Source organism: Phyllobates terribilis, unplaced genomic scaffold (assembly GCF_046119375.1).
Source record: "Phyllobates terribilis strain yellow unplaced genomic scaffold, ASM4611937v1 Scaffold_449__1_contigs__length_1482836, whole genome shotgun sequence".
Taxonomy (NCBI): Eukaryota; Metazoa; Chordata; class Amphibia; order Anura; family Dendrobatidae; genus Phyllobates; species Phyllobates terribilis.
The window spans coordinates 331245-403333 of record NW_027363209.1 but is presented as its reverse complement, the minus strand read 5'-3'; the positions used below and the strand labels follow the sequence as shown (position 1 = coordinate 403333).

General features: G+C 44.6%; 1 pseudogene; it reads right to left on the bottom strand.

Annotated features, from left to right (window-relative positions):
• Positions 1-30794: 30794 nt before the first annotated feature.
• Positions 30795-47296, bottom strand: LOC141229013 (elongin-A-like; annotated as a pseudogene).
• Positions 47297-72089: the final 24793 nt, after the last annotated feature.

Genomic DNA, 72089 nt, shown 5'->3' with positions numbered 1-72089 from the left:
TAAAATACTCGTTGTTTGGATGAGTTCCACAGAAACTCGACCACAATTGTAATAGTTATGAGAACTTTTTGACTGGTGCGTATGTACGCCCACATCAATCTGCTTGTATAGAACATAACTCCTATAATACTGCATCCTATGTACAAGTATATAACTACTATGCTTTCCACCTAGGTACTACTGTAGAAGCAGATCAGGGACCACTGTCCTTGAAGAAAGAGATAAAAGAGAAAGCAAGAGCAAAGCAAGTCACTGAAGCATCTGCGAAAAAACGAAGAAAAAGGATGCATGGTAAGAACTAGTGATGAGCGAGTAGTATTCACGGTTACAGGCACCCCAAGATATCAGTTTCCTATATAGCCCCCCAAGATAGGGCAAATAGGATCTCAGGGGGCCGAGAAATAAATTCGCAAATGTACACTATTCCGATATTCAAGTCAACAGAAGAACAGGGTACATTTGCAACTTTATTTCTCGGCTCCATGGGATCCTATTTGCCCTATCTTAGGGGGTAATCTTCTTGTATAGAACATAACTCCCATAATACTGCGTCCTATGTACAAGAATATAACTACTATACTTTCCAACTAGCTACTATTGATGAAGCGACCCTGGTATCACCGTTCAAGAAACAGAGACCAAGAACAATGCAAGTTGTTGAAGTATCTGGAAAAAAAAAAGAAGAAAGAATTGTAAGAATTAGTGATTAGCGAGTAGTATTCACAGTTATTGTGCGCAGACGCTTCCCTGGGGAGTTATCGGGGTTGAATGCCAGCTGTACTCCCCTCCGGGCATTATAGAAAACGTTTACTGCTCTGTGTTTTAGCCCAAAAGCAGCACATCAATCTGCTGGTATACAACTCCTATAATACTGCATCCTATCTACAAGAATATAACTACTACTGTATACTTTCCACCTAGGTACTTCTGGTAAAGAGGTCCAGGGATCACCGTCCTTCAAAAGAGGTTGTGACAAAGATGGACCAGGCGACGACAATAAACATGGAGGTGACGAAAAATGGTGTTGATATGGAAGTTGTAAATACTTTTAAATTGTGTTGTTTGTACGTGGTCCAGGGATCACCGTCCTTCAAGAAAGAACGGCTAAAGCAAGTTGCTGAAGCACAGTCTTTGACACACAGATGACATGGAAGTTGTAAATACTTTTAAATTGTGTTGTTTGTACACAATAAACTTGATTTTGTTAATAGACTGCATTTCTGAGCCCAATTTGAGTATGTCTAACCTGATGCATCCATCCGCGACCTCTTATCTTGTAACCCGACAGAGTTATGGGGTTCAAAGTGGGGCAACCATTACCCGTGCACTGGGGCAGAGGTTCATCTTGTGGCCTGGGCTGTTGTTGCCACAGCTGATGAGCAGAGTGAGGACAGGGAGGAAAAATACTCATTCTGCCCATCAGGGTGGAACATTGTCCCCCGACTACCAGTTTTTGTCACAAATTTGTGGCAAAATTACCCTAGACACCTATAGATGTGCCCTATATAGACCCCCAAGATAGGACCTCAGGGGACCGAGAAATAAATTTGCAAATATACCCTATTCTTCTATTGTCTTAACCCCTTCAAGACCTGTGACGTAATACAACGTCACAGGTCGGTCACAGTGTTTGATGTGAGCTCCGGCGCTGGGATCTGGGATCCGATCTGTGCTTTTAACCCTTTGGATCACGCTGTCAATTCCTGAGAAAGGTGCCACGGCAGGGATCGAGTTTTCCCCACCCGCACCGGAGATCCCGCGATAATATCAGGAGATCTACAGCGCTCACGTGACAGCCCGAGGTCCTGGCTTGTCCCCGGAAGCTGTCACGGAGCATTTCCAGTGAATAGTTGGCAAGCGTTGCCAACCACTCACCGTATACAATAAAAGTATTAAAAAACGTTTGGTATCGCCGCGTTCAGAATAGCTCGATCAAAATATGAAATCAATTAATTGAAGCCGTAAACTACGAAACGGAAAAAAAGGTCCAAATGCCAAAATTACATTTTTTTTGGACATGGACACCTAATCGACAGCGGAGATGGTGACAGCACTCGGGATGCTCAGACAGCCAGCTCTTAAAAACAGAGACATGGATGGATGAATGTGTGTGTTTTTTTCTAATCTGTCTGTGTGTTTGAATCAGGTGCAGTGATGATGCAATTTAAAGTCATGAGATATCAGCACACAAGGTGATTAACCCCCACAGGTGATGATATATATCATTGCCAAGAGTTTGTAAACTCCAAGAAACAACCCCACAAACCCACCACCATGCCTTGGCGTAGTTCCAAGAAGAAGACCAAAGTTGAGTAATTAATATTAAGGCTACATTCATACTGTGCATTTTAGGTCTCATTTTGCTCATCGGGTTTTGTAGCCAAAACCAGGAGTGGAACAAACAGAGGAAAAGCAACATTTTTTCCAACCTCCCTGCACTTACGTTTGGCCTGTCGTTTTTGTCATTTGTAGCCCTGCTCTGATTAGATTAACACCATGCTAAAAACGGAGCCCAACAAAATTGCATTTTATGTGTCTCAGTGTGTGAACATAGCCTAAAGTCTACCAATGCAGGTGACATGTTCTTTTTCTCTCTCCCCTTTACTCCCTAGACCACAACGCATACCTTTCACTTGCCCAGTGTGCCATTCTGTGACCAAGTACATCTCCACCCATTTGAACAGAGTGTGCATGCGATACAAGACTAAAGTACAGTTTCAAGAAGCTGTGGCTTTGCAAGGAAAATACTTATCAATATTGCGAGCAAAGAGACAACTCTTTGGTACAGGGACCTCCAGCCACTCCAGTCTCAGGAGAAGTTTCTTGCCTTTATGGAAGGACGCAGATTTTTAAACAAGGACAAGCCAGCACGTCCTTGACGGGCACGCCGTGGAGGAGACTCTACTTCTGATCCCGGGCTTCTGTTGGCACACCTGAGGATCAGGAGTATCGCCGTGGAGGAGACTCTACTTCTGATCCCGGGCTTCTGTTGGCACACCTGAGGATCAGGAGTATGAGGAGGAACAACACCACCACGAGGATGGGGGTGAGGAGGTAGAGGAAGACAACAATGACGACCACCAGGATGGCAGCAGTGTACATATAAAACATACCCATTGGAATCAGAAACCAAACAACGCAACAACGGTTTATACAAACGCCATTCAGTCGATCATCCCACATTAAAAAGGGTTTCCTGCTACCTGTGGAGCACATTAGGTGTGCCTGATCACAAGTGGTATGTGATGGATGTGGCAAGATTTCTGTTTTTTGTGAACCCATGACAAGTTACCATCGACTACCTGTGGAAGCCCGAAAAGGCAAGGCAATTTTTTCAGCAGATATCCAACCTTCCACTGTCCAAAACGGACCACTCTCAGTGTCTGAAGCATGTCCGCAGGTTCACATTGTACCAGATGAGAGCCTCCCCGTTTATCTTCCAGAAGTCCAGGCTTTACAAATCCTGTAAAGCCTTCCTGCATTTTTTACAGGACACTCAAAAGAAGCTCAACAGGGAGATCTCTAGAGAAGTGGTCAGCAAGAGGTACACAGAGCAGGAGACATATAGTTCACAGCACCAAGGGGATGGGTAAATGTATGTTTAATGTGGTGTGTGTGTGTTTTTTTTCTTCTTCCCCCTTCTCGTGTGTGTGTTCATCATTGCTCTGCAAGTATGACATACTGATGCGCCCCTCTGAGAGGCCTGCAGAGTTTCGGAGGCTGCCAAGTCGGATTTCCTAAAGACCATAAAAATTGTCCAGAAAAGGAAACCTTATGCCGCCGCAGACATCTTATTCTATCTTCAGGCCCTGCTCATTTTTAAGCATCTACAAAGGCCGGGTGTAGTGGCTAACATGACAGTACGTTATCACGTCCTGCTCTGTCGTTTTCTCTCACTGTGCCATCTTACTTTTTTTGTATTTGCCTCACACACACGCAGGTTGAAAAGTGGAGCAAGAGGGTGCAGCATGTACACAAAGGCCGTCGCAAGGTACTCGTTGGCGTGATAACACAAAGTCTCATCCTCCCAGGTGGCCTCTTTTGTCCTAACAGAGGAAGAAGAATCGGTGAGTTAATTTCACCCTAATGCGCGCCCCACGAATTTGTTGCGCAAACAGGTAGCGGGAGGGGGGGCAATGCCTAAACCCAAAACAATTTCACCCCAAGAATTGTGGGCCAAAAATTTCTGGCAAAATTACCCCAGATACCTATTGATGAACACAATATTTACCATCCCCCCCACCCCCCCACCCCAGGTAGGGCAAATAGGAACTCAGTGGGCCAAGAAATGAATTTGCAAACGTACACGGTTCTGCCATTTAAGTCAATAGAAGAATAGGGTATATTTGCAAATTTCTCGGCCCCCTTAGATCCTTTTTGCCCAAGCTTGGGGGCCTATATAGGTCACATGTGTAGGTATCTGGGGTAATTTTGCCACGAATTTTTGGCCCACAATTCTTTGGGTGAAATTTTTTTTTTTTCCAGTGGTTTAACGTGTATGCAGAATATGTCAGGCACACTCTCCTCTACAGCAAAAGGACCGCCAGTACCTACTTTGTCACATTTACCGGCAGTCATCAGCAACCCGTCCCAAGCACTCAGATACTACCACTTAAGGTAAGCTCCTCATCCCCCTCTTGTCATCCCAACCTGGTATGCCAAATGTATGAATGGGTCATGACACTTTCATGTCTTCCTCCACAGGTATGGCCTGCCGCCCGTCAACAGCCAGACGGTGCGACGAGTGTGCGAGACGTGGACTCTGTCAAATTATTCAGACCTCCAAAAGCGCCTGTTCGCGCGCTACCTGGCACACACAAATGAAATTGCCGATAAGGTGTACGGCAGAAAACCCTGGAAGATATGTGCTGTGCCCATGATCTGGTTGTTTATTCTGGAGAGGGGAGTGGAGTCCAGTCTCTGACAGATTATCCCCCAAGTGGAATGTCATTGCGTTCCCATGTGCGCTCACAAAAAAAAAGACCTAAATAAATTTGCAAATAAATTCGCAAATAAAGAATACCCTATTCTTTCATTGACATTTGCAAATGTACACTATTTCGCTGTTTAACCCCTTCATTAGCTGGCCATTTTACGTTTTTTGCTCCCCTGCTTCCAAGAGCCATAACTTTTTCATTTTTCCATTAATATAGACATATGACGGCTTGTTTTTTTGTGGGACGAGTTGACTTTCAGATGCAATCATTTAGTTTACCATATAGTGTACAGGGAAATGGCAAAAAAATTGCAAATGCAGTGAAATTGCAAAAAAAGTTCAAATACACGTTTGTTTTTTGGGTTTTTTAGTTGCCATGTTCACTATATGGTAAAACCGACATGACAGTGTGATGCCTTAGGTCGGTAAGAGTTCGTACATAGTATACTTTTACATGTGCCTACAGTTAGGTCCATATATATTTGGACAGAGACAACATTTTTCTAATTTTAGCTCTAGACATTACCACAATGAATTTTATACAAAACAATTCAGATGCAGTTGAAGTTCAGACTTTCAGCTTTCATTTGAGGGTATCCACATTAAAATTGGATGAAGGGTTTAGGAGTTTCAGCTCCTTAACATGTGCCACCCTGTTTGTAAAGGGACCAAAAGTAATTGGACAGATGAAATAATTGTAAATAAAATGTTAATTTCTAGTACTTGGTTGAAAACCCTTTGTTGGCAATGACTGCCTGAAGTCTTGAACTCATGGACATCACCAGACGCTGTGTTTCCTCCTTTTTGATGCTCTGCCAGGCCTTCACTGCGGTGGTTTTCAGTTGCAGTTTGTTTGTGGGCCTTTCTGTCTGAAGTTTAGTCTTTAACAAGTGAAATGCATGCTCAATTGGGTTGAGATCAGGTGACTGACTTGGCCATTCAATAATATTCCACATCTTTGCTTTAATAAACTCCTGGATTGCCTTGGCTTTATGTTTTGGGTCATTGTCCATCCGTAGCATGAAACGAAGACCAATCAGTTTGGCTGCATTTGGCTGGATCTGAGCACACAGTATGGCTCTGAATATATCAGAATTCATTCGGCTGCTTCTGTCCTGTGTCACATCATCAATAAACACTAGTGACCCAGTGCCACTGCCAGCCATGCATGCCCAAGCCATCACACTGCCTCCGCCGTGTTTTACACATGATGTGGTATTCTTTTGTCCATCCGTAGCATGAAACGAAGACCAATCAGTTTGGCTGCATTTGGCTGGATCTGAGCACACAGTATGGCTCTGAATATATCAGAATTCATTCGCCTGCTTCTGTCCTGTGTCACATCATCAATAAACACTAGTGACCCAGTGCCACTGCCAGCCATGCATGCCCAAGCCATCACACTGCCTCCGCCGTGTTTTACACATGATGTGGTATTCTTTGGATCATGAGCTGTACCACGCCTTCACCATACTTTTCTCTTTCCATCATTCTGGTAGAGGTTGATCTTGGTTTCATCTGTCCAAAGAATGTTCTTCCAGAACTGTGCTGGCTTTTTTAGATGTTTTTTAGCAAAGTCCAGTCTAGCCTTTTTCTTCTTGATGCTTATGAGTGGCTTGCACCGTGCAGTGAACCCTCTGTAGTTACTTTCATGCAGTCTTCTCTTTATGGTAGATTTGGATATTGATACGCCTACCTCCTGGAGAGTGTTGTTCACTTGGTTGGCTGTTGTGAAGGGGTTTCTCTTCACCATGGAGATTATTCTGCGATCATCCACCACTGTTGTCTTCTGTGGGCGCCCAGGTCTTTTTGCATTGATGAGTTCACCAGTGCTTTCTTTCTTTCTCAGGATGTACCAAACTGTAGATTCTGCCACTCCTAATATTGTGGCAATTTCTCGGATGGGTTTTTTCTGTTTTTGCAGCTTAAGGATGGCTTGTTTCACCTGCATGGAGAGCTCCTTTGACCGCATGTTAACTTCACAGCAAAACCTTCCAAATGCAAGCACCACACCTCAAATCAACTCCAGGCCTTTTATCTGCTTAATTAAGAATGAAATAATGAAGGGATTGCCCACACCTGTCCATGAAATAGCCTTGGAGTCAATTGTCCAATTACTTTTGGTTCCTTTAAAAACAGGGTGGCACATGTTAACACTAGAACGCATACCTGTGGCCTCGCAGGCCCGCCCTGTTAATTGTTTTCTATTTTCTGCAAGATTACTTTAGTTAGAATTTTGAAACTCTAGGTATTCCTCAGGTACAGTATATAGTTGTTTGTCATTTTTGTTTGAGTTATTCCATGCTATTTGCACACGGGCCTAAGAGGCCCCAGGTATGTGAAAGAGTAGATTTTTATGGTCATGCGTTCTAGGGTTAAGGAGCTGAAACTCCTAAACCCTTCATCCAATTTTAATGTGGATACCTTCAAATGAAAGCTGAAAGTCTGAACTTCAACTGCATCTGATTTGTTTTGTTTAAAATTCAATGTGGTAATGTCTAGAACCAAAATTAGAAAAATGTTGTCTCTGTTGTAAGTGGTGAAAAAAAAAACACTTTTTGCTCCATGTTCTGCAACCCATAGCGTCCTCATTTTTCCGGATCTGGGGCTGTGTGATGGCTTATTTTTTGCGTCTTGAGCTGACAATTCTAATGATACCGAATTTGGGTGGATGCGCCTTTTATAGCAATGTTGCAGCGATCCCATAAACCAAAAATACTGACCCCACCTTGCTGGCGACTAGAGATGAGCGGTGTTCGACTCGAACTGTTCGCCAATCTCAAATTCGAGCTGTTTTGGGAGGTGTTCGAGCCGTTCGACGAACTCGAACTATTTGTAAAAAATTTGGCTGTTCGAGGTTATGTTCGATAACTGTTCGTGCACCAAAAGAGTAACTGGATTTTTTCACAGTAATACTGTTAATCAATGTTAATACACAGTTTCAGTGTAGAGTGGGTGGGGGGAGGGGCAGGGGATGGATCTCTGCAGAAATAATGCCGATCTCCTTTTTTTTTTTTCTTTCCCGCATTTACAGTGGGGAGGTGCAGTCTGTCAGTCTATCAGCAGCGCACACACGCAGCGGAGTGCTTTTTTTCACACAAACAAGGGCATGTGTCATTGGCTGTGTATGTCACATGTCCTTGCCCTATAAGACGCAGCCATTTTCTTCGTCGCCGCCATTTTCTTCGTCGCCGCCATTTTCTCACTGATGCAGCTGAGTGTTAGACGGTACCGCTGCTACTGTGGGCGCGTTATAGTATAACTGCGAGAATTGCGAGCGAATTTCCAGTTACATAGAGATAAAACTAGTCCCTACTCCCTAAACCTAATTGCAGCCCTTTTTGAGGGCTAGGTTTCAGCAGTTCATAGCACTTTTTGCCAGACAGGTCTAACACAGCATTTGGCGAAATTTAGCTCAGCCAATCCTTTTGGGCCTGTAGAAGTGTCTGTTAGCCATTGGAGTAGCCTGTGTTGCAAGCTACACCACCTGAGTATCTAATACCAATTTTTTACTGAATCTAAGCCAGCCAATCCTTTTGGGCCTGTAGCAGTGTCTGATAGTCAGTGGAGTAGCCCACCTGTGAAGGAAGCTACACCGCCTGTGTATCTAATTCTAATTTATTACTGCATCTAACCCAGAAAATCTTTTTGGGCCTAGTAGCAGTGTCTTGTAGTCAGCGGAGTAGCCCACCTGTGAAGGAAGCTACACCGCCTGTGTATTTAATTCTAATTTTTTACTGCATCCAACCCAGGAAATACTTTTGGGCCTAGTAGCAGTGTCTGGTAGTCAGTGGAGTAGCCCATCTGAAGCAAGCTATACTACCTGTGTATCTAATAACAATTTTTTACTGCATCTAACTCAGTAAATCCTTTTGGGCATAGTAGTAGTGTCTCAGTCAGCGGAGTAGCCGACCTGTGAAGGAAGCTACACCACCTGTGTATCTAATTCTAATTTTTTACTGCATCTAACCCAGGAAATTCTTCTGGGCATAGTAGCAGTGTCTCGTAGTCAGCAGAGTAGCCCACCTGTGAAGGAAGCTACACCGCCTGTGCATCCAATTCAAATTTTTTACTGCATCTAACCCAGGAAATCTTTTTGGGCCTTTTAGCAGTGTCTGGTAGTCAGCGGAGTAGCCCAACTGTGAAGCAAGCTACACCACCTGTGTATCTAATAAAATTGTTTTACTGCATCTAAACCAGCCAATCCTTTTGGGCTAGCGCCACAGTTTGGCCACTCAGCTCTGCTCGGTTTCCATCCATCGTTTTTTGTGCAAACAACTACAGAGTTGCCAATTAGTTAACCACCAAAATGAGTGTCAAAAGGCCTGCTGCTGGTGGAAAGGGGAATAGGCGTGTTGGAAAGGGAAAAAAAGGTTGTGTCAGTGCGGTAGGTGGTAAAGCAACAGTAACATCTGCAGAAGAAAGACCATCTTCCAGCCAAACTAAGATGTCTACTTTTCGTGGACAATGTGATATGATCCCTTTCTTAGACACGCCCATCGCTACAAATTCCAGATGAGGCACAAAAACAGCAGGTGCTTCAACGGTTATCAAGTGCTCCTTCAAGTGGGCTCTCCTTCACCTCAACTTCAACATCACAAATACTTTAGTCCTCAGAGGTGTCACCCCAATCACACTTTCTTAATCACAGCTCCCAAGTCTCCAGCTGCCAGTCTGAGTATGAGGTAACACAGATGGTTATGAGGTAACACAGATGGTTAAGTCTGCAGAGCTGTTTACTCATACTATAGCCTGGGAATTAGAGGTCTGCTCCAGAGCTTTTGTGAATCCAGACGAGGAAATGATCTGCACTGATGCCCAGAATGTTTATGAGTCGGATCTAGGCCCAGACGAAGAAGGTTCTGAGCATAATGTAGACCCTCGTTCCCAAACTGTAACTCCTGTTGGTGGAGACAATGAGGAAGACGATGATGAGACTCAGATACCTGATTGGAGCGACAACTTGACTTTTTGGTCAGGGCAGGAAGAGGTTGGCTCTGAGGACGAAGGGTGTGAGAACACAGACGGTGATTATGACGAGGTTGGAGTTCCCACTTACTGTCAACCCACAGTAAGCCAGTCGATGAGGTCAGCAGAGGAGGTGGCGTAAGATGCTCGTGATGAAGAGGTTAGGTTGCGCCTTCCCAGACAGAGACGGAGAACTGGAAGCACGTCAACAACTGCATCCTCAACCACAACTTTGCGTGGCTCTTCAGGTCGCATGGGCTCTAAGCCTTGCATAGCCTGGGCATTTTTTGAGATCGCAAAGGATGACCCAACTCATGTTATCTGTAATATTTGTCACCAAAAGCTATGTAGAGGCCAAAAAATCCATAGTTTGAGTACTTCATGCATGAACCGGCACATGGATATATAGCATAAGTTGCAGTGGGAAGCTCACTGTGCTACAATGCGACCTAGAGGGCCGGGCCAACCACCGTCTGCCCCATATTGTGCATCCGTGGCCTCTTCATCCTCTGTGACTGGGGGGACAGCAGTCACACATGTTTTTGGACGCAGACCTGCCACCTCTTTACCCGCAACAGCCAGTGTGATTGGCAGATCGTCAGTTCATTTGGAAGTGGAAACACCTGGTGGTGTTGAGTACTCTCCAACATTGAGAGCACCACCTTTGGATCAAGGCAACCTAACATGTCCGCCTGCATCTTCCTCACAGACCGGCAGTTTGCCGGGGACACCCTACTCAACCCCGTGTAAGCACAAAAGCCAGCCCTCGGTCCCTCAGATGTGGACAAGTAAAAGACCATTTCCTCCTAGCCATGACAAAGCTAAGAGGTTGAATTTCACCATCTGCAAGCTGTTGGCTGCAGAAATGCTGCCTTTCCGCCTGGTGGACACAGAGGTTATTTGAGACCTTATGTCCGTCGCAGTGCCCCAGTACCAGATGCCCAGTCGCCACTACTTCTCAAAGAAAGCTGTGCCTGCGCTACACCAGCATGTCGCACACAACATCACCGCTTCCTTGAGAAACTGTGTGTGACAGGGTGCATTTCACCACAGACACTTGGACGAGTAGGCATGGAGAGGGGCGATACATGTCGCTGACTGGGCACTGGGTAACTATGGTGACAGCAGGACAAGGGGCTGCTGTCCAAGTCTTGCCGTCCCCACGAGTTGCGCATCAATCCTCTTTATCTAGAAGTTCCTCCACTGTTTCTGCCTCCTCAACCTCCTCTAGGTCCTCCACCTGCACCCAAAGCCTGTCTGGTAATGCCACCCGCATTGTAACTGCGCAGAAGGAATCCTGCACACCTCCTTACTATGCTGGCAGCAGGGCTCAACGGCAGCAGGGCGCAACGGCAGCAGGGCGCAACGGCAGCAGGGCTCAACGGCAGCAGGGCTCAACGGCAGCAGGGCTCAACGGCAGCAGGGCTCAACGGCAGAAGGGCTCAACGGCAGAAGGGCTCAACGGCAGAAGGGCTCAACGGCAGAAGGGCTCAACGGCAGAAGGGCTCAACGGCAGAAGGGCTCAACGGCAGAAGGGCTCAACGGCAGAAGGGCTCAACGGCAGAAGGGCTCAACGGCATCAGGCGGTGTTTACTTTGAAATATCTGGGAAATGTGAGTCACACAGCTGAGGAGTTGTGGTCAGCTCTGGAGACCGAGTTTCATGAATGGTTGTCTCCACTGAACCTGCAGCCAGGGAAGGCCGTGTGCGACAATGCTGCAAACCTGAACCTGCAGCCAGGGAAGGCCGTGTGCGACAATGCTGCAAACCTGAACCTGCAGCCAGGGAAGGCCGTGTGCGACAATGCTGCAAACCTGGGTGCGACAATGCTGCAAACCTGGGTGCGACAATGCTGCAAACCTGGGTGCGGCCCTTCGCCGGGGCAATGTCACACACGTGCCTTGTATGGCTCACGTGTTGAACCTGGTTGTCCAGCAATTTTTAGCCCACTATCCCGGACTAGATGGCCTTCTGCAGAGGGCACTTCCGCCATTTGCATCCCGGATCTCAGCGACTTACATCTCTCCAGAAGTCGTTGGGCCTGCCAGTTCACCGGCTGAAATGCGATGTGCCGACACGATTGAATTCAACTCTGCACATGCTGCAGCGACTGTGGCAGCACCGACGACCCCTGGTGCAATACGTTATGATGTACAGCCTGGGCCAACGAGATCCAGAGGTGGGGCAAATCACACTGCAGGAGTGGTCTCAGATCAGGGACCTATGCACCCTTCTGCACAGTTTTGAAATGGCGACGAAGCTGTTTAGTGCTGACGATGCCATTAACAGCATGACTATTCCGGTCATTTACATGCTGGAGCACACTTTAAACAGTATTCGGAGTCGGGGCGTGGCTAGCAGGGGAAAGAGCAGGACGCATGGTTAAGAGCTCCTCCAGTAATCTGCTAACATCTCTGCAAATAAGCAGTATTAGCATAATAACCTTAACCACAACTTTGCGTGGCTCTTCAGGTCGCATGGGCTCTAAGCCTTGCATAGCCTGGGCATTTTTTGAGATCGCAAAGGATGACCCAACTCATGTTATCTGTAATATTTGTCACCAAAAGCTATGTAGAGGCCAAAAAATCCATAGTTTGAGTACTTCATGCATGAACCGGCACATGGATATGAAGCATAAGTTGCAGTGGGAAGCTCACTGTGCTACAATGCGACCTAGAGGGCCGGGCCAACCACCGTCTGCCCCATCTTATGCGACCTAGAGGGCCGGGCCAACCACCGTCTGCCCCATCTTGTGCATCCGTGGCCTCTTCATCCTCTGTGACTGGGGGGACAGCAGTCACACATGTTTTTTTAGTGCTGACGATGCCATTAACAGCATGACTATTCCGGTCATTTACATGCTGGAGCACACTTTAAACAGTATTCGGAGTCGGGGCGTGGCTAGCAGGGGAAAGAGCAGGACGCATGGTTAAGAGCTCCTCCAGTAATCTGCTAACATCTCTGCAAATAAGCAGTATTAACATAATAACCAGCACCTGGATGTCCCTGGAAAGAAGCTGTGCAGCCTAGACATCCTCCTGTTTGGTCTGTCTTACATTAGAAAGCACCTGAGCCTTGCGGCCTAAAGCCATATAGAGGCCTTCCTGTGGACTCAAGCCTGTACCCACCCGTGCAGCTCATGGGACCGCTGAGGGGAGACGCAGCCGTATCACCATCGCCGCCGCATCGCCGCGGACACAGCCCGGCGGGAATCACCCTGAGGCCGTGGGGAGCGGGAGGAGGAGTGTGTTGAGCAGAGGCAGTCGGAGCTGCGACCGACTGTCGGCCCGCGTCGTTCTCGTCCCCTCCCCCTTCCCGGCCATACGCACCACCAACCACGCCATCAACTGGGGTTTGAACCAGTGCATGGGACCTAGAAGGCATTAGCACCGCACTGCTATTCCACGTGTACCCCCCGGTTCTGCGCTCTGCAGGACCCTCCAGGAGGACCGGTGCTGGCCGGCTCTGCATGCAGGAGAAGCTCTCCCAGTGAACACCGGTGGGTGACAAGAGGAAGGAGTCGGAAGAACCCCTGAGGTATTGGCAGAGGCTTACCTGCGGCTATAGGAATCTCCAGCACTTCACCACAGCTGTTACACTCCTTCCCCCCAGCTCTCAATCTTATAAATAACTCCAATTCACCTGCAAACAACATTTTTATTGACAGGAAGACACTGGTGTGCCAGTGAGTATATTTGGGACAGACACTAAATGCATTTGGAAGGAGAGAGTAATCAAAAGTATTAGAAATAAAGATATCCCCTCCTGTCTTTTTCAGTATACAGGATTACACTCTCTACAAATACCACTGGCCATTGTAAATACCTTTCAGCCTCAGTATGGAAAATAACAAGATTCTTATATCTGTAACAACCAATATCTGAGACAGAGCTTTACTGCCATCTAAGGGCTAAAGAAGAATCTAGGAGCCACCATTAATTAAGGAAATAATCAGTCCCAACTTATCTAACAATTCCCGAATAGACAGTGATTCGATCCAATTAAGTCTCCACATGTAGGCAGAAGAAGATTCAATCGTAGCTTTCTTTTTTTTTCCTAACAAATCCTATCATACAATCATTAAACATGGGGAAATCAGGAGTTAAAACTCCTCGAATGTCTTCTAAACCAACCAAAGCTGTCAACCCAAGCAGACGTGGACACATTCTTGAAAAAACAAGCAGGAATGCCTGACTTTGATAAGTACTCTAAATGCAATGAATCACATCAAGAGGAGGACTCAGACTCTCTTCCAGAAAGTGATTCAGATATTGGGGGGGACATGAGAGACAACACAGTAACCCGCTCATTTATAAAGAGAATTTTGTCCAAATCGTTAGAACCCATCTGCAAGGAACTTGTGGAGATCAAACACGACCTAATACAACAAGGCCACAGATTGGAAACAGTAGAACACAATCAAGCAACAATGACACACCATTCCAATAACCTACTGGATTGCCTCATCTCACATGAAACTCAGCTTCAGAACATACAATCCACAATAGAGGATCATGAGAACCGAGAACGAAGAAACAACATTTGCATTAAGGGCCTACCGGAATCGATCGCCCCAGAAGCATTAAACTCAGCAACAAAATACATTTTCAGTAAACTATTACTTGAAGAAGACCCTAAAGACATAGAACTGATTAGAGTACATAGGTCTTTAAGGCCCAGACCAAAACAAAATGAACCTCCGCGAGGCGTTCTATGCCGATTCTTAGACTATAGAACAAAGGACCTCATTCTACGCAGAGCTTGAGAAATAGAGGAGATAACATATGAAGAGGCCCAACTAAAACGCTTTCAAGATTTATCGGCTACAACCTTAAAGAAGAGATGGAAGTTAAAACCTTTTACTGGAGCCCTTCTACAAAAAGGTCACCGTTTCAGATGGCTGTTTCGCTTTGGTCTGCTCGTCATGGCAGGAGATAAAAAAATTTGTCAGATCCTCCGCTGAAATATAAGAGGCTAATAAACAACTGGATATTACACTACCAACCTACCCAGACTTGGAAGAATTCCATTCTGCATCACTACATTAACCTCTGCAGAACCCATTTGAATGGCAACAAGTTGGATCTCCCAAATCTCAGAGACTAAAAAAGAAATCAGCCAGAAGAACACCATCCAACGAGGGAACCGATGTAACATGAGCTAAAAACCTTTAGTTCCTCGAGCCAATATCTTTACTAGTTCTGTTTTTTTTCTATGGTTTAAAACCTGCTTGATATTTAACAATTCAGTCTTGATTCCCTATGTAAAAATACCCCCCCCTTGTTCTTCCCATCCCGCCCCCATCCCTTCCCTTATCTTAACCAATCCTTCACTTTCTCCGCCCTTTACCCCCTCTACCTCCCCCACTCTTCCCTCCCACCCCTCCCTCTACCATACCCCCCATACCGCCTCCCCAACCCAACCCTTAAGAAAATGTTATTACTCTTTTAATGATAGGGAGATACAAGATCTTAATAGTAAGAGCCTACAGAAATTGGGAGACATCGTTCAAATCTATAGGACCGTGTTATGTTATACTGGTTATTAATAGTAATAGTAATGTTTTCTCTTTCACATCTAACCCCTCCCCCTTCCTCTTCCTCTCCAACCCATACCTTTTGACTACTACCTACCACCCCTAGGTGGTCAACAATCCAGTCGCCAGTCCTACCGTTACATCCAGCACAATGATTGACTTGCAAGATAAGGTATACACCATCGCAACTCTCAACGCTAAGGGGCAAAATTCTCCAGTAAATAGACGACACACATTAAATCTACTTAAGAAACAGAAAGCGGACATCCTGTTAATTCAGGAAACACACTTCAAACTCTCCAAACTCCCTAACTTTGAACAAACACATTATGACACATGGTTTCATGCCACCTCTACACAAACAGGGTCGAGAGGCGTCTCAATAGCAATCGCGAAAGGAATACCCTTCCAGATCAGAGAAACCCTTATAGATTCGAATGGACGCTTCATTTTCATAAAAGGACTATTAGCAGGAAATCTGGTAACAATATGCAGTCTATACGCCCCCAATAAAAAGCTTATGAAATGGCTAATATCGACCTTGAGGAAAATTAACAAATTCAGAGGAGTCCTTATTAGAGAAGGTGACCTCAACGTAGCTTTGAAACCTCTAATAGACACCACAAACAAGAAAAGTTCTCTCAGAGGAATTTAAATAGAATCAAATCACATATTCAGTCACTACAAGTGATTGACGTGTGGAGGTACATGCACCCCAATGATCATGATTACACCTTCTACTCTCATCGGCACAAATCCTACCATAGAATTGACTATTTAATTGCTCCAAAAAATACTTTCCCCATGATTAAAAAATCCTCAATTCTTCCTAATGTGTATTCCGACCACTCTATAGTAACCTTAGAAAAACCCTACCCCACTCATAGATCGTGGCGGCTCACTGAATCGATGTTGAACCTACCTAATACCCATGATCGCAACACCAAGGCACTGAATCAGTACTTTGAGCAGAATGACAATGGTGAGGTTTCGGCGCGGATTCTATGGGAAGCTCACATCCGCGATGAGAGGAGAACTGATATCTATTAATACATTCATTAACAAGCAAAAGCAACATAGAACAAATACATTATATATGGAAATTGCAGACCTTGAAAAACATAAGAAGCACATGGATTCTCAAACTCTAAGGCAGCTATATCAAAAAAGTCAACAGCTTAAGGATACTTTAAACATTGGAGCTGCAAGATGGTATGCGTCTTGGCGGAATAGAATGTATGTACATGGTGATAAAGCATCTAAATTTATGCTCTCAAGATTAAGACAAAGACAACCCCGAACTTACATACACACAATTAAAAGCCCCAAAGGGACCCCTTTATCTAATTATGACCAGATAGAATTGGAATTTCCAAACTACTATAAGCAATTGTATAATTTACGACCTAACGAAAATTCTAAGGAAAAAGTAGAAAGAAGATATAAAATCCAATCCTTCTTATCCAAACTTGACATGCCAAAAATTACAACACTATAAAAACTGCAGCTAACTAGACCTTTTCAATTAAACGAGTGTAGGTCCGCCCTGTCAAGATGCCCCTCAGGCAAAGCGCCAGGTCCAGAAAGCTTTACAGCCACATATTACAAGTCTTTCCCTTCGATCCTCTTGCCTCGCTTGCTGGCTTCATTTAATTCATTATTAGATGGAGACAAGTTCCCGGCCCAAGCTATTGAAGCTAGAATATCCTTGATTTACAGGGAGGGCAAGGATCAGGAACTGTGTAGTAGCTATCGACCGATTTCTTTAGTAAACGTGGATTTAAAACTATTCGCTAGCCTGATCGCCGGTCGCATCTCAAAACTTCTTTCTAAAATAATATCTTCAAGCCAGACAGGCTTTGTAGGAGGAAGAGAAGGCAAAGACTATGCTCATAAAATTTTACACCTTATGCATTACTATAACAAACAGAAACTCCCCCTGGTGTTACTGGGGACTGATGCAGAGAAGGCCTTTGACAGGGTGGACTGGACTTACCTGGAAGAAACACTCCTTAGCTTTGGCTTCCCAGCTCAACTAGTCAAGGCCATTCTAAGTATGTATACAAACCCCTCAGCATGCATCAGAATCAATGGCTCTTTAATGGAACCATTCACCATCCACAATGGCACGAGACAGGGATGCCCACTATCCCCAATATTATTTACTCTAACAATACAACCTCTTTTAGCAGCAATACAACACAACAGGGAAATATCGGGTGTCACAGTAGGGGAAAGAACACAAAACAGCTGCCTTCGCAAATGACTTACTAATCCTTATGTCCAACCCCATTAAAAGCTTCCCGGCATTGATATAGATATTAAAGGACTATAGCTCACTAACTAACTTCAAGGTGAACATGTCAAAGTCAGAAGCGATATTGAATATCCCCTCCCAAACTTTATCCAAACTGAAATCTCTATACGCCTTTTACTGGTCCAAACACAAAATATCTTGTTTAGGTATCAAATTGAGTAGATCCCAAAAAGAACTTTTTGCCCTTAACTATCTTCCATTAATAGATAAAGTAACAAAAACAATTAAAACATGGCGGGATGCCTTCCTCTCCTGGACAGGACATAAGAATATTCTTAAAAGTGTAATTCTCCCAAAATTTATATATCTATTTTCTATGCTTCCTGTCCAAATACCAGATTCTTACCTCAAAAAAGTAAACTCACTTTTATTTCCCTATATATGGAAAACTGCAAAACCTCACATAAATGCTCGCACATTGATGTTACACAAATAGAGCGGAGGCATGGGAGCTCCAGATATTAAGTCTTAATACTTCGCAGCAGTACTATCAAGGTCAGTTGATATAATCCGGAATAACCGTAATAAGTCATGTATTGATATAGAAAATACTCTGTCCTCACATCCACTTAGGGCATTACTATTAACCTACTCTAAGGAATACCCTTAACCATACCCAAACCAATCCTCTAACCTGCACGATGCTTAAAATCTGGTCAAAAACTCACATATTACTAGTTCCACACTCATCTCCGTTACTAAAACTATCGGATGTGCTGATGAGAGCGGATCAACTGTCATAGACAAGTGATAAGCGCACTTCCCAGATAGACAATATTACAATTGACCAGATTTTAACCGATGGAGCTCTCCTCTGTCCCTGATCTGCAAAAGCTCCCTGGTCTGTCGAATCTTAACTTTCTCCAATATAACTCTCAAGAATATTCTCCAAAAAATTCATTATACCTTAGATATAACACGCAAATTAACCCCATTTGAAGCACTGTGTGTCAGAAGCTCTAAGCCTACCAAACCTCTCTCCACGATATACCAATCTATCCTGTCAAGTGACTTGTGCCTGAAAAGAGCATACATTACTAAATGGGAGAAAGATCTGGGATACCAACTTAAACCCGAACAAACCTTCTATATCTACAAACACTCTCATGGACCGACATGCTGTGTAAAAATCCAAGAAAACTCCTATAAAGTAGTATCCAGATGGTATATCTCACCTCTACAATCGAAGATCTGGAATTAAACTTCACAGACCAATTGTTGGGAGATGTGGGGAAGTTGATGGGGGCTTCTTTCATTTATGGTGGCAATGTTCGGTTCTGCGCCCCTTTTGGAAAGTAACTGAATACACTATCTATGAAATTACAGGAAGTCCGACTACTCTAACCCCAGAGGTGGCTCTCCTGAACTTTCCCATATGGCCAGATCATAAAAAATCTTCAACTATAGCCCTAAATATTGTAGCCGCAGCAAAAGTACTTATTCCCACCTTCTGGAAGTCTCCTCTCATCCCATCAAAGCTCCAACTAATAGAAAAAATAGACCAACTATATCGTGTAGGTGAGATAGCAGAGAAAGTCAATCATTCCCAAAAGGCCTTCGCAGAATACTGGTGCCCCTGGATATCACTCAGAGACAATTATAAGTCGATACAGCCATAATTCAAACCAAAGACAACAAATGACAGTTTAGTAAAAAGACCACTAGACCCCCCCCCTCCTCCTCCTCCCTTCCTTCTCTCTCCTTATCTTAGTTTCTATCCTTGTTTAAATTCTGTTTTATATGTTTACTAAATTGTGCTACTAATTGATAGACTCATACATGAGAGTCTATCAAAATTCATCATTTGAACTTTGTTAAATTGCAATGTTTTATAGTCACATATCATTTTCAAGAAATTTAATAAAAAGATTTGTTGAAAGAAAGAAAACAGTATTCAAAGTCAGGTGGTGGGACAAGAGGAGGTGGAGGAAGTACAGGAGGAGTCGTATGCGGAAGGCATAACATCTCCAAGGTCCAGACGGTTGGCAGCACCAAGGCGGCAGGCATGGGAGGGTGGGGGAAAGGGATTAACCAGGGCGCATGGTAGCAGCCAAACTGTTGAGGAAGGTGCAGGATCCGAGGAAGAAGAGGAGGACGAACTGGCGATGGGCATGGAAGACTCATCAGATGAGGGAGACCTTGATCACATTTCTGCTGTGCGAGGTTGGGGGGAGAGGGCAGAGGAAGGAAGCATGATTCTAATCTCGCCACCAACACAACAAGGACTTGGTCCTCCTGGATGCACAAGACACATGAGTGTCTTCTTGCTGCACTACCTGCAACATGACCCTCGGATTGTCAGAATTCGAAGTAATCCCGACTACTGGGTTGCCACACTCTTAGATCCCCGGTACAAAAGTAAATTTGCCGAAATAATTCCTGCCATAGAAAGGGATTCACGCATGCAGGAGTGTCAGCAGAGGCTGTTACAGAATCTTACATCTGCTTTTCACCAAAACACCAGTGGTGCACGTAGTGAATCTCACAGTTCTAACTTGCCAACCGTGGGACTGTTGAATCTTCATCACTCAAACCGTAACAGTAACACCAACACCGTATCTGCTGGTAAGCAATTTTGTGGAATCGTTTCACCAATTTTTTAGACCATCCTTTGCAAGGCCACAGGAGCTGGCGGGGGCTGGGCTGGCGGTAGCGGGGCTGGCGGTAGCGGGGCTGGGCTGGCGGTAGCGGGGCTGGCGGTAGCGGGGCTTGCGGCGGACCGACAAGCTCGATCATTATAAAAGCTTTTTAACTGCAGCAGCTTTAGTGGACGCTACTGGAGCTGGAATTACCATGGCTGCTGGCACCAGACTTGCCCTCCAATACATCCTTGTAAAAGGATTTAAAGTGTACTCATTCAAATTACAGAGCCAATTTAAATTACAGAGCTTAGACCTGCCTCCACCGCGGGGGATCTCGACCCACCTGCGGACAGGCAGTATTGGGATAGGGGGGCTGGCCATCAGGGTCCACCGCGGCTCTGGCACAAACCCGGCGACACGGAGGTCGCAACGGCCTGGCCGTTGCGACACGGAGGTCGCAACGGCCTGGCCGTGTCGGCCTCGCACTCCAGCATAGTCCCTCTGCCCGCTCACGCCCGTAACCTCAAAGGGATGCACAAGCGGCTTTTCTTCCCAGGGCTGTTCCCCGCAAAGCAGGAACGTGGGGGAGCTCAGGTCGGCCTTCCACCGTACTCCCTTACCTCCCTCGCCCTCTTTCCTTCTTCAGTTATCCATCTAACCCCTCGGCTCTGTGGTGTCCGCTCTCCCCTCACAGGTGGACTACCGAGTGTATTCACACTGTGGCGAATCTTTTGGGCCCAGGCATAAGAAGTCGTCGAGGTAATGGATAATATGTGCCCCCTTAGAAAAGTCCATGATGACCCATTCGAGGAAGCAACTAAACGCCTCAAATAGTGAGCAGGATATGGAGCACCCCATGGGCAAACAGCGATCTATATAGTATGCTCCTTCCCAGAAGCAGCCCAATAGGCAGACACTAGTCGGAGGCACAGGTAGTAAGTAACCGGAACGCCCCCTCAATGTCTGTTTTGGCCATTAGGGTGCCCCTTCCCAACTTCTTGACCCGCCTGATTGCCTTGTCAAAGGAGGTACAGTATATACTACTGTACTTGGTTCCGCGTCGATGTTGTCGTTTACTGACCTGCCCCTTGGATATGACAAATGGTGGATTAGTCCGAATGTATTGGGTTCCGTTTTTGGCATGACTCCCAACGGAAATACCACTACGTCTTGTAAGGAAAGTGTTCTGAATGAAACAGCCATTCTACCTAAAGATATTTCTTTTTTTAATTTTCTTGTCACGATGTCTGGGTGTTGGTAGGCTGATTTTAGATTTTTACTCCAGCCTTTCTTGATTTTAGTAGGGCATGACATGCCTATATCTGTGTCTCCTCCTCCTTTTACTCCTCCACCTCTTTTCTTTTCGCATGACTATATGTACTTGTCACTTTTCCATGTGTTAGTTGTGTCTTCTGAGTAGTTTGTCAACTTTTGGACACCTTTGAAGGTGTTTTCTATGTGTTTCTGTGTTTTTGTTTGGCTGCCATTGGTTTTAACGGTGTTCGACGAACCGAACCTGAACACTACGGGGGTGGCTCAACACTACTGGCGACGTCATGCCATCCCCCTCACGTAGTCAGGAATGTGCGAGTGGGAGAAATGATCAGAGTTAAAAGGAAAACTTCAGACTCCACACTATAGAAGCGGGAATATGTGAATAAGTGCAATAAATTGCGTTGCAAGAATTATCCAAAATGGATGCTGGATCGGGCGAGTGCAATAGTGGGTAATAGAGATAGAGAAGACATGAGAGAGGATAATAAAGGACAGAAAGAAGGAATTTGCTGCACAAAACATAGCATTGAATTCAAAGAGATTAAAAACATCATACAAAGAAATATCCCAATGTTGTTGCAGGATAAAAAATTAAATGTTAAAGACACCTATCAACTATGTAGCCAAAAAAGCCCCTCTACTAGGTGACATGCTCTCTCCTACATTATTCTCCACCAATAAATCCCCTACATCTACTTGGATAAGAAACGTGGGCTTCCATAAATGCGGCCATACGAGGTGCACGTGTTGTAACTTTGTAGTCACAACTGATAAATTCACCTCCCTAGTCACCAACAAGGAATATAACATTAAATCGTGTATAAACTGCAACACTGCGTTTGTGGTTTATCTGATCACATGTGCGGTACGCAACCTACAGTATGTGGGGTGCACGACCAGGGCATTTAAAATACGCACAAGAAGGCATATCTCTGACGCCAATAACAAATTAAGGGTTAAAAGTTCTGCAGCCTCCAAACACTATATTGACCACCACAATGGCGATACCAGCACATTTAAAATTGTAGCTATTGAAAAAGTCCATAGACCGGCTCGTGGGGGTGATCATAAAAGGAAACTTATCATTCGGGAGTCTTGGTTGATTTATGTGTTAAAAACACGGGTACAGCAAGGTATGAACATGCGGCAAGATATTATACAACATTATAAGTAAGATCTGTATATTTGACTCTTTGATTGTAGATATATTTCTATTTATTTTTATTGGATCTAATTCTATATACATGTCCTTTTATATATAGATATATATATCTATATATATATAGATATATAGATATGTATGTTGTTTGCAGTGATTCCACATTAAAGAGATTTTGATCATAAGAAAAAATCACCCAAAAGTGTTAAATCGTGACCAGATAGTGAATGAGTAATTAGAGCGGCATTCCTCCAGGACACGACCTGTATATAGTTTGTCTAGTTTTAGTTTAGAGTATGTATGCAATGACTGAGGACGTAACCGTCTGAAACGCGTCTGCGATTACTCTGTCTGGAGTTTTTTATGGATTTGCAATAAAGAAGAATTTTTTATGAGGAACCAGTGCTAGATGTACCTTCCTTTTCTCTTCATTGTTCCTTGCTATACTACAAGACGTCCGTGCAGAGGAGATCCTCAGTCCAAGGGTGAGTTGAATACCAGGTTACCGCAAGGTTTCCTATGACTTTCAAAAAAACTATGGGTACACCCAATAGTGCAGAAGAGATGTGAGAAGGGGGACTTGTATGTGCTAAATCAAGATCTAAGGAGGTAAAAAAAAAGTATATTATCATCCGTGTGTACCTAAGGATGTCTTTTTTTTTTTTTCAGATATTCGGAAAAATTTCTCTCATTTTGTTGAATTCCTGTCCACGCATTTGACCGGCTGCTGAATCTCTTAAAACTCCAGCTGGACTATACCAACACCATAATGAGAAAGGCCATCTCTGATGAGGAAAAGCTGCTCATCACCTTGTGGTAAGGAAAAATTAAAATCTATTTATATATATTTTATCACTACCTCTTTTAAAAATAAATTTGCTGATCAGGCTTTTGTCAATGCAGTGATATCTTTTTTTTTTTTTTTCAAATGTGGCAAAAGCTCCGCTGTGAACAGCAGAAGTGAACGTCTCCTTTGAATAGCGGCCACGGGCCAATGTTTAGAGGAGGGTCTTGATGACATCAACAGGTGTCATCATGTGACGCAAATACTGTTATGGCAATGCACTGGTGCCACGTCATCACGTCATGTGTGCACCAATGCTACAAGAATTCGCTTCCAGCTGCCATATGTTAAATCCTGCTATCACAGCATGTCAGCGGCATTTAACTGCAGCCATTATCTGCATCTGATGACTTATCAGTCATTTCATTTTTTTTTTTTTTTTTGAGATCTTTAACAAAAAAGAATAGGTAATCTACATATGATTTTAATTTAATAATGTTGTCTTGCATTCCTTTTTTTGGTGCGTTTCTAATATTAAACTTCCTTTGCATATTTCTGGCTACAGGAGAGCTATGTATCACTGCATCTTCAATTTAGGATTAGTAAATCCACAATTTGCCAAATTGTGAGGTGCACAAGTCATCTGGCAGAAGTTGCAGCCCATCGTGATGCCTTCCCCAACCGAGGGGACTTGGCTGTGGGTTGCAGCAGGCTTTCAAACTAGGGCCAATTTCCCCAAATGCATAGGTGATGTTGATGGCAAAGATGTGAGAGTTCAGCAGCCACCACGATCAGAAACACATTTCTTTAAGTATAAGTTTTTTTTCTGTTGTCCTGATGGCAGTTGCTGATGCACATTACAAATTTGTTGCCATTGACTTTGGTGCTTATGGCAGTATTGGGAACTCTCGGGTGTTGGGATCATCACAGATTTGTCTGCAAATTCTTTAAGATGGCGGGATGCTCCCAGCCCCAAGACCTTTGCCGGGTTCCACACATCCAGTTCAATTTGTCATGGTATCGGATGAGGCATTTCCCTTAAAGGTCAACCTGCTGCGCCCATGCCCACGAAGGGCACAGAATGCCCGGTGGAGGAATTTTAATTATCGGCGGAGTCGTGCACGTAGATATGTGAAATGCACCTGTGGAATCACGTGTAGTCAGTGGAGGATCTTTCACACTGCCATCCAGTTGGAAACAGAAACTGTTGACACTGTCATTAAGGCATGCTGTGTACTCCACAGCTATGCTTTTGAGTTCGGCACCGGTGATCTCGAGTTCGGCACCGGTGATCTCGAGTTCGGCACCGGTGATCTCGAGTTCGGCACCGGTGATCTCGAGTTCGGCACCGGTGATCTCGAGTTCGGCACCGGTGATCTCGAGTTCGGCACCGGTGATCTCGACTTCGGCACCGGTGATCTCGACTTCGGCACCGGTGATCTCGACTTCGGCACCGGTGATCTCGACTTCGGCACCGGTGATCTCGACTTCGGCACCGGTGATCTCGACTTCGGCACCGGTGATCTCGACTTCGGCACCGGTGATCTCGACTTCGGCACCGGTGATCTCGACTTCGGCACCGGTGATCTCGACTTCAGCACTGAGTTAGATGAGTCAGAGCTGCAAGAATTACTTTCAGTGGTCAACTTGGTTCTGAGAAGGCTATTCAACTCTGGTGTTTGGGTGCGCGAAACCTCCACTGACTATTTCATGAGTACAGAAGGTGCCGTGAAGTGGAAATACTGGAAAGCCTGGCCAGCAAAGAAGATTGGATCCCAAATGAAAAAAGATAACCATTTAGTGCCGCTGAAATTCAGGTATGTGCAGAGCTGGTGCAGAGTAGAAAATTAAATTTTTTGTTGCTAATAGCGTGCTTCTACCACACTACCTGAGCAACATGAGTGGGAAAAAGAAAGGTTGTGGTAGAAGAGGGAAAAGGCTTGGTTTTCAAGGTATACGTGGGGTATAGCAAGTGTATTTGTTACTATTCGCACGAATAGTAAGGTATTCGGGTTAATCGCTATTCGGCAAGTATTTATGAACTCGTCTCGCTATATTCGGTTGTCTCACCCTGCAGTCTTGGCGCCTTCTTTGCAGCAACAACATGCACGCACCAGGCAATTTTAACCACTATTTTGGCAGCGTCAGCTAGCTTGGCTTTTGCCATCAACATATGAAAATCTGTCAACAAAACCCAAATTGCCAAAATAGCCTGTTGCTAAGGGACGTGGTGTTGTCCGTGGTGCGCAAGAAGCCATTCAGTCTGTGTCAGGTCAGAAGAAGCTTGATGCCTCCACTATGTTCCTGGAAAAAATTCCCAGTCTGCAACATAAAAGTGTGTGGAAGCCAGAAGAGCAACTGTCTTGGATAACAGACAAGGCCTCTACAGATTTGTCAAGCAGCAACAAATCTTCCACGATCACAGTCTACTGTGGATACACAGAAGGCTGGCCCATCTAATCTTGAAGCTGGTTCTCCTTCCTACCATCATTGTCAGTCACAGGGGACACATGACCCCAAGCTTAGCCATTCCGAGGATCTGCTTGGTACGTATCCTTTGGTTGGCTCTGGCCTATCACCGTGCAGCATTGAAGAGGGAAAAGAGGAGGTGGTGTGCGTTGATGCTCAAGTATTTGAGGACAAAAGAAACCAACTTGGCGGAACGTCATTTACTGGTTGTCAGAACGACATTTACTGTCTCCAGAGGAGGAGGCTGATGTTGATGAGACACAGTTGCCATTAGGTCAGCCTACAATGTCAACTGGGAATGACGATAGGAATGACGATGGGAATGACGAGGAGATGGACGAGGAGGTGGACGAGGAGGTGGTCGATGATGAGTCCACTGATCTGACCTGGACCATTGGCATGCATAGACATGACAGCAACACAGAGGAAGATGGATATGTAGCACCAACACAGGCACCAAGGGATCGTGGTTTGCGCAGAGTGAGAATTGGATCAACTGTTCCAAAGAGCAGCCCCGCTGTGCGCCAAGTCAGGGCAAAAGAGCGTTCAGCTGCTGTGTGGAATTTTTTTTCTGAAAGTCCTACAGAGAAAAACATTGTAGTGTGTAGCATCTGCCAAACCAAGTTGAGCAGAGGCCAGGGCAAAGGCAACCTAAGCATCACCCGTATGCAAAACCACATGGCAGTCAAGCACCCCAGAAGGTGGGCGGATCACCAGGGTATCAAATCTGCGTCTGCGGGTCAAACCAATGCTGTGTCGTCTGGGCTATGTCCTTCAGAATCTGCTGTTCAGGAAGCAGGCGCTCGTACCTTCTGCCCACAAGCTGCGGTTGCTCACGCACAATAAACATCAACCACATCAATTTTTTTCTCCCAGCAAAGCGTCCAATTGTCCGTGCCAGAGAGCTTGGAAAGAAAGAGTAAATACCCAGCCACGCACCCACAGGCACAAATACTAAACTCGCAGATTGCCAAATGTTGCCGTTTAGGCTTGTGGGAACACAGTCTTTCCGTGATCTCTTGGCTGTAGCTGCCCCACAATGCAGTGTTCCCAGCTGCCACTATTTTGCCCGGTGTGCAGTCCCTGCGTTACACAACAACGTGTTGAACAATCTGAACCATGCTCTCACCAACGCCGTAACCGGGAAGGTCCACCTCACAACAGACACCTGGACAAGTTGTTGTGGACAGGGACGATACATTTCTGTCACGGCACACTGGGTGAACCTGGTGGAGGGAGGGACAATGGCGCAAATGAATAACACACATCCTACCCATGCCAAGAATGGCCCAACTTCTGTCAGGGTTTCCGAACCCTTCATATTCCACTTCTTCTCTCCCCTCCTCCTGATCCTCTGCTGAATTACCCTCCCCATCACTGCTAAGCTGGGACCTGTGCAGCAGCATATCGGCAAAGCGGCAACACGCTCTGCTGAAGCTGATCTGTTTAGATCAGAAAGCACACACTGCAGCAGAGCTGTGGCAAGCTTTAAAACAACAGACCGATCAGTGGCTCTGCCCGCTGCACCTCCAACCCGGTCTGGTCGTCTGCGATAATGGGCGTAACCTGGTGGCGGCTTTAAAGGTCAGTAAGCTGGTACACGTCCCATGCATGGCTCACATGCTGAACCTAGTTGTTGAGAAATTTCTGAAAAACTTACCGCGACTTGCCATACCTACTTGAGAAGGTGCGTCGTATTAGCGCCCATTTACGCCATTCCTCTACTGCTTTTGCTGCTCTTACAGCGCTGCAAAAGCGCTCGAATTTGCCGAGTCACAGACTCATTTGCGACCTGCCCACACGGTGGAACTTCACCTATCATATGTTGGCGAGGATTAGTGAACAGCATAGGGCAGTAGCAAAATACCAGCTTCAGCATGCCCGTCAGACTGAAAGTCAGCCACCACTCAACTGTCGAGTTGGTGTGGATTGCTGACATTTGTGAGGTTCTTGAGAACTTTTGAGTACTGCACCAACCTCGTGAGTGGTTATCACGCTATCATCAGCGTAACCATCCCGTTGCTTTGTCTCTTGAAGCAATCACTGCAGAATCTTAAAGAAGAAACTTTGAGTGCCCAGCATGTTGGTATGTAGCCAGATTTTACCCAGCCCAACCAACATTCTGAGGAATCAATGGGTGATGAGGAGGAAGAGGACTTGTTTTTCTGTGCTACCGAGGGGACTCGTAATGCTACAGAGAGGACACCCAAGCTTTATGTCTGTCCAGTCTGGATGGGCTGGAGAGAAGGAGGCCAGTCAGAATGAGGAGAGGATGGGTAATATTTCTACTGTTGGGGACACAGAACATTTGCCTTTTTGCATCTTGACCCACATGGCACAGTTGATGTATAAGTGTCTGTGGCAAGACCCTCGCGTGATACACATTTTATTTAACAACCTATACTGGTTGGCCACCTTTCTCGATCCACGGCCACCTTTCTCGATCCACGGTACAAGGAGAAATTTCCTTCTCTCCTTTTAGAGTCACCAAAGAGTTTTACAATGGAATCGTTCAAGAAGAGCGTTGTAGATCAGTTGCTGAAAACATCACCCTCAGACAATGCTGGTGGCAGAGGTACCGGCTCTTTTCAACACCAAGGGGATAACAGGGACACGAACACCAGCTCCAACAGAGGTGGGGGAAAAATGTGCACAAATTGGGCAATTTTCAAAAAACCAGAACAACAGCAAGGGCTATCTGTGCCTGTAACAATGCCAAGGAGGGATAAGTTGCATAACATGGTCACGGGGTACTTAAGTGATTATACGTGCGTCCTTTCTGATGCTTCAGTTCCCTTTAATTATTAGGTGTCTAAGCTGAACACTTGGCCCGATCTCTTCTTATATGTCTTGGAGGTGCTGGCCTGCCCGGCTGCTAGTGTGGTGTCTGAGCGTGTTTTCAGTTCTGCTGGGGGAATCATCACCGATAGGCCCACATGCCTCTCCAAGGAAAATGCAGACAAACTTACTCTAATTAAATTTAACAAGGACTGGATATCACCACAGTTTGTAATCCCTACAGATGACAGCAAGCCAATCTAAATTCACCAACAAGGACTGGATATCACCACAGTTTGTAATCCCTACAGATGACAGCAAGCCAATCTAAATTCACCAACAAGGACTGGATATCTCCACAGTTTGTAATCCCTACAGATGACAGCAAGCCAATCTAAATTCACCAACAAGGACTGGACATCTCCACAGTTTGTAATCCCTACAGATGACAGCAAGCCAATCTAAATTTACCAAAAATACAGATTCATGCTACTGCTGTTAAAATCAACCCCCTTACCATAAAAAAAAGTTTCCTTCTTTTATTAACCATGACTCAGCCCAGAGGGCTAATTTTTAGAAACCCTATGCACATTATGCAGTGGACAAACCAGGACAGTATTCCTACTCCAGCCTAACTACCATTTGTGATTGGAGGCCCTTGTGATGATGGCTTCCTGCTTCAACCATGACTCTGCCCAGAGGGCTAATTTTTGGAAACCTTATGCACATTGTGCAGTGGACAAACCAGTCCAGGACAGTATTCCTACTCAAGCCTATTTTTTTTTTTTTTTTAACATTATTCACATTTTATTAAGAGCCAAATAAAATCATTTGCAAATATAAGTCTAAGTTAAAATGTTTAATCTTCCTGAAACCACAAAAAGGAATTTATTTACATAAAGCAAAAAACTCACATAAAGGCCTTAAATTTATAGCCCCTGCCCAGCAGCTACAGGTAAAGAGAAATCTGCAAAATCCACAATATACTCATTTCACAAAAGACCTACACTAAAGAGCAAGTGTCTAACATTGCCATTTACTTCTAAAGGAGTAGAAACCGCATCTGCAATGGTCAAAAATACTGACAGCCGCCACACAGGAACTTATAACTTTTTTTTTTACCTGTTATAACTTTTTTTTTTACCTGGGCTAGCAGGTTACCCGGTAGTCCAAATAAGAAAAATCCAGAACCGTCTGAGACTGCAGAGCATGAAATTACTATGCAGACCAAAAATTTGCTTCTACAGTGATGGAAAATTCAACAAACTTAAATTACATAAACTGTGTCCCTATAAGAATTTTGAGAGTCCAGATTACAGATTCAAACACATTGGAATATTGAGCTTAAATGTAGAGATCCCGGATATGAAGAAAGGTGTGTATGGAGGTCACAGACACCAATTTTTATGTCACAGAACAAAATAATTCACAACAAATATTACATGACACTGCAACAGGAAAACATCAAATCAGAACTGCTAAGTACAAATCAGCAGCTGAGGCATCCAGAGAATCGCAAAATTCCTTTCTTGGTTTATTTCAACTTTGCATAAAAAATATAACATTGTATCTAATTCTGTCATAGGAAATTGCACAAAAATAGTTTTAATATCTGTAATTTGTCTTCAATCAGTAAAAACCTGATGTGTAAATGAGGACTCCGCTAGGTTATGAGAGCATCTTAGTGTGGTACAATGATTATTCACCAACAGTCAGGATCCATATCTGTGACGTAAAAAGACACAGTGATTCTAAGGCCCCAGGGACATAAATCAACAAATTAACAGGAATCCTGCAGAGCCAGAGGATTGAGAGATGAAAGAAACATAGCTAAAACATGAGTATATTAGGACATTGGGCAAAAGGAAACGGTAAAGTGAAGGGCAACACTGTTTCAGGAATTAATGGGTCCTTTCTGCTATTTTATCAATGATTTCCAGTGCAATAATCCCCTCATCACAAAAAAAAAAAAACAATTTTCGTCCTTATTTTATCGCCGAGAAAACCGGTTCTTGAAAGCTTTTATTGTTTTGGCCATCATGGGAGCGACCTTTTTCATTTGTGTTTTATATGGATCATGTCCGGGCTGGACGACACTGCTTGGTGTGGATCATGTCCGGGCTGGACAACACTGCTTGGTGTTGACACTGTACACCTAGTACTTGGTCTGTCAAATGAGCGGGTTCCTCAGATGGCACACTGCTATAACTGCTAGTGACTGGCATGAAGGGTTTAATTCTTGCTTTTTCACTGACAACTGCTGCTCTTGTTCCAAACTTTTCTTGCCTTCTACGCACATCACGTGGGGGTTTCACTTCCGTATTCACAAATGCCACATTGGCTTGTCCGACTTTAGGCTTGTTTGCATGTGAACCGCGGATATTCTGAGTTTGCATGACCAGCCTGTGCTCTCGAGCTTCGTGGAGACGGAGATAAAGCTCTCTCCAGCTCTCATACTCATCTGGAATCTCATTTCTGAAATTTCTTTGACAGTGATTTCTCCAGAGTTGACCTGAGTCCTCAATCAGTACATGATTACAATCTTCTTTCCGGTACAACTCCTCTGGTGTGCATTTCTGCAAAACTGGCTCAAGCATTGAATAAGGTACACCTCCTACCTCATAGATCGAGTCGATGTTGTTAGCTAGGACTAGGATGCACTGCTTGTAGAGGGACATCATCTTTGGCAAGTAAGCAGATTAAGACCCAGAATACACCTGCATCTTGAGTCCAGTAAATCCATTACCTTCATCCTCCTCTTGAGAGTACATTGGATCTTTCCTTTTATGAGGCATGGAGGGAACAGTGTCAATAGATTGAAAAGGTCGATAATGTGGCTGGATAGTTGGCCATGGTATATCAGGAAGAACAGGGAATTTGTCTACCTTGGACTCTATTTCCTTTTTTTCAGGCATTTGCTGTTTTGCTTTGCTTTTCTCTTTACGATCTACTTTACTCTCACTCAGTTTCTTGTTGCTCTTTTCAGGTGTAGAAGTCTATGTAGATGTTGGCTTTACAGTAGGTTTCTTCTTTGCCCAGTCACCACTACTTCTCTAAGAAAGCTGTGCCTGCGCTACACCAACATGTAGCAGACATCACCTGTTCCTTGACTAAATTTATGTCTGCCAGGGGGCATTTAACCAGACACCTGGACAAGTAAGCATAGCCAAGGGCGTTACATCTCGCTGACTGGGCACTGGGTGACTGTGGGGGCAGGAGGGCTGGGGGCAGGCGGGGCTGGGGGCAGGAGGGGCAGGAGGGGTGGGGGGCAGGCGGGGCAGGAGGGGTGGGGGGCAGGCGGGGCAGGAGGGGTGGGGGGCAGGCGGGGCAGGAGGGGTGGGGGGCAGGCGGGGCAGGAGGGGTGGGGGGCAGGCGGGGCAGGAGGGGTGGGGGGCAGGCGGGGTAGGAGGGGTGGGGGGCAGGAGGGGTGGGGGGCAGGTGGGGTAGGAGGGGTGGGGGGCAGGCGGGGTAGGAGGGGTGGGGGGCAGGAGGGGTGGGGGGGCAAGAGGGGTGGGGGGCAGGAGGGGTGGGGGGGCAAGAGGGGTGGGGGGGCAAGAGGGGTGGGGGGGCAAGAGGGGTGGGGGGGCAAGAGGGGTGGGGGGGCAAGAGGGGTGGGGGGGCAAGAGGGGTGGGGGGGCAAGAGGGGTGGGGGGGCAAGAGGGGTGGGGGGGCAAGAGGGGTGGGGGGGCAAGAGGGGTGGGGGGGCAAGAGGGGTGGGGGGGCAAGAGGGGTGGGGGGGCAAGAGGGGTGGGGGGGCAAGAGGGGTGGGGGGGCAGGAGGGGTGGGGGGGCAAGAGGGGTGGGGGGGCAGGAGGGGTGGGGGGGCAGGAGGGGTGGGGGGGCAGGAGGGGTGGGGGGGCAGGAGGGGTGGGGGCTGCTCCTCAAGGCTTCCATAAAAAATCTTCTGCTTCTGCGTCCTTTACCTCCACTTGGGCCTCACCCTGCGCACCCAAAATCTGCCTTAATGAGACACGCATTCCAACAGTGCAGAGTGAATCAACGCCACCTCGGTACTGCACACCCAGGGCTCACCACAATCAGGCAGTGTTAAAATTAATATGACTTTGAGGACGCAGTCATACAACTGAAGAGTTGTGGGCAGCTCTCCAGGCTGAGTTTGAGCAATGGCTGTCTCCGCTGAACCTGGAGCCAAGGAAGGCTGTGTGTGGTAACGGTGCGAACGTGGTGGCGGCCCTACACTGAAGCAAGCTCAGACAAGACTTTCATGGCTCACGTCCTTAACCTGGTGGTAAAGTGATTTCTCCGCTACTATCCTGGCCTGGATGAGCTGGTGCAGAAAACACGGATGCTGTGTGCTCACTTCCGCCGTTCACATTCCTCATGTCTTCGACTTGCATTGATAGAGATCTTTGTCCATGCCAGTTAACAGATTGATATGTGATGTGCAGACACGGTGGAATTCAACTCTGCACATGCTGCAGCGACTGTGGCAGCAGCAACGAGCCCTGTCATGTCGTACAGTATGTCATGTCATACAGCCTGGGCCAACGCAGTACGAATATGGGGCATATGACGTTTACACGGGCACAGATTAAGGACCTCTGCACAGTTTTGAAATGGCTACTAAAGATGGTAAGCGCTGACGATGCCGTCATCAGCATCACAATTCCGGTCATTTACATGCTGGAGCAGGCTTTGAATAGCCTGCAGCCGGAGGTGATGGTCCCAGAAGAAGAGGAGGATGCGGAAGGGATAAGAAAGTCTCAAAGAGTTCCAGTCTGTCGTTACACAGGCGGATGCCAAGGGAGGGTGGATTACTGCGATCAAGGGGAGCTGCTGATAAAAAACAAACTGTTAGTAAAGGTGAAAGAGCAGAGGAACTAGTAAAGGTGAAAGAGCAGAGGAACTAGTAAAGGTGAAAGAGCAGAGGAACTAGTAAAGGTGAAAGAGCAGAGGAACTAGTAAAGGTGAAAGAGCAGAGGAACAAGTAAAGGTGAAAGAGCAGAGGAACAAGTAAAGGTGAAAGAGCAGAGGAACAAGTAAAGGTGAAAGAGCCGAGGAACAAGTAGAGGAGGAAGAGGTCATGGGCAAGTGACAGTCCCCTCTCTGTTCATGTTTGGCGGGTGGGGATGGAGGAAATAAGCATCAGTTTTACCCAGCCACCAACACAGCATGGGCTTGGACCTCATTGAAGATCCCGACATATGACAGCAACATGATCCCTGTATAGTTATGATTCAAAATAGTGCTGACTACTGGGTTGCCACTCTATTAGATCCACATTATAAGAGTACATTTTGCCAGATGCTTCCCACTCTGAAAAGGGAACCGCGAATGCTGGAGTATCGGAACATGCCTTTACACAACCTTAGAGAGTGGTTTTTCCCAAGACAGCAGTGAGGCACACAGTGTGAATCGCAGCTGTAGACTTTCAACCTCCGGTACGTCAATTCATCAACTCCAAAACTTAGGAGCAGCAGCAGTGTAAGTGGCAGAAGCAATTTCATTGAGTCCTTTCAAACATTTTTTTACACCAGCACAACAGAGTACAAGTCTGACACGTGGTGAACGACTGGAGAGGATGGTGCAGGAGTATCCAGAGCTCAATATCAATACCATCAGGGAGGGTTTGGACCTTTTTACATTTTGGTCTTCAAAAATGGATGAATGGCCTGAACTCGCCTGTCACGCCTTGGAGGTTTTATCATGCCCGGCACCCAGCATTCTCTCAGAACGTGTCTTCAGCACTGCTGGTGGTGTCCTGACGGATAAGCACTGCTGGTGGTGTCCTGACGGATAAGCGCAGCCGGCAGTCCCATCAAAGTGTTGACCGCCTAACTTTCATCAAGATGAACAAGTCATGGATCTCCAAAGACTTTCGCAGAATGTACAGACTAGGCAATGTTATAGTTTTTAGTGTGCTGCACTGATCTCGCGTAATTGCAGTCTGTGATATCTTTAGCGTGGCTTCTATACCTGCTGTTGCTGCAGGTGTTAACACAATTTTTTGGAAATGTGAACACTTCTGGTTGGTTCTCCATCTGCTGGGTTGGCTGTAGTGGAAGAGGTGTCGGTCCTAACTATAATATTTCTACTCGGGTGAAATTGATGCCACTTTGGTGGTGTCAGCCTTTAATTATTGGAAATGGGAAGACTCCTGGTTGGGTCTCCTTCATGTTTGTTGCCTGTAGCAGTAGGCCTCCAAGAACAAAAGGCCTCCCAGACCGGCAGGCCTCCACTTACTTTCAGTCAACAACTCGTGTTACTATTCATAAATTTTTGTACCAATACTGATACATGAAGCTGATTTTTCTGCCATCTGAGTGTGGCTGAGCATGAAAGAAAGTAGAGCGGTAGAATGTGGTATCAGAACTCCCAGCACAGCAGACCTACACCGATCCCTCACCCACCTTGTCTAAATTTGAAGTTCAATTCAAAGCTGTAAATGCTGACCCAGACCCTGAAACCTCATGCATGGCCCATGGTTGTTTGCTGCTGTGCCATTATAAAATTTGAACTGTGGGTCAATTGAGGCCACTTTCCTGGTTTCTATCCCTAATTTGATGCGTTTTGGCTGCTTTTGGGCCTGTTCGAGGGTGTTCTGTATGCGTTTGGTTTTGCCACTTATGGGATTCGGCTATGTTCAGCGAATAATCGATGAATAAAGCGGCAAATATTGCAAATTTGACAGTTGGAATATTGAAATATTTGCTCATCCCTACTCAACTTTACATACAGGTGCTTCTCACAAAATTAGAATATCAAAAATGTTATTTATTTCAGCTCTTCAATAGAAAAAGTGAAACTCATATTATATATTCATTACAAACACTCTATTTCAAGTGTTTATTTATCTCACTTATAAAGCGGCATTCATTTTACAGTGCTTTACAGACATCATGGGCAAAGTCCCCATTGGGGCTCACAATCTAAATTCCCTATCAGTATGTCTTTGAAGTGTGGGAGGAAACCGGAGAACCAGGAGGAAACCAAAGAAAACACGGGGAGTACATACAAACTCCTTGCAGATGTTGTTCTTGGTGGGATTTGAACCCAGGACCCCTGCGCTGCAAGGATATATATATATACAGTACAGAACAAAAGTTTGGACACACCTTCTCATTTAAAGATTTTTCTGTATTTTCATGACTTTGAAAATTGTACATTCACACTGAAGGCATCAAAACTATGAATTAACACATGTGGAATTATATACTTAACAAAAAGTGTGAAACAACTGAAAATATGTCTTATATTCTAGGTTCTTCAAAGTAGCCACCTTTTGCTTTTATGACTGCTTTGCACACTCTTAGCATTCACTTGATGAGCTTCAAGAGGTAGTCACCGGAAATGGTTTTCACTTCACAGGTGTGCCCTGTCAGGTTTAGTAAGTGGGATTTCTTGCCTTATAAATGGGGTTGGGACCATCAGTTGTGTTGTGCAGAAATCAGGTGGATACACTGCTGATAGTCCTACTGAATAGACTGTTAGAATTTGTATTATGGCAAGAAAAAAGCAGCTAAGTAATGAAAAACGAGTGGCCATCATTACTTTAAGAAATGAAGATCAGTCAGTGCGAAAAATTGGGAAAAGTTTGAAAGTGTCCCCAAGTGCAGTTGCAAAAACCATCAAGCACTACAAAGAACCTGGCTCACATGAGGACCGCCCCAGGAAAGGAAGACCAAGAGTCACCTCTGCTTCTGAGGATAAGTTTATCTGAGTCACCAGACTCAGAAATCGCAGGTTAACAGCAGCTCAGATCAGAGACCAGGTCAACGCCACACAGAGTTCTAGCAGCAGACACATCTCTACAACAACTGTTAAGAGGAGACTTTGTGCAGCAGGCCTTCATGGTAAAATAGCTACTAGGAAATCACTGCTAAGGACAAGCAACAAGCAGAAGAGACTTGTTTGGGCTAAAGAACACAAGGAATGGACATTAGACCAGTGGAAATCTGTGCTTTGGTCTGATGAGTCTAAATTTGAGATCTTTGGTTCCAACCACCATGTCTCTATGCGACGCAGAAAAGGTGAACGGATGGACTCTACATGCCTGGTTCCCACCGTGAAGCATGGATGAGGAGGTGTGATGGTGTGGGGGTGCTTTGCTGGTGACACTGTTGGGGATTTATTCAAAATTGAAGGCATACTGAACCAGCATGGCTACCACAGCATCTTGCAGTGCCATGCTATTCCATCTGGTTTGTGTTTAGTTGGACCATCATGACCCCAAACACACCTCCAGGCTGTGTATGGGCTATTTGACTAAGAAGGGGAGTGATAGGGTGCTACGCCAGATGACCTGGCCTCCACAGTCACCGGACCTGAACCCAATCGAGATGATTTGGGGTGAGCTGGACCGCAGAGTGAAGGCAAAAGAGCCAACAAGTGCTAAGCATCTCTGGGAACTCCATCAAGATTGTTGGAAGACCATTTCCAGTGACTACCTCTTGAAGCTCATCAACAGAATGCCAAGAGTGTGCAAAGCAGTCATCAAAGCAAAAGGTGGCTACTTTGAAGAACCTAGAATATAAGACATATTTTCAGTTGTTTCACACTTTTTTGTTAGGTATATAATTCAACATGTGTTAATTCATAGTTTTGATGCTTCAGTGTGAATGTACAATTTTCATAGTCATGAAAATACAGAAAAATCTTTAAATGAGAAGGTGTGTCCAAACTTTTGGTCTGTACTGTATATATATATATATATATGGCACAGACCAAACGTTTGGACACACCTTCTCATTTAAAGATTTTTCTGTATTTTCATGTCTATGTATATTGTACATTCACACTGAAGGCATCAAAACTATGAATTAACACATGTGGAATTATATACTTAACAAAAAAGTGTGAAACAACTGAAAATATGTCTTATATTCTAGGTTCCTCAAAGTAGCCACCTTTTGCTTTGATGACTGCTTTGCACACTCTTGGCATTCTCTTGACGAGCTTCAAGAGGTAGTCACTGGAAATGGTTTTCACTTCACAGGTGGGCCCTGTCAGGTTTAATAAGTGGGATTGGGACCATCAGTTGTGTTGTGCAGAAGTCTGGTGGATACACAGCTGATAGTCCTACTGAATAGACTGTTAGAATTTGTATTATGGCAAGAAAAAAGCAGCTAAGTGAAGAAAAACGAGTGGCCATCATTACTTTAAGAAATGAAGGTCAGTCAGTGCGAAAAATTGGGCAAACTTTGAAAGTGTCCCCAAGTGCAGTTGCAAAAACCATCAAGCGCTACAAAGAAGCTGGTTCACATGAGGACCGCCCCAGGAAAGGAAGACCAAGAGTCACCTCTGCTTCTGAGGAGAACTGTGTGGGGACTGTGACTGTATTTTACCACCTTAAAGTGCCGTTATATGCTACTTGCATTGTACCTGTAATCCTACTTGTGTTCAAGGCCGCGCAGGCAAAGTAAACTGGACTGTGTTGTTTTTAAAGAACTGTCTCGTCTCTTATTCAAGGCTCAGAATTACTGTTCCTAGAGGAACAGAGTATGACAGTGAGTAGAGACCAATTTCCTGTAGCGGGACAGGGAGAAGAAGAAAACATAGCATCTTTCGCCACTGACTGCCCCCCGTTACAATGACCTGGATACGCTTCGAAGCCATTCTTACGTTTTTGCATTTTAACGATAATGCACAGTGTCCACCCAGAAATGACCTCAACTTTGAGCAACTTTTCATAGTTAGACCGATCATTGATCACTTCAGCATCAACAACAAATTTCCTGAGGTTTACTTTCCCCAAAGGGTCATCTGAGTAGATCAGACCCTAACCCATTTAATGGGGAAGCTTAGGCTGAGTGCACACGGTGCATTTTTTCCTAGCGGAATTGGGCCAAAAATGCTAGGGAATTCTTCTGCCAGCTAAGTAAATGAAAATCCTGAAATGCTTTGCACATGATCAGGAATGTTTTTATCAGGATTTGCTGAGCATTTAGATCTGCAGAATGTCAATGTTCTGTGCGCTTTTTCCGCATTTTCCACCCACTGACTTCAATTGAGTCAGTCAAATCCACAGCAAAAATTATTACGGATTTGCTGCGTTTTTGGCCCCAAGAACGCAGCAATTGGTCAAATGCAGTGATGTCAGCAGGAGGAAAAGGAAACTCCACTATCATGTGTAGAGTGGATGGAGAAAAGTGAACATCGTGGCAGCATGGCGACTGCTGTGGAATGGTATCGTCGCATGGGGATCAATGTTCGCAGATTAATTGAGCTGGTAAGTGTGAGAGTGTATAAAAACACCCATGCGACAAATGGCCATAGTTGCAGTCAAGACGTCGGCTGATGAGATTGGGAGAAGTACCAGAATTTGCGCTTTAAACACGAAGTTCCATTTCTGGGGCAGCTGAGGGCTGGTATTGTTAGCCTGGGAAACTAAGCATGGCCCTTCCAAAGCTAAAAAGAGGTGTGTGTGTGTTTACACACACGCCTATATTTGTGTGTGTGTTTACACACACGCCTATATTTGTGTGTGTGTGTTTACACACACGCCTGTATTTCTGTGTGTATATTATATATATCTTAACTGCAGCGTGAACAATGTGACTACAGGTCCTAGATGCGGCCACAATCCGACATGTTAAGAAGGAGACGCAGTCCTGGGGAAGAAGTGCTCAGCAACAACGCTTCCGGTCGCAGCACTCCACTGTTTAACATCACCCCAGACGGGGACACAGGCAGATTCGGAAGGACGCACCAGTAACGTTTCCACCTTGCCATAGAACCCTGTCATAGTTACTTCTGTAGAATGGAGCCTGGAGGACTGCTAACAAAATTCCTTGAACAGTGTGTTTTACTCATCTCAATACTTGAACCAAAGATGCTGTACATACCTAGTACAAACTGAACTCCGTTAGTCTCCCTGCGGTGGATCAGGGGATACTCTATCGATCTATTGATCCCTGAATCCAACATTACTCCCGTTATTTCACATTGTGGGGACAGGTCACTTTGCACTGTTGGGCTGCAATATATGTCCTATATACTGTATGTGTTAGCACAGTAGTATACACTGATATCTTCCATTAGAAGTTTTTTATAAAATTTTGGATATTTTCACAAATGAAAGCAAATATTCAACTAAATGTACTACTGCTATAAAATACATGTCAACAAAAAATAGAAAAAACAATCTCAGAATCACTGGGATATGTTGTAGTCTCTTAAGAGTTATTACTACATAAAGTGACGCTGATCAGAATTGAAAAATTCAGTCAAGGGTTAAAACAATGAACACATTTTCACACAATCACTACAAGGCACCAATAGCTGTAAAATATGTCAGATGCAACTAGAATCTAACACTTCAGTTCTCATTTTAAGATACTATAGGTTGAACAAAAAATCATTTAAATTTACGATTGAGGGAAGAAAAAAAAAGAAATCTCCATGTCTGTTCACTGTGGAAGCTACAAGTCTATGACCCAGCGACAACTCAGTTATGAGAAGAAAATGGTAAGGGTCTTCCCAAAAAGAAGTAAAACTCCAACAATGATTAACATTAATTATACACAGCAGTTCTAGCTATAAATAATGGAGGGAACCATCAGAGGACCTGAAAACCACAGAAGTCGCTTCATTTACTACAGAAAGGTAAGAAATAAGTCATCAAACTTTCTGATAAGGGAGCAATGTGGTATTAATCGAAATTGGCCTTTGAAACCGCACAATTTATTCACTTATTGAAAAGCTTTAGGAAAATCTTTAGACAAAAGTTATACATATATATAATAAAAAAAAACAAGATTTAGATTAATCAGGTTCTCCAACTAATGTTTTGGATATGGAAGTATTGTACTTTGGAGTGTTCGGTATCTGCACCAAAGGCATTTTTCTCAGGCCGATGTGCCTCATGATATTTATTGTAGTTGGAGATAAAATCTTCCAGATGTGGATAGAAAATTGTTAAATTGATTTAACCACAGACGGCCAAGCATCTGACTCCAGAGCGCTGCTTTGAATTTTGACGGCACAATTGAGTTTATCCAGTAGCCCCCGATCAGCTAAAACCTGAAGCAGGTGATGGTGCGATGATTAAAGCTTCCTTCACCCTCCATAATCTCATTTTAAAACAAAGAATCAATTGTTCCTTGGACCCTGATTTGCAGAGTATGGATGAATTATAGATCAACCAAGGCTGCTGCCAGATGAGGAACAATTTTGCAAAAAAAAAAGTGAAATGTTTAAATTTTTGTGAAATAAAACTTGTGTGGTAAGCTTCACTACTGCCTGATTTGGGGCTGCAAATAAATCTCAAACTCCATAGAAGATATTGTATCAGGATTAAAAAAACAAAAAAACAAAAACGAAGATAAAGGATCTGTTTTTTTCCCGATGTCTGTTCTGTAGGTAACCGAGTCAGTAAGGGTCATAACCGCAAAGTACATTCATCAGCTAGCTTATGCTGTTATATCTGGAGAGATGAGAAATAATGACCTAGTTACTGCAACCATAGCATCAAATCTAAGAGGTGCAACTTCTGAGGTGTTTTGTCCAGTAATTATAGCAGTAAAGGACCAATATTTGTGGACGGCACTATTGATGTGTGATGCTGCTCTGCTTTCAGATGTCCTAGGTGATGAACTGAAACAAGGCTTCCTGATCTCTTTCCTCTTTGGGTCGATATCTGGGCTTGCAGGGGTGATAACCAGCTTTTCCAAGCAGCACGGGATTTTCATTACGCAGGTGCCCCTCACTATGGAGCATTGAGTCCTTTTCGGGAAGACTAATTATGCAAAGGATGTAATAGCTTGCATCAGCTATGACACCACAAGGCAGAGCGATGAGTTCATCATCCAAGAACAAGCTATTTAGTCTAGTGAACTCCTTCCCCGAGACTGCTTACGCAACAAGTATCGACTCATATTGATTGCGTCTAAAGCAGTTACATCACAATCTAAGTGTGTAGACGGTGCTCACAAGAGGATGACATCTTTGTTCACTTCTTTGCCTATTTTGCAAAACTGGTTCCTTACAGATAAAGCTGCAGAGATAATTGCAAAAAATACAAGGTCTTATATCGGTTTGAAGTGCGATTGCCGACCTTGCGGTTGCAAACGAAGACATTCGATGCAGCTCTATAGGGGTCACATCTTCTGTAGCTCATGATGGCACTTACTTGAAGATGGCTGAGCTAACAGGATTCCAAATGGTTTGTCAATGAACAATTGTCGAAAGCAAGTAGTTCACTTCACTCGGTTAATGAAAGCTTACAGTCTATTGGGTGAGGAGGCCCCTTACATCAAATTCCTTGGGAACTCATCTGCAAGCAAGTTTAACCCCCAGTTTTGAATTCTTACATGCTTATGCGTGAGTTATGCATTTGTGGTAACGCCCTCAATGTCAGGATATGTTGAAGATGTGCATTCTAGTGACCACATCTACAAGTTGGGCTCTGAAATGGCCACACAGACGATAGGCGCTAGAAACCCAGCATTTGGAGCTGAATTGGGCATATCACAAGCTCACATAACTGCCTTTGGTGAGGTCCATAAACAGGTCTCGATGCAACTCACCCCCAGGGGACCCAAGTCCCATACCATGGCATTTTCGCCTGAGGTCAGTCGAGCATCAACCTACCACCTTTTATTTTTGTCTTTTGGTTTGATGGACCCAACACGGGAGGATTAATCTCATGTTGATCCATGATTGCACTGACTTGTTTACATAATCATGCACATTTGATAATAGTAATCTCACGGATGAGATTTTTGAGTGTCTTTATATTTACTTGAAGTTAAATGTTCGACCAAAGTTGAGGTATATCTGTTTTATGCCTTATGAGGCAGCCAAGTCGTTTGTTTGCCTTACATGTTTTATAACAGTTTAAAAAATATATAACATTTTTTAAAAGAACAATGACTTCTCTCCTGTGTGAATTCTCTGACCTTTTACCAACTGTAACCCCAGATATCATTAAGAATAAGGTGGAGCCTCAGACACTAATTAGTGAAGAGTCGCTCTATGCACTTAAAATCAAGAAATTGGATCAAACCTGAGATTTCCAGGTAGCTATAAGTATGAAGATGTAAACTACAACTGTTGATAAAGTGAACTGTACAAATTAATAGCACAAATTCAAAGACTAAAAATCCAGTAGATTTGTCTGTGCAGCATTGTTATGACAGAGGCTGGAGCTGCTGCCACCAAATGTGATTACATTTATTAGTGATGAGTGCGGGTGCTCACTACTGCTTGGTACTCGCACTAGCATCTTACTGGTTGACATGTTCGGTGCGTATTTCCAGGATGTTCAGGCGGGAGCTCGGGTCCCCGCCCTGCATGTTTGGCACTCTTCAGAGAGGCAATGAACATGCATGGATTACTTGCCACACACTGTAATGCCGCAGCCATGGTGGTTGTGGCATCGTCATCAGGTCTATATCAGACCTGGTGACGGTAGACTCGTCACAGTCTAACCTTCAGAAAGGCAGAGTTGGGAGAGATGCTGCTGTGTGAGGGACAGAATTGGCGGTGTAATAGTTAGATATAGGTATTCTACATTAAGAAACATCCATCTGAACTAACAGTCCTGCTGAGAACTAATCCAGCGGCATACATTCCGTGGTGACAGCAGGAATTAGGCAGGGTTTATGGCAGTGTATACAGTACAAGAGGGTCCATTGCACGTTCTGTCTGCTCTTGCTGTTACAGATATCCGTAGACAAAGCCCCAGATAATTTTTTTATTATCTTAATCCTGATTATTTTTTCAAAAAAAGTAAGAGAGTTCAACATTTTACTGTTCTGTTTGCTTTTTAGCAGTCAGAAGCTGGAAGCACTGCAGCACTGCCTCGGTCAAGCGGCAACATATGCTTAGGTGACAAACTGCACACTGCTGAAGAGTTGTGGACAGCTCTGAAAGAGCAGGCTGATCTGTGGCTGACACCGCTGAACCTACAGCCAGGCATGGTCGTGTGTGACAATGGCCGGAACCTGGTGGCGGCTCTGAAGCGAGGCGAGATCACACATGTACCATGCCTGGCCCATGTGCTCAACCTAGTGGTTCAGCAGTTTCTCAAAACCTACCCGGATCTGCCTGAGCTGCTTGTCAAAGCAAGTCGCGCTTGTGCCCATTTTCGAAAGTCACCTACAGCTTCCTCCGCCCTCGCCATGCTTCAGCAGGATTTGTAGCTTCCAGCTCACGGACTGGTGTGCGATGTCCCCATGCTTTGGAACTCAAGGTTGCATATGTTGGAAAGGATATGTGAGCAGCACAGGGCAGTTGTTGATTAACAGCTTCAAAACATCTGTTGGTATTCAGGTCAGCCTCCACACATAAGATCTCAGGAGTGGGCATGGATGTCAGACATTTGTGCCGTCCTCCAAAACTTTGAGGACTCCACCAAGATGGTGAGCAGCTCTGACGCCATAATTAACGTCACCATCCCGCATCACTGTTTTCTGAAATGATCGCTGCTCACAATTAAAGAGGAGGCATTGCAGGAGGAGGCATTGCAAGAGGAGAAATTAATGTCACCATCCCGCATCACTGTTTTCTGAAATGATCGCTGCTCACAATTAAAGAGGAGGCACTGCAGGAGGAGGCATTGCAAGAGGAGGCATTGCAAGAGGAGGCATTGCAAGAGGAGGCATTGCAAGAGGAGGCATTGCAGGAGGAGGCATTGCAAGAGGAGGCATTGCAAGAGGAGGCATTGCAAGAGGAGGCATTGCAAGAGGAGGCATTGCAAGAGGAGGCATTGCAGGAGGCACTGCAGGAGGAGGCACTGCAGGAGGAGGCACTGCAGGAGGAGGCACTGCAGGAGGAGGCACTGCAGGAGGAGGCACTGCAGGAGGAGGCACTGCAGGAGGAGGCACTGCAGGAGGAGGCATTGCAGGAGGAGGCATTGCAGGAGGAGGCATTGCAAGAGGAGTAATTAATGTCACCATCCCGCATCACTGTTTTCTGAAATGATCGCTGCTCACAATTAAAGAGGAGGCATTGCAGGAGGAGGCATTGCAGGCGGAGCTCAATGAGATGGAGCAAGGAACCATATAGGGTCATTACACACAGCCCAGCCTCATCTTATCCCAACGTGGATTGGGTGACACTAAGGAAGAGGAGGAAGAAGAACTAGAGCTAGTTTCCTGCGCTATAGACGGTACTACCTGCACAACTGTCATACTGTCTGTTCAGCTGGATGGCCTAAGGAGAGGGAGGAGGAGGAGAGCATGGTCAGTCATCCTCTTGGTGAGGACAAGGAAGTCTTGCCTGTTAGCAGTCTGGCACACGTGGCTGACTTTGCTGTGCTGCCTTTCCCGTGACCCTCACGTTGTCCAAATTTTGGGTGACAGTCATTACTGGTTGGTGACACTTCTAGACCCACACTACAAGGAGAACTTTCTGTCTCTCATTCCCGCTGCGGACAGGTTTAGTAAAATATTGCAGTACCAGAAGGCTTTTGTTGCGGAATTATTAAAAAAATCCCATTTAAAAACGCTAGCGGCAGAGGCCACAGTTCGTTGGACAACCAAGGAGTAAAAGTAAGAGACGAACACCAAGGAGTAAAAGCGAGAGAGACAAATATGATCCAGCAAAGGCAGGGGAACTCTCTCAAAGGTCACAAGGAGGGATAATTTTACGAAGATGCTGAAGGAGTACCTTGCCGACCGTACCAACGTAATCCGTGATTCCTTTGTGCCTTATAATTAATGAGTATTCAAGCTGGACGCGTGACATGAACTGGCTCTCTAAACCTTGGAGGCCCTGTCGCTAGTGTTTTGTCAGAGTGGGTTTTTATTGCCGCTGGGGGAATTATAACTGATAGGCGCATCGGCCCGTCAACTGAAAAGGGCTAGATTGGGCCAGACCTCTTAACACCACCGAATGGTAGCAGCGTAAAAGTCAAATCCAGTTGGGGTGTCTATTCCAATGCACCTCTTCACACACAGACATGGGTATACGCTTCCTGATTTTGTCTATTTTCTGTTGTCTACCTCCTTCTCATGCTCCACCACCATATCACCAGGGTGACGGTGATGCAACACCCACATAATTTTTTTTAAGGGTGTTTATGGTGCTCGTAGGAGATGTTTGTTATACAGTATATTCATGTATAGACCCAGGGGTAAATGCTTTTAAGCCCATGCACTCAGTGCACCGGCATTACAAGTACAGGAGACCCGCTTTCTTCATGAGGCCCTCCTCTATATCTCCTTAAATGGGCATTGGAGTGCGTTTCATTTTTTGGCAGCCCTTGCATTCACTGCATGGGCATTACCACTATAAGAGAGCCACTCCATTATAATGGGAACATTCTTTTTTATGAGACCCTCTTTTATGACCCTTCAAAGGGGTATTGGGATGCGTCCAAATTTTTGGCAGCCCTTGCATTCACTGCATAGGCAATAACAGTATGGGAGACCCATTTCCTAATAATGGGAGCAATTTTTTCATGAGTCCCTCCTCTACATCTCTTCCAAGAGGCATTGGAGTACCTCTAAATTTTTGGCAGCAGTTGCAGTCACTGCATAGGCAATAACAGTATAGGAGATTCGCCCCATTATAATAGGAACATTTTGTTAATGAGACCTACCTCTATGTGTCTTTAAATTGGTATTGGGTTATTTCCAAAATGTAGGCAGCAACAGTAGAAACAGCATACGCAATAACTGTATAGCAGAACCACTCCTTTTTAATGTGAACATGCTGTTACGAATGCCCTCCTCTAGGTGTCTTTATATTGGTTTTGGGTTTTTTCCTACATTTAGGCAGCCGTTGCAGTCACTGCATACGTAAAAAGACATTTTTTGCTCAGTCTCTCTTGCAACATACTGTAACCTTCAGTGCAGACTCGTACACAGATCTGATATAATTTTCTTAAAAGATTAGGACTTGGAGGACACTGGAACATATGTCCTTGCCCGCTTGCCGTCCTCCTCTGCTAACTGACTAGATTTATGTACTGCAGCGTTACCCAAGCCAACAATACCCAACTTTAAGTGATTGGATTGTACACACTCATTAAGAATGACAAAGATGTCAGAATTTGATTTGTCCAATTGCGTTTCATACCTTAATCGACTGAAGTGAAAGGGAGAATATCTTCGAGTTCTAACTTTTCTTATAGTCCTTGAATAGGTAACCGGTTCATCCCATATGTGCTTGAGTGTCTGCTGTCAGGTCTCCTAAAGTCTGTCCTGCGGCATGGGCAACATTGAGTGGTAAGCAGAGGATTTCTACACTTCAATGTAGAATGTGAACAGCTAGGAATCCTCCTGGAGTCGGACATAGTCTGAAAACGAGGTCCATATATGTACTTTTCTTTCAACGACTTTCGCAAAATCTCCTCTAAATTACAAGTAAACCTTACATTTTCCATGTCAAGAGTGTTCTGAGTAAGATCATCTGACAATGTTCTGTTACCAGAGAGGACGAGGTCCAAGTCAGACCCAGAAATTTCTGCAGATTGTTCTTGTAGCACATTCAGGGTAATATTTCTAATTACAGTAACATTACCATGATTTTTCTTGCTGTTGTATTCAAGATCCTTTTGATGCCGTAACATTTTCATCAGCTTCATATAGACCACTATTTGAACCAGAGTGCTTTCTAAAGGACTTTTTTGTCCTATTTGCAGGAGTCAATTCATGAAGATGTCTCAATTCCTCTGATAATCTGGGAGGCTCAGATTATATGTTCCTGGAAATCTTGGTTCTGTATATAAACGTGTATTCACTATCGTCATGAGACGTTTCAGACCAGCGATCATACTGTTCTTTACTTATACTTCCTGTATTTACTATAAAGCAAATATCAGGAGAAGCATTCTGCTCAATACTGTCATATACATTTTCAAAAGACGGCGAAATTAAGCTGTTATCTTGAGGAGGCTTCAAGGATCTTTGGTTCAACAATGTTTTCATTTATCAATTCTTCTGATGATGAACTATTTATTATTATAGGTTCCTCTGATATTACATTGCAATTCTCCATTAAAGTTTCTTCTGCTACTACAGCACAATTCTCCATTGCAAATTCTTCAGGCTCAACATTGCAATTGTCCACTGCAGGTTCTTCTGCTTCAACAATGCAATTATCCACTGGAGGTTCTTCTGCTTCAACAATGCAATTCCCCACTGCGGGTTCTTTTGCTTCAACCATGCAATTCTCCACTGCAGCTTCTTGGATATTACCAACAAAAGAATGTTTATAGATGAAGACAAGGGTGGAATCATCATGATCTGGCCGTGTAAAATGTATGAACTAAAGGTGATCTGGTAGTGTAAAATGTATGAACTAGAGGTTAGACTTCAATTAAAACTTCAATTAAAAAATAGACAATTTTATCGTAAATTGACATTTAATCCATTACCATTTTACTGTGGTTTGCGCCTGAAAATTCTTGATGGAGCTTGTGAAAAGAACATAATTTCAAATTACTTGTATGTGAAGCACTAATAGTACCGGAGCCCAAAATTCCAACTCTGTACTTACTCTCCAAGGTACACAAAAAAATGACAAACATCACCTGACAGACTAATTGTTTTTGGGGTTGGGGACTTCCTTGAAAATATATGCAAGTACATTTACGTGATTTTGAAGCAGTTGGTGGAGACTACCATCCCACACTTGTGACACTACTGATTTTCTACCAAAAAAATACATCTGTTGCAATCCTGGTAATGCGCAATGTCATACCAACATTTGACAAAAAAATTTTCAGTTTGATCAGGGGACGGACGAAGTAGGGTCCGAGCGGAATGCAGACTCTCGTCACCAGACGTTAACCTCTCTCGGTCACATAAAAGATTGTTTCCTCCTACATATGCGAAAGCTAAGAGCTTGAACCTCACCATCTCCAATTTGTTGGCCACGGAAATTGCCTGGTGGATACAGACGGTTTCAGAAAGCTGATGGCCGTCGCAGTCTCCCAGTACCAGTTGCCCAGTCACAACTACTTCTCTAAGAAAGCTGTGCCTGCGCTACACCAGCATGTCGTAGAGAACATAATGCATTCTTTGAAAAAACAATCTATCACTGACACCTGGACGAGAAAGCATGACCAGGGGTGTTACATTTCGCTGACTGGGCACTGAGTGACTTGGGTGGCTGCGGTGACAGGCAGGTAGGGGGCTGCTCCACAAGTCTTGGAACACCCAAGGTTTGCGGGACAAACCTCTAAATCGAACACTTACTCCACTGCTTCTGCCTCCTTCACTTCTTGTAGGGCTTCCTCCTGCATCCTTAACCTCTGCCTTAATGAGACACGCCTTTTAAAGTGCAGAGAGAATCCCCCCACCTCCGTATTGCGCAGCCAGGGCTCATTGCAATCAGGCAGTTTAAGTTACTCTGCCTTAGAAATCGCCGTCACACAGCTCGAGTTGTGTACAGCTTATTTGGGGGGAATGGCCTGAGCTTTGCTCATGTAAGAAGCAGAAGTTCGGAGCTCTTTATAGGCAACCCCTTATAAGCAACTTTAAACCCATTTTAAAGAAAATTTCCCTCATAATCTTTATTGGGGCATATTCTAGAGAATCTCTGGAACATTTTGAGACATCTATCACAGAATTTGGCCAAATAATGGCGAAGAAATAAGCTGTGAAAGCCAGCGGGTCTAAATCACCAGAGACCGTTATTTTCACTGCAGTGCCGTGTGCAAAAGAAAAAAGTGTCCCTATCGACGCCATCTTGAAAATTTGTGACGCAATACCGGCAGGCATCCGAGGCACCCAAGACGGTCGCCAGCCCTCGCTGTGGAAGCGAGACACCCCTGGAGCCACCGGACAGCCGACATCGCAAGAGGGCTGAGGAGATTGCACACGGGTTGGGCAGAGAGGAGATTGCACACGGGTTGGGCAGAGAGGAGAACAGCGCCGTGTGCATGGGAAGAGGTGTTCCCATCGGCGCCATCTTGCAAAGTCTGTGACGTGATTCCGGCAGGTGACTGAGGTTCCCAGGACAGCCATCAACCCTCACTGTTGAAGCGAGAGGCTCTCGGAGCCACCAGACCGCAGGAAGGCTGAGGAGATCGCGAGGGGGGCGGGCAGAGAGAACAGGCAGGTGCACGCTGCCTGTGCTGTCCCAGCCTGCTCCCGACACAGGAACTCAGTAAGAACTCAGTAAATCACCCCTATGACTCCGACGAGCCGGTGACAAGCTCCACAATCTCCCTGGTGACCGGGAACTCTGTTAATGCTAGTGAGAGGCAAAGAGGGGGTCTGCTTTTTAAACTAAAGCCGATGAAGCTGGAGGGAGGGAAGGAGCGGAGGCGGAGAAACACGCAGCGGAGGAGGGGAAAAACACGCAGCGGAGGAGGGGAAAAACACGCAGCGGAGGAGGGGAAAAACACGCAGCGGAGGAGGGGAAAAACACGCAGCGGAGGAGGGGAAACACGCAGCGGAGGAGGGGAAACACGCAGCGGAGGAGGGGAAACACGCAGCGGAGGAGGGGAAACACGCAGCGGAGGAGGGGAAACACGCAGCGGAGGAGGGGAAACACGCAGCGGAGGAGGGGAAACACGCAGCGGAGGAGGGGAAACACGCAGCGGAGGAGGGGAAACACGCAGCGGAGGAGGGGAAACACGCAGCGGAGGAGGGGAAACACGCAGCGGAGGAGGGGAAACACGCAGCGGAGGAGGGGAAACACGCAGCGGAGGAGGGGAAACACGCAGCGGAGGAGGGGAAACACGCAGCGGAGGAGGGGAAACACGCAGCGGAGGAGGGGAAACACGCAGCGGAGGAGGGGAAACACGCAGCGGAGGAGGGGAAACACGCAGCGGAGGAGGGGAAACACGCAGCGGAGGCCGGTAACATTTAATATCGTGACACACAGTATACCGGTTCACTGCTTAGGAAATAAGGTGCGCTATTATTAATAAGTAGAGAGCACCTTCCTATTTATCAGCAACTATAAATTGTTAGCTCTTCAGATTTTGCGCTTTGCATATATTATGCAGCGCTAATTAAAGAGTGGTGAATCTCTATAAAAGCGCAGTACTTATTCTTTCATACTAAAGGGGACTAACTTCACCTTGGCCGAGGTTATCATATTTCACTGCTAAGAAACCCCTTATTTGAAATAATAGATCTGCTAATAAAGGATACAGCGTATGAAGCGTTCATTATCTACAGTTATCTATATTCCTAGTGTACAGCATTAAAGAACTTGTACTAAGACCTTGGAAGCCTTCACATCGGCACCGGTTAGGAAATAACTCAGGAGAACGAAATCTTAATTCTGGTGTGGGATACTCTATATATCTTTTTAGATTCTGCATTACTAACACCTATCTAAATAACCAAGTTAATTATATCTACAGCTATTCTCAATTCTATTTGCAATATTAAATAGTTACTTGCTGTGTAATTACATTTACATATTACTTTTTTGTTGTAATTGAAGCATCAGATTTATTTGTTTATTTACCCTTCTTATTCCAAATATTGGAGGTAGAATTGTACTTCCTCTACAGCTAGATTATTGATTACATAAACAACTATTTTTATATTCTACATAGAATATAACAGGCACTAAGTCACTTAGTCAAATTAGCTAAAAGTAAAATGAGTTCCAACCAAAATTCAAACAACTCAGCGGGATATGCTTCATCCTCTTCCTCGCATAAAAATAAACACAGTAAAGATAAAGCCGCCCATTATCATTCATATAGTTCTTCTTTAGAAGACTCACCAAATCTGATTAGCCCCAATAAATCAAGATCACCTCTTAAATGTCAGGAAGTTAAAACAGAGCCAAAAAAGAATAACTCGTCTACTAATAGTAATAAAATCACTCCAAGCAATAACCCTATGAAAATATCAGATTCAAAAAGTACCTTGAAAACACAGTCCACATCCGGCAACACGCCCGGTGTGGAGATGGATTAATCCACATCACATAAAAGATCCAAACCTGGTAGCTGGGGCCAAATTGTTGCAGGTTTAAGAGAGCAATCTGATTTAGAGCCAAATTATGATGACTCTTCCCCTAATTCTAGCCCAGAGAAAAATAAACAAAAAAGAGAGAATTCTCCGTAAGTTTCAGATCCAGAGGGACAACAGACATGGAGTCTCAATAATCTTCCCCCACCAAAAAATGATACAGAAGTATACATTTGAAATTTGGTCAGGGACATCAATGAGAATATGAAACTCAATTTTGAAAAACAAGCGATTTTGATTCAATCTTCTCTTGAGTCTTTTAATAAAAGATTGGAAGAGAGTGAAAACAGGCTATTGAGAGTAGGAGAAATAGTGGGTAAAAATTCTCAAATAAACTATGACACGCAAAAAGAAATAAGCAAACTTAAAAATAAATTATCTGACCTTGAAGACCGTCATCGCAGGAATAACCTGAAAATCCGTGGAATCCCAGAAAGTGTTGTACCAAATGATTTGGAGGGCTACATTAAATCTCTATGTAAAAAAATTCTTCCCTCTATTCCCGATTCTGAACTAACAATAGATAGAATTCATAGACTCCCAAGTCCGAACCACATCTCACTCGACTCTCCTAGAGATACCATAATGCATGTTCATTTTTATAACACAAAGGTAAAGATTCAAAATTTCTTAAAAGAACATAAAACCTTCCCAGAGACATTTGATAACTGAAAATGTTTGCAGATCTCTCTAAAGAGACTATTGAAGGCAGGAAAGCTTTTAAGGAAACAACTACTACCTTAAGAAATAAGGGAATTAAATACAGATGGGGTTTTCCTTTGAAGCTATTGGTTTTTTATGAGGGGAAAACAACTCCTCTCTTAAATCCTGAGGACGGGCTAAAATTTATAATGGCATTTAAAGAAGGCTGCGGTGCCAAGACAACATCCTCTTTAACACATCTCCCCAAGCGTTGAAAACTAATGATAACATGACTTTTACTGATAGCCAATTTTGTTTAATAAGTACTATTATCTTGTCTTAATGTGTTCCTGTTTAATTGATTTTGCTCTCTTAATTGAGGGAATCTTCAAGCACTGGGGTTATCCGCAAGGGCTCTCACACGAACTTTCCCCGGATAATAGATATCTTTACTTTTGGTAGGATCTTCCAAGAACTCTGATTTAACTATTTAGAATTTTGAATGTTATTTTAACATTTAATACATTGTAATACATTGTTACTCTTTGTGACACTTAAATCTTTTATTGTTAGAATACTAAATATATAGCTAAATCTAGAATTCATATAGTCCAAGTCTATTTATAAAGCAGTCCACTTTTTTAAAATTGGCTCCAACTTATAACCAATCTTAGGAAGTCATTTCCCTATAATTACTCGAAATGAGTCTTAACATACTTACATACAATGTTAGAGGGCTGAATAGCCCACCAAAAGATTTACACTCTGGAAAGAGCTTAATAAATATAAGGCAGAAATCATCTGCTTACAAGAAATAAAATTTGCGGCGGATAAGCAACCACAATTTAATCATAAAAAATTACCCCCATATATTCAAATCAATGAATAAAAAGAAAAAAGCAGATGTAGCAACTATAGACAATCCCCTTTAAACTAGAAGAATTATGTGATATACAAGGAAAATTTCATATCTTAATTGGTGAGTTTAATAACCAAATCGGTACCATAGTCGACGTGTATGTTCCCAACTTTAGACAAACCAAATTCCTAGATAAACTTATGAAAAAAGTTTCAGAAAAGAAAAGGGGAGATCTAATAATCATGGGAGACTATAATATAGTCCCCTATGGGCACTTGGACTCTTCAGCTCCTAAAAGACATCTATACGCCACGTTAAATGGCTGGCTTGAAAAAAGCAAGCTATTTGACGTCTTTCGGTGTATTAATACCACATCTATAGAATACCCCTTTTTCTCAGATACCCATCAATCAGCTTCCCGTATTGATCTGATACTGACAGATGTGTTCACTATCTCAAAATTTAGTTCACTTTCTATTAACGCTAAAACCTTTTCAGACCATTCCCCGTTTCTGTTGTAATTAAATTAGGCCCTAATTTAAAAAATATTTTTTTATGGAAATGCAATTCTACTCTTCTGTATACCCCAGAATACAAAGCCATTATTGAAAACAGTCTAAAAAACTATTTTAAAGAAAATAAAGACGACTCGCTCAAACCGTTCACTTATTGGAAAGTGCACAAAGCTGTAATTCGTGGAGTTATGATACAACTCTCCTCCACACACAAAAAGAAGAGCAGAGCGAAAATATTGCGTATCCAAACCCAAATTAAGTCTAAAGACAATATACAGGCCAACTCACAGTCCCCTTCAGAAAAATGAAAGCAAGAAATCTCTCAACTCAGACAAGATCTTAAAAAAGAGTTATTTGCGTCTTACGACTCCGTCATAAAAAACTCAAAATTCAAATTATACTCCTCACTAAATTAACCCACAAAATGTATGATACGCCAAATTAAACAAAAAAGAATTTACAATAGAATAGATAGGATTAAATCTGGAAATGATATAATTACATCTCACCCCCCAGGATATAGTTGACACTTTTGCTGAATATTATCATAATCTCTACAACATTAATGGGAAAGACCTTAGCTTTAAACCTTATAAAGGTAATATAGTCATTTCTTTCGTCCGTTAATCTTCCCCAAATTAGCCAACAAAATCAAAAAGAGATTACATCTCCTTTTCCGAAAAAGAAATCCTAGACACAATCAAACAGCTTAAATCATATAAATCCCCAGGTCCTGACGGTTTAATTAATGAATAATATAAAAATTTTGATCAGATCCTTACGCCCCATCTTTCTCAAATATTTAATCATGCATCTGTTACAGATACTTTTCCTGCAGAGATGCTTGAAGCTACTATCACCCTGATTCCCAAACCTAAGGCAGATCTGGAAAGTGTGAAAAATTACAGGCCAATTTCATTAATAAATACAGATGTCTAAATTTATGCCAAAGCAATAGCAAATAAACTCAAAAATATACTTCCTTCTATCATTAATAATGACAAGATAGGTTTTGTTGGGGGTAGACAACCAACTGAAGGAACAAGAAGGCTAATCAACATAGTTAAGACGATTTAATTCCTCAAAAATTCCTGCGGCATTCTTAAGATTAGATGCCGAGGCTTTTGACAGGATTAATTGGGTATACCTGATGATTACACTTTCCAAATTTGGCTTCAATAACAAATTTTTATCAACAATTTAGGCACTATATTACAACCCTACAGCAAAAATTCATGCAAATAATCACTTTTCTAGCGCTATTGTGATATCTAACGGGACTAGACAGGGCTGCCCTTTATCCCCTCTTCTATTTGCCATAGCAATAGAACCCTTAGCTCAAAAAATAAGGGATAATCAGAATATAAAAGAATTTGACTTTGGGCCCCGACAATTAAAAATCAACCTATTTGCAGATGACATTTTTCTCACTCTCTTAGATCCAGTTACTTCTATTAGGGAGGTTTTGCGCATTCTAGAGGATTTCTCTAAAATCTCATATTTTAAAATTAATCAAGATGAATCAAAAATAATGCAGTTTAACCTAAGCGACGTTTAAATAAAAAAAATTAAGAGGAATCACAACTTGGATGGACGGGAGAGGAACTAAAATATTTAGGAATGACCATTACAAAAAAGATTAATATCCTAATAACCAGAAACATGGAATCTATTATTGAAACTGTAACAAAAGTTCTACTCTTCTTTAAGGATAAAGACCTTTCATGGATAGGCAGAACTTTAATAATTAAAACCATCACTCTCCCGAAAAACGTATACATATTCAGGAATTTACCACTTATAATCCATGATTCCCATATTATAAAAATACAAAATGTAATTAATTCTTTCGTTTGGAAAAACAAAAAAACCAAGAACGCTCAAAAAAATAATATATAAAAATAAAATGAACGGAGGATTAGGCCTACCTAATACTAACGCATATTATTGGGCTAATATTAAGCAAAGCCAATATTGGTTGAATCAGGTAATCTCTCCTGCTTGGCTTTACCAAGAAATATGCTCAAATAATAATACTCATCCAAGTATTACACTTTATAACAGCTTTTTCAAAAAATCACAATATGTACCGTCTCATCCAATCCTTCAAGCAACCATTTCAGCTTGGAAAAGGCTAGCGTCTATTAAAAATAAGAACACAACAAATCCAAATATTATAAATAACTTCGATCTCTCCTTTATCACTTCCTTATACAACAAACAAATCCCCCCATATTGGACAGAATTGAGCTTAAAAAAGATCAAAGAAATTCATGATGGGGAAAAATTCTTCCCATTCCAAGACCTTAAAAGTACATTTAAACTTAATTCATCGGATTTTCTCTACTATATGATAATTAAAGAGTCTGTATCGTGCTTTCTACTAAATAACAGATCATCATCTGAAGCCCTAATAAAACTCATCTGCAATCTTAATCCTAAAATTTTTTGGAGCCTCAGATTTGTTTATCGGGTGATTCTCTGCGTGATGCACGGGACATTCACATGTAATTAAAGGAATATAACATCCTAGATTATTTTATGTCTACTGATTAATCACTTTTACTAGTTTTTACACCTTCCTGTTATTCCATTTTAAGGAAAAGAAAAATTCTTATATCAAAAAAGGAATGTTAAAAAATACATAAAATATGCGTGATGCACGGGACTCAGAGAAATGAGCTAGAAGCTTATTACTTGCTTTAATTCATTACTTCTGTGATTTGAAGAAGCTTTTCACAGCCATATTCAGCCTTGGACTGCAATGATAGTTTTTCTTGATATTGCTTGAACCTTTTTTAAAAAATTCCTAAATATACACTTAAAAAATGACTAATTGTGAATGTGATGCACGGGACTAATTGTGAATGTGATGCACGGGACATTTTGTGTGTGATGCACGGGACATTTTGTGTGTGATGCACGGGACATTTTTTTCCCTTCAGTTGTCACACTACCTACATGAGACATTTCATGTATGATGGATGAGAAATTTTATCTTCATCAGTTGTCGTCTGCCTTATATGTTTATATTGTTATTTTATTTTCCATATTGCAACTGATTAACTTTTTTTTTTTTGAGGAAATCTGAACAAAGAGGAAAGTTTCAGGTGGATAAGTAACTAAGGGCACCCCCGTAGGGCTAAAACACACTGGCGAAGTGTGTTCCAATTTTAGATCAGAAATTCGGACCGAATTTCGGCGCACTATCGGACACCGTTGAAACCTATGGGTTTTAAGGGGGTTAGGGCTAAAACGAATTCTGTACACTGCCCTGTGTGTGTCAGAATTTTGCATCATTAATTAACAATGCATGCGAATTTCTATGAAGAATAGCTCCCCATTCAAACCCATGTGTTTGAATGGGGTTAAACAGAGTTCAAAATGTATTTTCGGACGAATTAATTAAATTCGGACATGCTCCCGATTTTCGGATGAACCGAAAATACATGTGTGTTTTAGCCCTTACAGGCTGCAGCTGTCTCGATGTTACAGAGTTGTGGAATTAAGATATCAGGTACTCACGCTCTAAGGGTTAATGCACACAGGTGATTGTGATTTTCACACCGCTTTATCGCATGCGATCTCTGGATTTTGACAATTTTCTGGTGATTTTTTAGTAAATTGTTCAAATTGTGTTAGCTACAGGGACAGCGATTCTAGCCGAAAGGTAGGAGATGCCGAAGATTTTTTTTTCTCTTTTAATTGACGCAGAGCCAAAAAATCACAAGTGTGTCTTATCTCATTATGAATGGGATGGGTTGTTGGGCGATATTTTTTTTTAGAAGATATAATCGACAGCAGAACTCTCCGTGCTTTTAGCTCTTAAGAGGCTGGAGGACCTGGAGATGTCACGGGTCACATGAGCGATTTAATTGGCTGAAAGCGGCACATGACCCTTTTGAGCCAATCAAATCGCTCACATGACACGTGACATCACCAAAGGTCCTATGGCTTGTTGGCTCTTAGCTAACATAGCAACACCCCCGAAGAACAACTGATTAGCAGCAGCACAAGTCGATTGAGCGACTTATCACCCAGTGCCAGGTGTGTGAGCGCACACTAACAGGCAGATAACGCATCAATCGCCGGCAGCACCAATTTCTGCCAATGGTTGATGCGTGTAAGGGAACCCAAAGGTATTCTGTAATATTCTAATTTTTTTAAGATAATATAAAAGTAGTTTTATTTGGTTTGTATTTTTCAGAGCATGGGGGAAATAAATAATGTCAGTGACAAAGAAAGGGCTAAGCAGTACAGGATAAGAAATGCAGATAAAGTGCGAGAGAGCAATAAACTTAGAATGCGAGAAAAACGTAAACTAGAAAACTAGAGAGGTTAAGGAAGGCTAAATACAGGAAGAGAAAAAAATCAGATAATGTAAGGGAACATACTACCAGCACTGCAGTCCCATCAACTTCAAGTGGAACTTATCGCTCACCCCAGGCATTTGGAAAGGCTTTTAAAAAAAACCAGTAATGCACTACCTAAATCTACTTCAAAAAAGAAAGCAGTGCTTGCAAAACTTGTTGCAGACATAGGTTTAAATTTGGAAACACCAGAGAAACAAACACTTAGTTCTAGGCTTGAAGTACAGGGGACGGTTATTCAATTTTATAACAAACCAGATATTGTTTACACTGCACCAGGAATGAAAGATGAGATGACTATTTGGAAAAATGGAAAGAAAACCAAAGAAAGGAAATACTACTTGACTGTTAGTCTGAGGGAAGCTTATACAGTATTTTGTGATACCTTTACTGAAATTGAAGAGGGGTTTTCTACATTTTGTAAACTTCGGCCAGCTAATGTTCTCCTCCTACATGATACACCAGCTGATCAATGCAAATGTCTGACTTGTGAAAACTTCTTTTTGAAATTGCAAGGTTTAAAAATACCCAATGATTCAAAATCTCTTTGGGAAAAAACGCTATGCAACTCTAATGAGAATTCTAATTGTTGGACTGGTTTATGTGATGTATGCAGCTCTGGAGTAAAGCTCAACACAGAACTTGATCTCACTCAAAATGTATGGTGGAGAGAATGGGAGAAGTCAAGTGAGAACAGGATTCATTGCTCTCTTAAAGAGGGCTGCAAGAATTAGCGCAGGAAAGTTTCAAGTATATGGCTCATCACTTGAATACTAAACGTATTCAGGCAAATGAATTTGCTAAAGACAAAGTCAACCCACAAGTCCGTACAATGCGAATTGATTTTGCAATGAACTCTAGCTGTGAATATCAAAGTGAAGTTCAGAGTGCTCTATAGAGTAGAGGGAGTGTAACATTGTTTACTGCAGCTACAACTTTCAATGGCAACTGCCAAACATATCTTATATGTTCAGATAGAAAATATAAAGAGAAAAATACTGTTGCTTGCTTCATCAGTGCACTGTATGATATTGTTGAACCGAAACCAGATGCTATTCCAGACATTGATGAGGTCATATGGTCTGATGGCCCATCTTGAGAATTCAAAAACAGATCCATGACTGAGTTTTTAGAAGAATTATTCTTTAAGTACAGAAAGCCATTCGCGTGGAAGTATTTTGCTACAGCTCACGGGAAGGGGATAGTAGATAGCGTTGGTGGCCGAGCCAAATCTCTCGTTCGCAGTCATGTTATGAGTAAATCTGCATCAGCACCAATTGTGCAAAATGCTTCAGACTTTTCAAAATTAGTAAAGGAACTAATGCCAAAGACAAGAGTTCTCTTCTCTTAATAAATGACCAAGACATTTCCAAAGACAGAAATTGGAAAAGTGTCCCAATTCCAGGGATTAAGTCCATGCATATTGTTAGGTGTTGGTCGGTGGCTGGATTCAAAATGGGTCCAGGACTTTCTGTGGTCTCCCATTTTGGTCCAGCCAGGGCTGATGCTGCTCAGCATCATTGTCAGCCCCAACGCCTAGCTGGTCCACGAGACGTACAGATTGTCTCCCATGTATTGGCACCTAGCAAGGTTAAGCATAGGTTGCAGAGGGAGACAGGGTGCTTGGAGTCTAAGTCCAGGATTAACCGCACTGAGCATGCCCATGACCTGGCGGATCGTGATTGGTGGTTTGGCACCCACCTGACCCGGTGACCTGGTTCCGCCTGATTGGTCCACGGCTGGCGTCACTAATGGTGCGTCGATTGGCAGGGCTTAGTCTTTAAAAGGCCCGCCAACAAACATGGCGGCGCACTCTGATCATTAGAGCAAGTGAAGCTGCTGTGTGGACAACTGTGTTCCACGTGCTCCCTAGCTGTTTGCTCCATGACCTGCCGATGCCAGAGTTTGCACTGGCTAATTAGCACAGGTCGGTTAGGCAGGCTAGTTTCATAGAGGCAGGCTAGTTCCATGGAGGCAGTCTGGCTCTGCCAAAAGGGGTCGCCTAACACCCTGAGCAGCCTGCAGACGTCCTATCCTCGGCTATCGCCTGTCAGCCACGTGGAGTAGTACCCTTCAGTCCGGTAGCACGCCGGCTGGAGGCACGTGTACCCGTTGGCGTAGTCGCACACTCATCCTAGCGCCGCCACTGTAGTCCCTGTGCTACAACAGGACTACAGATAGTTTTTCTCCGCCTATCTCTCGTGCTGTTAACGGAGATAGTGCGATTTGCTATACCCGTTCCAGTGTGGAGAGACACGGAAGGGTTTTACATTTAAGTTGGTTGCTTTCCAGTCCACCCGGAAAGTGTTCGGCAGCAGTCCACCAGGCTGCAACGCGGACCCCGGGGTCGGTTGCGTTCCATTATATTAAAGTTGTCTGCAACCGCCCTCCTAACACATATACTTAAAGCTTCTCCAAATAAATGTTTGCTTGCTTTTAAAAATACTCTTAGCCCTGGAGTAGAAAAGAATGCAGCTAGTTCAGCCTGCTATACAACGGGTGACTGGGTCATAGTCAAGTATGATGGGAAACTCTATCCTGGTGAAATAACGGGAAGAGTAGAGATTGAATATGAGATATCCATCATGGTACAAGCAGGTAAAACTACCTACTGGAAATGGCCAGTGAAGGCTGATAAGTTACTTTACTCAGTAGGACAAATTCTAAAGAAAACAACTCCAGTCCTGGTGAACTCAAGACGACAGTACAAGTTTGAAGATAATGTGCTTTGATGTGCCGTGATGCACGGGACACATGATATAGTTTTGTGTTTCTCAGTGGACCGTATGGGAATTATTTCAAATATATTATCTTAGTTATTACTCTGTTTTGAAAGTGTATTTCAATATTTAATAATATGTACAGTACAGACCAAAAGTTTGGACACACCTTCTCATTTAAAGATTTTTCTGTATTTCCATGACTATGAAAATTGTACATTCACACTGAAGGCATCAAAACTATGAATTAACACATGTGGAATTATATACTTAACAAAAAAGTGTGAAACAACTGAAAATATGTCTTATATTCTACGTTCTTCAAAGTAGCCACCTTTTGCTTTGATGACTGCTTTGCACACTCTTGGCATTCTCTTGATGAGCTTCAAGTGGTAGTCACCGGAAATGGTCCTCAAACAATCTTGAAGGAGTTCCCAGAGATGCTTAGCACTTGTTGGCCTTTTTGCCTTCACTCTGCGGTCCAGCTCACCCCAAACCATCTCGATTGAGTTCAGGTCTGGTGACTGTGGAGGCCAGGTCATCTGGCGTAGCACCCCATCACTCTCCTTCTTGGCCAAATAACCCTTACACAGCCTGGAGGTGTGTTTAGGGTCATTGTCCTGTTGAAAAATAAATGATGGTCCAACTAAACGCAAACCGGATGGAATAGCATGCCGCTGCAAGATGCTGTGGTAGCCATGCTGGTTCAGTATGCCTGCAATTTTGAATAAATCCCCAACAATATCACCAGCAAAGCACCCCCACATCATCACACCTCCTCCTCCATGCTTCACGGTGGGAACCAGGCATGTAGAGTCCATCCGTTCACCTTTTCTGCGTTGCACAAAGACACGGTGGTTGGAACCAAAGATCTCAAATTTGGACTCATCAGCCAAAGCACAGATGTCCACTGGTCTAATGTCTATTCCTTGTGTTCTTTAGCCCAAACAAGTCTCTTCTGCTTGTTGCCTGTCCTTAGCAGTGGTTTCCTAGAAGCTATTTTACCATGAAGGCCTGCTGCACAAAGTCTCCTCTTAACAGTTGTTGAAGAGATGTGTCTGCTGCTAGAACTCTGTGTGGCATTGACCTGGTCTCTAATCTGAGCTGCTGTTAACCTGCAATTTCTGAGGCTGGTGACTCAGATAAACTTATCCTCAGAAGCAGAGGTGACTCTTGGTCTTCCTTTCCTGGGGTGGTCCTCATGTGAGCCAGTTTCTTTGTAGCGCTTGATGGTTTTTGCAACTGCACTTGGGGATACTTTCAAAGTTTGCCCAATTTTTCGGACTGACTGACCTTCATTTCTTAAAGTAATGATGGCCACTCGTTTTTCTTTACTTAGCTGCTTTTTTCTTGCCATACTTAGCTGCTTTTTTCTAACAGTCTATTCAGTAGGACTATCAGCTCTGTATCCACCAGACTTCTGCACAACACAACTGATGGTCCCAACCCCATTTATAAGGCAAGAAATCCCACTTATTAAACCTCACAGGGCACACCTGTGAAGAGAAAACCATTTCCGGTGGCTACCTCTTGAAGCTCATCAAGAGAATGCCAAGAGTGTGCAAAGCAGTCATCAAAGCAAAAGGTGACTACTTTGAAGAACCTAGAATATAAGACATATTTTCAGTTGTTTCACACTTTTTTGTTAAGTATATAATTCCACATGTGTTAATTCATAGTTTTGATGCCTTCAGGGTGAATGTACAATTTTCGTAGTCATGAAAATACAGAAAAATCTTTAAATGAGGTGTGTCCAAACTTTTGGTCTGTACAGTATGTACTTTTTATTTGCACAAGAAGAAAAAATTAAGATTTTGCGTGATGCACGGGACAATGAAATGTGGAATTTAAAGTATAGTCTCAAGTGTTCAAGAATGCAACTACCCATTCTTTCATGTGTGCAATTTGTAGTGAACTGATGTGTCTCATCATAAATAGAGTTAAATGCAACTGATAGTTATTGGGTGGAACTTGTTTCAAAATAAGATACTTTTGTGCGTTTTTTTCCTATTAAGAAACATTCAAGTTTACAAAACGAATTTAAGACTATCTGCTCAATATTTATGTGGCTATAGTTTTTTCCATTAATTTAGAGTGTGTTCTTTCTAAAAATAATGAAAATTAAATCTCTAACACAAATTTGACACCATGGCTTCACTTTCCAGAGAATTGCCCCTTTTCTGTCTTTGGGATATCCAGTTTTGAAGAATGGGACAAATTTATTCATGGCAACCCAGTGGACTGGGCCATGAGAAGACACAGGATTTCTTTTCTCACTATTTTGAGGGAAATACCATGCTCAAAATTGAACTCGTCATTCATGTACTAAGAGGGTATATTTTATACTCAGATGGCATCATGTTATTATAACATTGCCCTGTCAGATTTTCGGCAAAGCAGAGTACATTATTGACATGAATGATTTTTTAATCAATGCCCATTTTTTTTTCTCTGAGCACAGAGCTCGTGATCTCTGTGACAATCCACTTAGACCTGGAACACGCAGTCAGATATTTCCATCCAAGCTCGGACGGGAATACCTCTCCTGTCCTGGGAGCGGTTCACCGGGGCTGAACTCCGCAACTCTCCAGAGCTGCGTAACTCAGCCCGCACTGGCTGCGGCTGTCAGGGACTGAACTACGAGCGTTAGGTAATCTGGCACTTGCAGTTTAGACTCTAATTAGCCATGGTCAGGCCAGAGCTGCGAAGCGCTCAGATGAGCTACGGAGTTCAGCCCCAGTGGCCAGGACAAGTATTACCATCCGAGATTGACGGAACTCGGAAGGGAATATCGGACTGTGTGTTCCAGGCGTTAAAAAATGTAAAAAGTACTGGGCTTTGTTATATATTAGTGATGTAATGTGTTACGGATCTGGGTGGAGGAACCTCTCTGCCGCTGTGCAAGGAGGGACCCAGAGGGGCGTGACTAAGTATGAACTCAGACCGACCCTGGTCGTACGGCGGCTAACGACTCCATGACCAGGGAGGGACCGAGCAGAGCGACCAGGTGCTGGGGACGACCTTGTAAGAGAGCAGGTGGCTCCCACGGGTCAGTAGACTGGGACTGACCGGTATAGCGGATGGACACAACAGGCAGGCAGAAGTCTCTGGATAGTTGACGGGTGGTCACGGCACGTGACGGCAGAGCAGGTAGAAGTCTCTAGGTAACAGACAGGTGGTCACGGCAAGTGACAGCAGGAGCCTCCAGATAGGCTATCAGGTAACAGGCAGGTAACAGGCAAATGCTCCCAGGTGAGCGGGCTAGCAGGCACGGCAGGTAGCTGGCAGCCAACTGGCAGGTGCTTTCTGGTAAACAGGCGGACTTGCCCATAGACAGACTGATGGGTAGAACGGAAGGCAGACTGTCGGGCTGGAGAGTAGTTAGACTGGCGGACTGGACCTGAGGGCTGAAGCAGAGGTAGGTATACTGTGCATCAACTTTTGCTCGGGCACCTCCATTTTGAAGGAGGTGCCTTTTATATGGGAGGTCCTCCGACTATTGGCCGGGGACTCCTTATGACGGCGCGCGCGCGGCCCCTTTAAGAGAGAGGGAGGGCGCGCGGCCCCTTTAAGAGAGAGGGAGGGGGCGCGGCCCCTTTAAGAGAGAGGGGGCGCGGCCCCTTTAAGAGAGAGGGAGGGGGCGCGGCCCCTTTAAGAGAGAGGGAGGGGGCGCGGCCCCTTTAAGAGAGAGGGAGGGGGCGCGGCCCCTTTAAGAGAGAGGGAGGGGGCGCGGCCCCTTTAAGAGAGAGGGAGGGGGCGCGGCCCCTTTAAGAGAGAGGGAGGGCGCGCGAACCCTTTAAGAGAGAGGGAGGGCGCGCGAACCCTTTAAGAGAGAGGGAGGGCGCGCGAACCCTTTAAGAGAGAGGGAGGGCGCGCGAACCCTTTAAGAGAGAGGGAGGGCGCGCGAACCCTTTAAGAGAGAGGGAGGGCGCGCGAACCCTTTAAGAGAGAGGGAGGGCGCGCGAACCCTTTAAGAGAGAGGGAGGGCGCGCGAACCCTTTAAGAGAGAGGGAGGGCGCGCGAACCCTTTAAGAGAGAGGGAGGGCGCGCGAACCCTTTAAGAGAGAGGGAGGGCGCGCGAACCCTTTAAGAGAGAGGGAGGGCGCGCGAACCCTTTAAGAGAGAGGGAGGGCGCGCGAACCCTTTAAGAGAGAGGGAGGGCGCGCGAACCCTTTAAGAGAGAGGGAGGGCGCGCGAACCCTTTAAGAGAGAGGGAGGGCGCGCGAACCCTTTAAGAGAGAGGGAGGGCGCGCGAACCCTTTAAGAGAGAGGGAGGGCGCGCGAACCCTTTAAGAGAGAGGGCGCGCGAACCCTTTAAGAGAGAGTGAGGGCGCGCGAACCCTTTAAGAGAGAGGGAGGGCGCGCGAACCCTTTAAGAGAGGGAGGGCGCGCGAACCCTTTAAGAGAGGGAGGGCGCGCGAACCCTTTAAGAGAGGGAGGGCGCGCGAACCCTTTAAGAGAGGGAGGGCGCGCGAACCCTTTAAGAGAGGGAGGGCGCGCGAACCCTTTAAGAGAGGGAGGGCGCGCGAACCCTTTAAGAGAGGGAGGGCGCGCGAACCCTTTAAGAGAGGGAGGGCGCGCGAACCCTTTAAGAGAGGGAGGGCGCGCGAACCATTTAAGAGAGGGAGGGCGCGCGAACCATTTAAGAGAGGGAGGGCGCGCGAACCCTTTAAGAGAGAGGGAGGGCGCGCGAACCCTTTAAGAGAGAGGGAGGGCGCGCGAACCCTTTAAGAGAGAGGGAGCGCGAACCCTTTAAGAGAGAGGGAGGGCGCGCGAACCCTTTAAGAGAGAGGGAGGGCGCGCGAACCCTTTAAGAGAGAGGGAGGGCGCGCGAACCCTTTAAGAGAGAGGGAGGGCGCGCGAACCCTTTAAGAGAGAGGGAGGGCGCGCGAACCCTTTAAGAGAGAGGGAGGGCGCGCGAACCCTTTAAGAGAGAGGGAGCGCGCGCCCTAAGCACAGTGCCCGGGAAGCAGCGCGCCGACAGCAGCAGCAGGAAGAGGTGCGCTGGAGGACGCCGCGCGGGGAGCGAGGAGGTGAGATAGACAGCATCTCTGCCTGGCAGGGGGCAGAGACGCCAATGCTACATAATGACAGTAATACTGGACTCTCATTGACACAACCTATATAATGAAAAAAAAATGAATGTAACCCTTTCTGCAAGTTTTCCAACAAAGTTCTATTGAATTGCTTCGTTGTTTAAGAAATGCATAAATAAAATAACCAGGTTGTTAAAGGTTATCTTGGTTTCTGTTTGAATTTTTTTTACTGGAGTATCCCCAGGTTTAAACGCCCACCCGCATGCATCAGTGTGTGCGTTTGGGTAGGAGAAACAATAAATATGTTAATACATTTGTGAATAAATACAAAAGCCGCTCATGCCCCTCCTCCCACTAGCTGAGGGGGCTACGCCCCCAGCACACTTAATTTATTTGCATGAAACTCGGCTAATAATCCTTCAGCTTTTGGCACATCAAATATCATGAAAAGCAGAACATAGGAGGTCTGGTGTGACTTATACAGATGCTTGGGGCCTGTCGTCGATAGGAAGCAAAAGTTTCCTGCTAAAAGGGTACTTTATCAACATGGCTTTTTCACCCTGATTCACATGAGACCATCCCCAAAGCTGTAGGACACTTCTCTCCAAGTTATGGGGTAAACGTGCTGCAAATATTAGGTATGTATGAGGGTTCTTGATACTTTTGAGCCAGTCCGTCCCATTCAAGTCAATGGGGAGGGGAGCCCACTTAGGGGGGGTCATAGCTCCGTTATTAGGGTTCAAAATGGGCCGACCCCTAAAATGCACCCTCTTGGCAGCGCTGGGGGGGTCTGGCTCCGCCCCCCCGTGGGCCAATCGTACATCCTCCTCCCCGTGTTGGCCGTGTATATCCTCCGCCCCTGTACTGTCCACTAATGGTGGTGGGGGTCTGCCTCTCTAAAAGTTCCCCCTACACTGGGCACAGCAGAGCTGCAGCTGTGATGAAGGACAGGCGGGGGTCCCATCAGCAGGATCCTCAGTTATCAGCTTCACTCTGGGGGTCGGTACAATGAGGGGCTCCTGCATCTGCTACTCACACCCCCCACTCTCCTATAACCCACATGCAGAGAAGAAAGCCCCGAGCAGAAACTACAAGTCGCAGCGATGCCCCGAGACTGATCCTGCAGCGCCCCTGCTGGCGGAACATGGGAGGAACAACTATCGACGGCTGAACGTCAATATTTACACTATTCTCCCGGCGCTCTGGGGGCAGCAGCTACATCTTAAATTATAGGTAATTTGGGAAAATCTGAGAAAATATTATTTGCATAATAATTTGGAACACAGTGTATATATAAATAAATATATATATATATGTGTGTGTGTGTGTGTGTGTGTGTGTGTTTGCACAAAGTTTGAGAAGTATTCATCATTAATCTCAAGGCCATATTGACTCAGCAGCCTCCTTATCCTTTCTTTGGTGTTTCATTTTTTTAGGCCACTGCATCCTGCAGTAATGGAGGCAGATTATGTCCCAATGAGCCAGCTAAGGGATATCCCAGAGAGCGACAAAATAGTCGCAGGAAGCCAGCAAAGCGTTGTCCCGTTAACCCAGGAAAGAAATGACCTCACAAGGAGTCAGAAGAGAGGTGAGTTAAGCTGTAAAGTGTTAGTGAATATTGCATTTAACACCACAACCTCATTATTTTATTTTTTATTTTTTCCAATACCTTTCGTAACCTACAATGGATGGGCTGCTCCGCGGTCCTTGGCGCTGCACCCGACACTCTCTCTGCTTAATTCCGTGGCCGCCAGCTGTCAGGACAGAGAATGAATGAATACAGTCACTCACACTCCAGGCATGCACAGTGAGCGTGGAGTGTCAGTGGCTGTATATATTCATTTTCTCCGTCCTGACAGCAGGTGGCCACGGAAGTAAGCAGAGTGTGTGTGGGGTGAAGTGACGAGGACCGAGGAGCAGCACATTCATCGTAAGTAGAGATGAGCGGTGTTCGACTCGAACTGTACGCCAATCTCAAATTCGAGCTGTTTTGGCGGTGTTCGAACCCAAACGATTTGAAAAAAATCCGGCTGTTCGAGGTTATGCTCGATAACTGTTCGTGCACCAAAATCGTAACTGGATTTTTTCACAGTAATACTGTTAATCAATGTTAATAGACAGTTTCAGTGTAGAGTGGGCGGGAGGAGGAGCAGGGGATGGATCTCTGCAGAAATAATGCCGATCTCCATTTTTTTTCTCTTTCCCGCATTTGCAGTGGGGAGGTGCAGTCTGTCAGCCTATCAGCAGCGCACACACGGAGCGAAGTGCTTTTTTTCACACAAGCAAGGGCGTGTCATTGGCTTTGTAGGTCACATGTCCTTGCCCTATAAGACCCAGACATTCTCCACGTCGCCACCATTTTCTCACTGCTGCAGCTGAGTGTTAGACAGCACCACTGCTGCTGTTAGCGCTGTATTGTGTAACTGTGAATTGCAAGCGAATTTTCTCTTAAATACAAAAAAAAGGTTTAGGGAGTAGGGACTAGTTGTAATTGCAGCCCTTTTGAGGACTAGGTTACAGCATTTCCTATCACTTTGTGCCAGGCAGATCTGTGCTCTTAAATAGAAAGGTTGGGAGCAGGGACTAGTTGTAATTGCAGCCCTTTTGAGGGCTAGGTTACAGCATTTCCTAGCACTTCTTGCCAGGCAGGTCTGTTTTAGTGCTGTGCAAGTGTTTTTCACAGCATTTGGCTAAATCTAGCTAAGCCAATCCTTTTGGGCCTCTTGCAGTGGCATAAACTATCTTGTGTTGCAAGCTACACCACCTGTGTATCTAATACGAATTTTTTACTGCACCTAGCCAAATAAAACCTTTTGGGCATAGTATCAGTGTGTGTTACTCATTGTATTAGGCAATCTATACCAAGCTCCACCAGCTTTGAAATTAATAACAATTTTTGGCTGCATCTACCCCGGAAAATAATTTTGGGCCTGTAGCAGTGTCTATTACTCATTCTATTAGGCAATCTATACCGACTTCCACCAGCTTTGAAATTAATAATAATTTTTTGCAGCATCTAGCCCGGAAAATAATTTTGGGCCTGTAGCAGTGTCTCTATTAGGCCATCTATACCAAGCTCCACCAGCTTTGAAATTAATAATAATTTTTTGCTGCATCTAGCCCGGAAAATAATTTTGGGCCTGTAGCAGTGTCTGTTACTCATTCTATTAGGCCATCTATACCAAGCTCCACCAGCTTTGAAATTAATAATTTTTTGCTGCAACTAGCCCGTAAAATAATTTTGGGCCTGTAGCAGTGTCTATTACTTATTCTATTAGGCCATCTATACCAACCTCCACCAGCTTTGAAATTAATAATTTTTTGCTGCATCAAGCCCGGAAAATAATTTTGGGCCTGTAGCAGTGTGTGGTACTCATTCTAATAGGCCATCTATACCAAGCTCCACCACCTGTGTATGTAATAAAATTGTTTTACTGCTTCTAAGCCAGCCAATCCTTTTGGGCTAGTACCACAGTTTGGCCACTCAGCTGTGCTCGTTTTCCATCCATCGTTTTTTGTGCAAACAACTACAGAGTTGTCAATTAGTTAACCACCAAAATGAGTGGCAAACGGCCTGCTGCTGGTGGAAAGGGGAATAGGCGTGTTGGGAAGGGGAAAAAAAGGTTGTGTCCGTGGGGTAGGTGTTAAAAAAACAGTAACATCTGCAGAAGAAAGACCATCTTCCAGCCAAACTAAGATGTCTACTTCTTTTCGTGGACAATGTAATACGATCCCTTTCTTACGGACACGCCCATCGCTACCAGGTGCTTCAAAGGATATCAAGTGCTTCAAAGGATATCAAGTGCTCCTTTAAGTGGGCTCTCCTCCACCTCAACTTCAACATCACAAATACTCCAGTCCTCAGAGGTGTCACCCCATTCGCACTTGCTTCCTCACAGCTCCCAAGTCTCCAGCTGCCCGTCTGAGTATGAGGTAGAACAGATGGTTGAGTCTGCAGAGCTGTTTACTCATACTATAGCCTGGGAATCAGAGGTCTGCTCCAGAGCTTCTGTGAATCCAGACGAGGAAATGATCTGCACTGATGCCCAGAATCTTTATGAGTCGGATCCAGGACCAGTTGAAGAAGGTTCTGAGCATAATGTAGACCCTCGTTCCCAAACTGTAACTCCTGTTGGTGGAGACAATGATGAAGACGATGATGAGACTCAAATACCTAATTGGAGAAACAACTTGAGTATTCGGTCAGGGCAGGAAGAGGCTGGCTGAGGACGACGGGTGTGAGAGGACGACGGGTGTGAGAGGACGACGGGTGTGAGAGGACGACGGGTGTGAGAGGACGACGGGTGTGAGAGGACACCGGGTGATGATGACGAGGTTGGAGATCCCACTTACTGTCAACCCACAGTTATCCAGTCGATGAGGTCAGCAGAGGAGGATGCTAGTAACGACGAGGTTAGGTTGCGCCTTCCTGGACAGAGACGTAGTACTGGAAGCACGTCAACAACTGCATCCTCAACCACAACTCTGCCTCTGACCACAAGTCGTGAAGAGCCTTGCATAGCCTGGGCATTTTTTCAGATCGATAAGGATGACCCAACTCGTGTTATCTGTAACATGTCACCAAAAGCTAAGTGGAGGCCAAAATATGCAGAGTTTGAGTACTTCATGCATGAACCGTCACATGGATATGAAGCATAAGTTGCAGTGGGAAGCTCACTTTGCTACAATGCGGCCTAGCGGGCCGGGCCAACCACCGTCTGCCCCATCTTGTGCATCCGCGGCCTCTTCATCCTCTGTGACTGGGGGGAGAGCAGTCACACCTGTTTTGGGACGCAGACCTGCCACCTCTTTACCCGCAACAGACAGCGTGATTGGCAGGTCATCAATTTATTTGGAGGTGGAAACACCAGCTGGTGTTGAGCGCTCTCTGACATCGAGAGCACCACCTTTGGATCAAGGCAACCTAACATGTCCGCCTGCATCTTCCTCACAGACCGGCAGTTTGCCGGGGACACCCTTCTCAACCCCATCTAAGCACAACAGCCAGCCCTAGGTCCCTCAGATGTGGACAAGTAAAAGACCTTTTCCTCCTAGCCAGGAGAAAGCTAAGAGGTTGAATTTCACAATCTGCAAGCTCTTGGCTACAGAAATGCTGCCTTTTCGCCTGGTGGACACAGAGGATTTTCGAGACCTTATGTCCTTCGCAGTGCCCCAGTACCAGATGCCCAGTCGGCACTACTTTTCAAAGAAAGGTGTGCCTGCGATCCACCAGCATGTCGCACACAAAATCACCGCTTCTTTGAGAAACTCTTGTGTGTGACAAGGTGCATTTCACCACAGACACTTGGTCGAGAATGCATGGACAGGGGCGTTACATGTCGCTGACTGGGCACTGGGTAACTATGGTGACAGCAGGACAAGGGGCTGCTGTCCAAGTAAGTCTTGCCGTCCCCACGAGTTGTGCGTCAATCCTCTTTATCTCGAAGTTCCTCCACTGCTACTGCTTCTGCCTCAACCTCCTCTCGGTCCTCCACCTGCACCCAAAGCCTGTTTGGTCATGCCACACGCTTTCTAACTGGGCAGAAGGGATCCTGCACACCTCCTTACTATGCTGGCAGCAGGGCTCAACGTCATCAGGCGGATTTTACTTTGAAATGTCTGGGAAATGTGAGTCACACAGCTGAGGAGTTGTGGTCAGCTCTGGAGAACCAGTTTCATGAATGGTTGTCTCCACTGGACCTGAAACCAGGGAAGGCCGTGTGTGACAATGCTGCAAATCTGGGTGCGGCCCTTCACCGGGGCAATGTCACACACGTGCCTTGCATGGCTCACGTGTTGAACCTGGTTGTCCAGCAATTTTTAGCCCACTATCCCGGACTAGATGGCCTTCTGCAGAGGGCACGGTCGCTGTGTGCTCACTTCCGCCGTTCGCATCCCGCAGCTCAGCGACTTACATCTCTACAGAAGTCGTTGGGCCTGCCACTTCACCGGCTAAAATGCGATGTGCCTACCCGGTGGAATTCAACTCTGCACATGTTGCAGCGACTGTGGCAGCACCGACAAGCCCTGGTGCAATACGTTCTGACGTATAGCCTGGGCCAACGGGATCCAGAGGTGGGGCAAATCACGCTGGAGGAGTGGTCTCAGATCAGGGACCTATGCACCCTTCTGCACAGTTTTGAAATGACGACGAAGATGTTTAGTGCTGACGATGCCATTATCAGCATGACTATTCCGGTGATTTACATGCTGGAGCACATGTTAAACAGAATTCGGAGTCAGGTGGTGGCACAAGAGGAGGTGGAGGAAGTAGAGGAGGAGGAGTTGTAT